Here is a 72089-nt window from a genome sequence, read left to right on the forward strand (position 1 = left end):
TCATATGTGATCAAATACCCATAACCTGCTTCCCTTAACAATGCAATAGAAGGGAACAAGCCTCAACAGTGCAATTGATAAAGCATTTGCACAACAGAACTCACAAAGCTGCACTCTAATTACCAGCACATTTCCAAATCTCTCATATGTCACTACCTTCACTAAGCTGGCACTACCCACAGGTTCTTCTGAACTCCAGTCCCCAGGCTGCACCAAGCTATCAATGGCTCCTTGGGTATCTTTGAGCCCTAGCTGTTTCCAGCATGGAACCAGCAAACTTCCACCATCTTCTTAGCTCCCCAGGACTTCTCCTGAGCCCTAACTTCCTTCGGGCTTCCCTGTGAGCAACAAAGAACCCCTTGTGTCAGCAAACACACAATAATTTAAAGCCACAGAACCATCTTAAGCTCCACCAAGCCCTTCAGGGTTCACTCAATGCTTTTAATTTAGCTCTAATTCACAAAACAGAACGGGCGGAATTTACCGACAACCCCGCCATGTGTTTTTCAGCAGCGGAGACTGTCCGCCAGCGGGAAATACCGCTGCCAACAGGATTTTCCATTGACTGCACCCCTCAGCGCTGGGATACGCGTGTGCCAGCGCAGGACCAGAATTACCCGCCGGCGTGAACAGCCGATAAATCCCACCCAACAACTCTCTGGACTGCACTTCTTTGCAAGCAGTGTAGACAGTACGGGACTCTCCCCTACCCGGCGGGGAGGGCAGTTTTGGCGCCGAGGAATCACGTGAACCACTCCGGTGTCGGTGCGGCATCCTCTGCACTTTCAGGGGCTAGGCCGGCGCCGGCAGGGTTGGCGCCGCGCCAACTGGTGCCAAATGGCCTCCGCCGGCCGGCGAGAGTTGGCACATGTGCGGGAGCACCAGCGTGTGTTCCGACATGCACATGCGCATGCACAGGGAGTTCTTCTCCGCGCCGGCCATGGCAGACCATTACACCAGCTGGCGCGGAGGGAAAGAGTAGGCCCATGGCACAGGCCTACCCGCGGATCAGTGGGCCCCGATCGTGGGCCAGGCCACCGTGGGGGCCCCCCTGGGGCCATATCCCCCCCCCCCCCCCCCGAGGTCTCCACAGGCTGTCCGCAGAGCCAGGTCCCGCCGCCACGGATCTGGTGTATTTTACCCTGGCGGAACCCGCCGAAAACGGGTGGCCACTTGGCCCATCGTGGGCCGGAGAATCTCTTGGGGGGGGGGGGGGGGGGACGCTGCCAACGGCCGCCGACCGGCACGGCTCGATTCCCGCCCCTGCCGAAAAACCGGCGCCTGAGACTCCGGCAGCTGGCATCAGGGCGGCGGGGTTCACGCCACCCTCCGGTGATTCTTTGGCCTGGCGCGAGGTTGGAGAATCCCGCCCATTTCTCATCCAAGTAATGCAATTCTTGACTCCATTTCTTCTACTCTGGGTCTATTAAGTGAACATGGGTAACCTTCTGAACTGCCCTTCCCTTTGCGAGTTCCAACAATCTCTAAAGCCCAGCATTTTATTACTTTACCTTCACAATAACAATCTTCTCAGAACTAAATATTGTATGCAAAATATTATAATCCCCTGGATGTTGATAGTGGAGGATTCAGCAATGGTAATGTAATTGAATGTTGGGGGGAGATAGTTAGATTTGCTCCTGTTCGAAGTGGTCATTGCCTGGCACTTGAGTGCCATGATTATTACTTGCCAATTATTAGTTCAATCTGATGGACAAGGGCTGTTTCAGTACCTGGAGAGTTGTAAATGGTGCTGAACATTTTGCCACCATCAGCAAACTTTCCCACTTCAGGGAAGGTCAATGAGGAAGCAGCTGAAGTTGTTGGACCTAGGACACAACCTTGAGGAAATCCTGCAGTGATGTGCGGGGACTGAGATGATTGGCATCCAACAACCACAACCATCAACCATTGTCCTGATATGACTCCAACCAGTGAAGCTTTTCCCCTAGATTCTCATTGACTCCAGCTTTGCTTGGGCCCCTTGATGCCACATTTGGTCAAATGCTACCTTGATATCAAGGGCAGTCAATCTCACCTCAAAATCCCTTCAGGTTATCCTTTCAAGTCACTGTGAACCCAGATAGCAAGCACAATTCAAAGACCCAGATTTTCCACATCAACTGTGATGCAGGTAAAAGTGCAGTGAGCAGGAATTTACCGCCTCATGTATGCCTGGATAGTTTCCCACATTCAAGGTAATTAACATTCTGTTGATGGTGCTCCTTGACCTTTGATAGGGAAGAACAAGTGCAGCAGGCTTCATGTTGCCACAATGGATACATTGTATTATATATTTCAGTCAATATACAGATATATTGAATTCTATTAAACTGTAACTCTCATACATGGCTGGGCAAACCATATGTCCCATCATGTCTAAAAGGAAATTGTAAAAACACCAAAATTGATAGAGATCCGACCCAAACATTTCCCCAACTCTTGTCCTCATCCCAGCTCTGCCAAGTTAGTGGCACAAGTATAGTGGAAAACTAACCATAACCTCCCTACTGACCCCATTCATACAACAATCTTCCATAATATCTCGCTCACTGCATCTGTTATGCTTCCTCTTGCTCAGCCGTAACAATGGATCACAGGCAAAAAAATATTCCCATTAATTTCTTTAGATACATTGCAGAATGGGAGCAAAGTGAGGCATGATGGGGGAAACTTTTTTTTGAAATTAAAATGCTGACTGATGAAAACATGGACCTTCATTTACCTGATAAGCAGGAGAATAAAATGCTGTTCTGGATGACCAGTGTCCATGTGCAATGAATTCTGATGTCCACTCCCTTTAATATCAAACCCAGTTATTACCTTAATGTCGCTGCTGCTTCGGAGTCTTTAAAATGGGAAGGAAATCAAGTTCAATGCAGCTCAACTCGATATCTAAATGTTATAATTACCTTTTAAACACATAAATTGTATTTAGAGCATCACTTGAGATGTTGCCTTTTCTCATACCTTCTGCAATTAATTTACACTTCAACATTTCCATTCGTATGTACAGCAAAGCGAGAACTGCCACCTAAACGTTCTCACTGGCTGTCTTTGATGCCGCTAGGCCTTTATTAGTGCAGAGTACAATTTATTTTCCACCAATTTCTTTTGAGAGATTTAATGTAATAGTTTTTGTCAGTCTGCATTCTGGAAAATTCAGGTGACATTTAGGTGACTATATTTTATGATGAAGAGTCGTTCCTTCAAAGGCAAATAATTAGCGCCACATAACATTTTCACCTGGAGGAACAATTTTATCACCTGTGCATGAGGTTTAATATAAACAACCAAATTAAAGGTTTTGGAGAAAATGAAAATCCATTATCAGGTGCCTGTATCTCGTTCACAGAATACTTCCTCACTGACAAAGCAAATAGCAGCAGATTCCAAATCAAGGACTATTGAATGAAAAACGAACCAGCCGCGGCAGCAAAGGAGAAAGTTGGAAAGTATCTCATTCTTCGGGTGCTCTAATGTGATTTGCGATGAGCCACCGGGCATATGTCAATCAGAGAAAGGCTGCTTGTTTTACCCTGATTCCTCTTCACATCGCATACTGAGTTTACATTGATACTTGACATTATCTTTGCTGCTCATTAAAAGATTGGCAGTTGCAGGATATAGCAAGAGGTGTATCATTTTATGCAGTGATTGATTGATTGTGATGGTTAACTACATCTTTAGTGTTTTATAATGTGTCGATCCGACATCCCAAGGAGATCTACAGAGTTCAGGTAGCCAATGCTGCTTTGTGAATGAAACTGAGGAATAAAATAGATAATTAACTAAAATGATTGCAGATTCAACATCCAAGTTTAAATCAGAATTTTTTTATGTGAAGGTGAAAGCTAAAGTAAAAATCTGGAGTGAACAATAAGAGACAAAAATCGTTATTTTTAAAAATAATATGGTTTAATTTGTGTTGCCCTAACGCACCCTATTCACCTCAATCAGCCCGTCACAATGTTCACAAATCTGTCTAAACATGACTGAATCAGAATAGTGTCAGTCGAGTCAGAGGGCTTGGGTTCACAAGCCCGCTCCAGGCACTTGTGTGTGGGATTTTAAATCATTTTTTTTTCATAGAATGTGGGCCTAGCTGGCAAGGTCAGCGTTTGTTGCCCACCCTAATAGCTCTTGAACTGACCGGTTTGCTAGGCCATTTCAGAGGGCAATTAAGAGTCAATCACATTGCCATCGGTCTGGAGTCACATGTAGACTGGGTAAGAATGGTATATTTCTTTCCTGAAAGAACATTGTCTTAATATACATCCATGTATATGATGGTGTGCAGACAGGCAGTGATTGACACACAGGATAACCAGTGAACACACAGAACACAGCAGCCAATCACCAGACAGAACACGACCACTATAAAGCCAGAGGGCACTAGTTGGCCCGCTCTCTCGGGATCCAGCCTCTGAGACAGTCAGGGCTCGTGAGCAGCAACTAGAACAAACACCATGTGGTAGTAAGATAGTCTGGTCAGGTTAGCCTCAGGTCTCCAGTCGAGTCAGCATAGTGTCAACCCACAGTTAAAGCATGTATTATAGTTAAGTGTTCAATAACATTGAGTTGCATTTCTTCAAGTGTTGGAAGCCTGTCTCTCTCACCACTGCAGTAACCGCAGTCCTCGTAGACCCAGCTTACCCAACAGATCAAACATTAATGAACCAGGTGTGTTTTTGAGACAATCAACTCTATCATTGCGATAAGCTTTCAAATCCAGGATTTTTTCTTAATTGATTGAATTCAAATTCCACCAGCTGCCATGGGGGGATTTGAACCCCTTTCCCCAGAGCAGGAGCCAGGGCCTCTGGATTACTCAGCCAGTTACATAACTACTACACCACTGTCTCCCCGCAAAGGTGGGGTGGCACTGAGGAAATGTTGGCGATTGAAATGTTAAAACAAGGTCCTATCTGCTCTCTCAAGTGGACATAAATGATGCAACCATTCACTGAGAAGCAGGGCAGCTTCTCCCCAATGATGGGCAAACATTTAGTTCCCAGGCAATCTAAAGCAGGTTGCAATGTCGTGTTTCACAACTATAATCATGAAGCCACTTCAAAAGTGTTTCATTGACTGTGAAGCACTTTGGGATGTCTTGAGATCGCGAACGATGCTAGAAAATACAAGTTCTTCTTTTTAATTATAAGAAGTACAACATTTATAATTATATCTGTACATGTGATAGAAATTAACTTTTCTCAGCAGCTATAACCATGAGAGTAAGGGAAGATAATAGAGGTTTAATTGAGAACTCATTAAGAATAATTAACTATAATCATATTAAGCATTACTTCAGTGCAACAATAGCTGAGAATCCACTAAGGGTTAATCCAGAAAATACTCTTTAATTTCTGTACTTTCTTAGGTCCCGCATTTTGCAAGTTGCTTGAGCGAGGTCAGTGATGTCAACTAGCTAAAAGGCCCCATTGTATGGTAAAAATTCGGTGGCTGTCCAGTATGAGTAGTCTCATTTCTATAGTAACAGCCAGTCGAGGACTGATAATTTCTTAACAAAAACGGTGTTTTTCTAATTAAATTGGCAAGCGATGGAATGGGAAATTGGCACCAATATATTTAAATGCATATATCTCTTAAATTGATGGACAGACAGTTTGGCCGAATTGAGTGAATTATAAATTAGTTAAAGCCAATCAGAAGTAAAACGAAGGCCAGGCCTTAAGATAATAATCTCCTGAAGAATCACTTACCGGGGTAATAAAACTCATTCTGGAATCACCCTATCTATATTTCTGATACTTATTTCTTTGCTTCTTGCTTTTGCTAATCGCAATCTTTCTTTTGTTTAAATCACTTGATTGCTTATTGTCACAAGTAGGCTATTATCCTGTGTATTATGATTTGAAGAATTCCCACGATCTGTAATTGAATGAAAACTCAACTATTGTATTCGCTAAAGACAATCAATCTGACTAGCTTCATAAAGGGCTAGTCGGAACTTCCGAAATGTTTAATTGAAAACAAGCTTACTAGTGGCACAGCTGACAAATAAATTACAAGTGGACTTTGCCAAAAAGCACAGACTTGACCTCTGTTATTTGCGAATTGAGAAGGGATAACGGATATCCAGGGTTCCAAATAGACAGAGATCCATCAACCTATTAAAATAGCCTGAAATTGCACTAATTTCTGTTTTCATGTTGTCACACACACTGCAACTTTCATAATTGCATAAGCCCTTCATTTTCATATCAAGGCAGGCTAGATTTTCTTCTCTTAATTTGCTGATGTTCCACAGCCGTTGTATTTCAGATGGACTTCCTTCTATTCTATGAAAATGTTTATCACAGAGCTTCCCCAGTCTCCAACATATTGATATGAGCTTTCACGCTTAACAAAGTTGCAGGATTCCCCTCAAACCAAAAAGATCAGCATTGTTTTTCCCCCCAAATTGGCTGTCAAAATATTAAAGTCTCAAGTCAAAAAAACAAATAACTTCTGTTATTTTGTGCTGCCATTTTCAATTCAATCTTTCTGTGGAGCAGACAACCGTAACCAAACTTCTGTTTTTTATATAAATGAGGTGACGTGTCTTCTGCTTTGGAAAAGCGTTTTGAGGAAGCTATGGATACATCTATGATTGGACACATTTGTGCCTATGATTATATCTATAGAACCACTGTGCCTAGTCGTATTGATTGGCAATCATTAAACACTGCTAAAATAGTCTTCTTGACCCCTTATTTGAGAAGAGAGGAAAAGATGACCCATACTCTAAACTTGCCATTCAACAGCATGAATTAATAACAAGGTTGCTGTAAAGAATGCATGATCCATTGTCTCTCATTCATTGTAATTACAGGCACTGTAGGTTACGCAGGTATCTGGTGTGAGGAGTTATAATAGTGCTTTGACTTGGCAGCTGTGCTTGTGAAATGTTCTGTCAGATAATGACAGACTAGCCATATTCAATTTTTTGTTCACAAAAGGTATTCAACTTTTTTTTAAGTGCATAATTCAACTGAGATGTATTAAAATGTGAAGTGTAGAAGGATTTATTATTCCAGCAGCTTCCCTGTGTTGCCCCATGAACAAACTGAATACTACTTGATTTTTCCTGCCATACTACAGGCTCAGCATTTGCGCTGAACATAAAGGATTATGTGATTGCGACACAAAAGCCACTTAGAGAAAAGGTCAGTGTATTTCCATATGCCACACAAAATAGTTTACTGTTGCTCAGCTCAGAAACATATTCGAGCAGAATTGCCCTCCAGTATTCTGTTCTCACATTTTTCTTACAAAATATTAAAAAGATCTGAAAATATGGTAAGGTGGCTAGATATCGTATTTTAGAATATAACGTCAATGACCTTTTGGATGATACCTTCATGTATTTGAGGCAGTTTAAGAATATGGGACTTAGCGCAATGCCACACAATTGTCGGACAACTGAAGTTTTCATATGGCTGGTACTTTCTGTGTCTTCATTGAATGTAATACTATCTCGTAGCCAGGCCATTTCCAGTAATGACCTTTACTCTTACCCCTGCACCATTCCCTCGAGAGGCCATCCAATGGTATATTGTTACCCTCATACTACTTCTCTGCCTCCTGCAGATCAGAAACAGTTTCTGAAGGCCCGGCATTGATGTTCGACATGTATGCAGAGACCCAGCTAGTTGTTATATTAATCTAGGCCTGTGCAGTCTTAGATGCAAATGCTGGTCACTTGGGTGAGATTTTAGAGGTATACAACAAGGAACTAATACCTTGAGAAGAGTGTGGGGGGTGAAGAGATTTGACAAGAGGAAGAAAGTAAAATAAAAGGATGAAAATGGCGCTTGTGATAGGTGTGATGTTCTTTGCTTTGTGGATGAGGATGACTTTGAAGTGTAGTGTTTCACAAAGGACATCAAGCTATGTTTTTAATAAAGCTAATTTAATAACACTACAATAAAATAGATTCAAATTGCTAACTAAGATTTACAAGACTACAGCTAAAATAAACTATGATTCTAACTACAAAACATCTGAAAACACGACTATGCAAACCCACCTAATCACCTATTCCCAGAATCAAGGGTATCACGTGATCCATGTGTAAGCTCTTGATCACCCTCTGGTGGCTGGATGCATTCACATTAAATAGTTAACCCTTCATTTACTGTACAATATACATATCATCACATCCCCCTTTCTTTGAAGTTGTTTGGAGACTTGTACAAACATATTTACAGAATATGATTGTTATTCATGCTATACATGGTTTTGCTGTTATTGTTCAGAAGTTAACAATTTTTAATGTTCACAAATTGAGTCTGTCCGGTTTTTTTCTGAGACGTGTTGATTTTGTCAGTTGTGTTTGTTCCAATGCTGCTGTCATTGTATTTGCTGCTGGAACAACATCTTGCTGTTGTGCTGTAGGAGTTGACTTTTGGAGCTCTGTGTCTAGCGATATATGTGGAAATATGGGTTAAGTTGTCTTTACCTTAAGAAGTGGTCTGCGGTTTCTCCTTAAGGTTAAACCCGCTTCCGTTATGATGATGTATGAATGTGGAGCTGCCGGGCAAATTACATGTGCCATGCTCAACCATCCACTTAGAAGCTGGACTTGTACAGTATCCCCCTGTTCTAGCGTTGCTAGATTTTTCGCTGTCCTGTCATAGTAACGTTGCTGTTTCTGTTTATTCTGCTTGATTTTTTGTATTCCATCATTATTATCAGGATTTGCTGTAGATAGACACAGTAATGTGGTACATGACTTACGATTCATCAACAATTGTACTGGTGAGTATCCTGTCGCAAGTGGTGTCACTGTGTAGCTTAACAAAGCTTAGTTTGGGTCGCTGTTAGAAACCCAAGCTTTTTAAAGTAGTTTCTTGCCTACTTCCGACCATGGGACTTTTGTGCATTGTACAATTTTGTGCATTGCAAGTGCCTCCTTCTGTTGATGAGCTTGGTTCTTCTGCCACGTTTCGCACTGTGTGACGAGGTTGCTAATGTCATTATTGATTCCTGGCCATTACACCCTTCTCAGCCTTGCCATTGGACTGTGGATGAAGTAGGCTGGAAGTGACATGCTGAAAGTCATACTGTTTGGAGAACACCGTCCATTCGCAGTTGTCAAAACATGGTCCATTGTCACTCATTCGGTAAATGGGATGTCAAGCCTATCAAATATCTCCTTCGTAGCATGATGACTGCTTTCGAACTCGAGTTGAGTACCTTGACTACCTTGGGATAGTTCAAAAAGTAGTCGATGACTACTTGGAAGAAAAACCGATCAATGCCTACTTTAGACAATGGAGTCGTGACGATTTTGTGCATCATAAGTGCCTCCTTCTGTTGATGAGCCTCGATCTTCTGACGTTTCGCACTGTGCGATGAGGCTGCTCATGTCATCATTGATTCCTGGCCAATACACGGACTCATAATAAGAATAATAATCTTTATTGTCACAAGTAAGCTTACATTAACACTGCAATGAAGTTACTGTGAAAAACCCCTAGTTGCCACATTCCGGTACCTGTTCGGGTACACAGAGGGAGAATTCAGAATGTCCAATTCACCTAACAGCACATCTTTCGGGACTTGTGGGAGCAAACCGAAACACATGGAGGAAACCCACGCAGACACTGGCAGAACGTGCAGATTACGCACAGACAGTGACCCAAGTTGGGAATTGATCTTGGGACCCTGACGCTATGAAGCCATAGTGCTAACCATTATGCTACCATGTGCTCTTCTTTTACATTTTTCCATCCCTAGGTGGTCTTCATGCACCTTGCTGAGGATCATGTGTCTTAAAGAAGTCGGTGTTAAAGTACGATTTTGCCTGAGCATGAATCCATTTACACTGCTTAGCTCTGAGCGTATGTTCCGGTAGTTGGAACAAGTTCCATTGGACCAACCATCCCACATATACTTCAACACTCTTTCGATAGTTTCATCTTTGGATGTTTCTTCTTTGATGAGCTTCGGCTTTTTGTCAGAGGCAGGTAGACTTTCTTCAATCAGGAATCAGGGTTGCTTGAGCATCAATAATTCAGACGATATCTGCCGTCCCTGGGTCATCAGTTGCACTCGATAGTACATCAGTTACAAGTATCTCTTTTCCTGGCATGTAGACTAGCTCAAAATCAGACCTTTGAAGTTTCATGACCATTCTCTGTAGTCCTGGAGACATGTCGTTCAAGTTTTTCTTAATAATGGAAACGAGAGGACGATGATCAGTTTCCACTGTGAATGTGGGTAACCCATACACATCGTTCTGGAAATTGTCCACACCCGTGAGTAGACCCAAGCACTCCTTTTCAATTTGCGCATAGCACTGCTCGGTTGGTGTCATCGCTCTCGAAGCATATGCAACTGGTTGCCATAGTCCTTCACTTGTCTGTTGTAACAGCACTGCGCCTATGCCGCCATTGCTGGCATTTGTCGAAATCTTCATATTATTCTTGGGATCAAAGAAGGACAGACAGGTGCTGTGGTGAGTGCTCTTTTAACATCAGAGCACTCTCTGTTGTGTTCCTCAGACCAAGTCAAAGTAACGTTTTTCCAGATTAGCTGTCTTAGTGCCATGGTGTGTGATGCCAAGTTTGGTATGAATTTCCCCAAAAAGTTGACAACACCTAGCATTTTGTCTTTTGGACATGACATTCTGGTGTTGGCTGCAATTTTTTCAGTGTCTGGCTGGACTCCTTGAGCTGATAGTTGATCAGCCAAGAAAAGTAGTCTGGAGATGCCAAATTGGCATTTGGCTCTGCTCATTTTGAGACCAAACTTTTCAATTCGCTTCATAATTTGCAGAAGTCATGCATTATGTTCCTCTTCGTTTGATGACCAAATGATGATGTCATGAATGTACACTCGTACGCCTGCAATACTTTCGACCATCTATTCCACAGCCCGATGAAAAAGTTCGGAAGCTGATATGATTCTGAAAGGCATTCTATTGAAACAATATCTTCTGTATGGTGTGTTAAACGTGCAGAGTTTCTTACTGGCCTCATCTAGCTTTAGTTGACAAAAATCCTGGATGTGTCAGAGAGTCAGAGAGATTTTGGTGTACAGGTCCTCAGGTCACTGAAAGGGGCAACACAGGTGGAGAAGGTAGTCAAGAAGGCATATGGCATGCTTGTCTTCATTGGCCAGGGCATTGAGTATAAAAATTGGCAAGTCATGTTGCAGCTGTATAGAACCTTAGTTAGGCCACACTTGAAGTATAGTGTTCAATTCTGGTCGCCACACTACTAGAAGGATGTGGAGGCTTTAGAGAGGGTGCAGAAGAGATTTACCAGGATGTTGCCTGGTATGGAGGACATTAGCTATGAGGAGAGGTTGAATAAACTCGATTTGTTCTCACTGGAACAAAGAAGGTTGAGGGGCGACCTGATTGAGGTCTACAAAATTATGTGGGGCATAGACAGAGTGGATAGTCAGAGACTTTCTCCCAGGGTAGAGGGGTCAATTACTAGGAGGCATAGGTTTAAGGTGCGAGGGGCAAGGTTTAGAGGAGATGTGCGAGGCAAGTTTTTTACACTGAGGGTAGTGGGTGCCTGGAACTCGCTGCCGGAGGAGGTGGTGGAAGCAGGGACGATAGTGACGTTTAAAGGGCATCTTGACAAATATATGAATAGGATGGGAATAGAGGGATAATGACCCAGGAAGTGTAGAAGATTTTAGTTTAGACGGGCAGCATGGTCAGCTCAGGCTTGGAGGGACGAAGGGCCTGTTGCTGTGTTGTACTTTTCTTTGTTCTTTGTTCTTTGTGTCTAGCTTGGTAAAGATCTTGGCACCTGACATCCCACTCGTGATTTCCTCACTCTTTGGAATCGAGTAGTGTTCCTGCATGATATTCTGATTCAGGTCCTTGGGATCGATACAGATTTTCAGGTCACCGCTAGCTTTCTTCATACTAACCATGGAATTGACCCAGTCAGTTAGTCCTTCCAATTTGGTGACTATCCCCAACTGCTGCACACGTTCAAGTACCACTTTTAACCATTCCCTCAAAGGAGCTGGTACCCTCCTCGGTGGATGTGGTCTGGCATTCGCTCTCAGCTGGATTTCATATTTAAATGGTAGAGTTCCCGTACCATAAAAGACGTGAGGAAATTTCTGAACAATGACTTCAATCTGGTCATTGCGATTGGATGAAATTCTGTGTGAGTTGTAAATGCGTTTCACAAGGTGCAGAATCTCACATGCCTGAACACCTAATAATGAAGATCTTTTTGGCTCTACAATCTAAGATTTAATCGGAATCTTTTTCTGTTTGACCTCAACTGTTAAGTAGCAGGTACCCATTGTGGTAATCACATTGCCACTGTTGTCCCGCAATTGACAGTCATTTTCATCAATTATTGGTTTTGTTTTAATTCGGCCATGTCTGTCTGATTAATGAGATTAGCTCGTGCAAATTGTTAAACCTTCATTTACTATGCAATATAAATATTGTCACAATAGGGAGATTGAAGAAAGGCAATGGGCGGATTTTACCTTGAAACCCGCCATGTGTTTTTGGGCAGCGGGAATCAGCTTACCATTCTCGTTGAAGGTTGGAGGTTGAAATTTTATGGGTTTCAAATGGCTTTATGGCCAAGTTTCTGTTGAGTCAAATTTTTGCAGCTGAAGACCTGCAGGCCCTTTCTCAGTGCCAGGATTGATTGGTTGCATTAGGCAGGGTTGCTTTCTTCTTGCTGGAGGTTGATCCCTCTTAGTCCTGTTGTCTCAGACAGACTTGTCCTTGTTAGTCCTGGAAATAATGTGTGTTATCTGAAATCAGTTTTCATCTCTACTTCAATTGTCCACACAAATGATTCAAATATTGAAGCCACTGTGAAACAATAGAGGATAAAAGGTGACCGTTCACACTGGCTTGTGATAAACTTGTTCTCTCTTTCCTTGTGAAATTTTTAGCTTGCAGACTCTAAGTGCAGGTGGCTATTATATGTGAGTTATTGTGCATTGCCAGCCATGGGGTGGTAAATTTCACAAGTGGCCTCCCACATTGAATGTCTTTTCAAGGGAGAGCCCTCCACCCGGGCATTTTTACATTTTAGTGAGTGTACGGAAGCATGCTCACCCATGGGAGATTGTTTGTCTGTCAAAGAAATATAACCAGTAGTCACCCAACATTCTGGCAGTCATTTTGAGAGAGTGTCCTTTATTCTATGTTTCTCTGTTTTCTTTTTAAAATAGAGTACACATTGAATAGATGTTGGGCACAATATAATGGCCACGCTGCGTCTGCCGCAGATCTGGGCAGGCTGATTAAATAGCGGGATAGGCCAAAACCAGCATCCATGCTGGGCACGAATGGTTCGCGATCTAACCGGCCCGCTTCCAGTGGCAGGTTCCAGATCCCGCCCATATGTGATGAGACACCAATTAAGATGTATCTCCATCTCATAAAGGCCTGCTGGGAACTAACCAGCTCCCCAGCGAGAGGTCACACAGGTGCCATTTAGCACTGGTCCATGCAAACATGGACCAGATGTAACAGCATCTGGGAGGGTTTGCTAGGCCATTGGAGAACCCTGGATGGTCCAGGACAGGACGGTGTGGTACTCTGGTTCTCCCTCTGGCACCCAGGCACCTTGGCACTGCAATCCTGGCACTACCAATTTTGGCACTGCAAGGGCCAGGGCCTGAGGCGGATCATGCCCATGAAAGGGCAATATTAAAGAAGGGGAGCATGAAGGGGCTTCATAAATTTGGGGAGATAAAGTCTCCGGTGTCGAGCTGGAGACTCTCCTGGATGCGGCAGAGGAGCGGCGAATGGCCCTGTACCTCGGCCCGGGAAGGAGGCTACCAGCTGCCGCCATTTGCGCAGGTGGCAGAGGCGGTCAGCGCCACCAGCAACACCATCCGGACCGGCCAGCAGTGCCAGACGAAACTGCACGATCTCCTCAGGGCGGCCAGGGTGAGTAGGCAGCACTGTGCCCCTGGCATTAATCTGCATCCCACACACCCTTAACCCTACCCCCCCCCCCCAAACCCAAGAGCACAGGAGGGGGACTGCCGCTCCTGCAGCCCCTCACCCTGGCTGAGCAGAGGGCCCTGGCTATGGTCGCTGGCCAGGAGGAATGGGAGGTCGCCAAGGTGGAGCTCGGCCGCGAGCGAGGAAGTGAGACCTTGCTAAATTGCGGTTCACCGTGATACGTGTGCCAACGCCCCCCCCCAACACCACCACCACAGCCATCCCCACACCACCCTCTCCCCGGCACCACCCTCAGCCCAACACTACCCTCACTCCCACACCACCACACCCCCCTCTCCCCTCACCACCACCCCCCCCCCCCCCCCCCCCCTGCACCCCCCACAGCCTAACCATGCATCTCGTCTTGTGTCTTACAGGACCTGCTGGGGATGGGGTGGGTCCACCAGGCATCCCCTTCCCCCAGCCAGTACTAAAGCCGGAGCCCCCTCTTGAGCCATGCACCAACGCTGAGAGCAGCTCGGACACCAAGACTCAGGAAACCCCAGAGTGCGGGTCGGAGGATGTCAGTGATCTTCCGTCACAGCTGTCTCCAACATCCTCCACCATCGCAGAGACACTCACCTCAGTTGGGCATGTTAGTGAGTAGGCTCCTGGGACACTATCTGGTGCACACCAAACAGTTGACCCGGTACAGCAGATAGAGGTAGGAATATCCGAGGGGCCGGACGGTCGGAGGGCAGGCCAACCCTAGGAACTAGCTGCTGTCCAGATGGGTCTCGGACTTCTGGAAAGGACAGTCCCATCTATCGCGGAAATGCAGTCGCAGGGCCAGGGACTACATCCAGTACCTGCAGGTGCAGTTGGAGGAGTTCAGCCATGTGCAGGAGATGGTGCTGACCATGTGTGCCACCCAGGTGGAGCCCACGGTGGAGGGGTTGGCGTGACGGTTTCCGCTGTGGATCAGCATTATGTGCAGGTGCGAGCTGGGGCCCAGGACAGGTTTGCCACCTCACAGGCGACCATTTTCCAGATCCAATTTGCTCAGCCTCTCACCAGAGGACTAACCCCTCGTTCCAGGGAGCAATTTAGTGAACCTTTGCTGTACTGCCTCCAATGCAAGATATCCTTTCTTAATAATGGAGACTAAAACTGCACACAGTACTCCATGTGCTGCCTTATCGAAAACCTGTATAATTCGAAGACATAGGGCGTGATTCTCCGTAAAAAGTGTGCTAGCGAGCGGGAATTGTCGCGAGTTTCCTGTCTCTTGGCCCAGCGAGGCCGGCAACGCTATTAATTGGTCCACTTAACAAGGCTTCACGGGCTTCTTGCCCCGAATGCTGGCTCGTCAGCTGATTCGCTGGGACCGCGCTGGCCAGCCCCCATTAACAAGGTGGAGCAACATTTAAGCTGCACTTTCTCAGCCAACCCCAGCCAATTCACAACAATGGCACCAAAGAGACCAGCCCCAAGATTCGGGAATGCTGACCTGAGGAGGCTCCTGGACGTGGTGGAGGCTAGAGGGATGTCCTGTTCCCCTGAGGGTTCCAGAGCCACAAGGTAGCCAGTGCTGCCTGGATGAGGTGGCAGTGTGACCTGGAGGACTGGCCTCCAGTATCGGAAGAAGGTCAAAGATCTACACAGGGCAACACAAGTGAGTAGACACCAACGTCCCATCCCCCACCCTCCAAGGGAGCATCCCCCTAGGAGACCCACAACTCTCCCTCCACCCATCTCTGCCTTCGACCTTACCTCCACCCACCTGTTCAACTCTCCCTCCACCCCAACCCTTTCCTTCACAAACCCACCCATCCCCCCACCCCCCAACACACACACACAACTGTGAAGCATGTATGTGGCTAACGATGCCCTCTGTGTAACTCCTCAGGAAAAGCTCTCCCAGACTGGCGGTGGGGTGCCTCACCTCCTTCGAGGAGCGGGCCATGAAGGTGATTGATATGGCCGAGACAGGGCATTCATCAACGCGGAGGCTGACATAGGAGAGGAACGGCCAGGCTCCACCCGGAGGACCTGTCAAACGTGGATAGTGATTGCCTTACTGACCAACCCATTCCTCCCACTGACCACTTGTCCATTCTCTTGCAGGTCCAGCAGCCGACTCCGCCAGCCCATCCCGGGTGGCCCCCTCCCCTGACCCCAAGGAGAACACCTCGAAGGAGAGCTCCAAGGTTGCAACTGTTATAACCGTGGCAGAGCTTTCATCCCCACCCTCCACCAGTGCAGATACACTCACCTCGGTGGGAAATGTTAGTGGACAGGCTTCTGGGGCAGAATCTGGTGAGCACCACACAGCTGCTGATGCACATCAGGTGGAGGAAGGAAATCCCAGGTGAGACAGCAGTTGGAGGGATGCTGGCTCCTTGGACCCAGCTGGGTCCCAGCCTGATGCTGAGCCTCTGGAACATAGTTACCCAGATATTGAGGGGCCGGGACATTCAGAAGGCGATGTCAGCGTCACTCCAGCAGATCCATAGCTGCTTGGAGGAGTCCCAGAGGCTATGGACACAGGAGATGGTGCCGGCAATGAGTAGCACCGAGACCAACACTGCTGGGTTGATGACCTCAGTGGAGAGCCTTGTGCATGACGTTGGCACCATGAGTGAAAGTGTCCAAGCATTGCACAGTCGGTGAGGGCCATGGCTGAGGTCTCCACCGTATGTCATTGGGGGATGTCCCCCAGTACCAGGCCGACGTTGATGAGGTTCTGCGGGACATGTCCCACTCTCAGGTGGGCATGGCCATGCGCTGCAGACCTTGTCCCAGTCGCAGGTAGGCATGGCTGAGGCGCTGCAGAGCTTGGTTCAATTACTGAGGAGCATCGTTGAGGGCATTGACACAATGGTGCAGACCATGGGGAACCGCCAGGGCTGGCAGAGCCAGATGATGCAGAAACAGCCGGGGCTCAAACCAGATTGTTGGTGATGTGCACACCTAGGAATTTGAAGTTGTTAACCATCTCCACCTTGGCACCGTTGATGTGGACAGGGGTGTGTACGACATCTTGCTTCCTGAAATCAATGACCAGCTCCTTAGTTTTGCTGATATTGAGAGCGAGAGAGATTGTTGTTGTTGCAGCATGTCACTTGGTTCTCTAACTCCTTCCTCTGTACTCTGACTCATCATTGTTTGAAATCCAACCCATGTGTGTGTATAATAGGGGACTAAGTATGCAGCCTTGTGAGGCCTCGGTATTGAGGGCTATTGTGGAGATGGTGGTGTTGTTTATCCTTACTGATTGTGGTCTATGGGTCAGGAAGTCGAGGATCCAGTTGCAGACGGTGGAGCCAAGTACTAGCTTTTGGAGTTTTGAAATCAGCTTGGCTGGGATTATGGTGTTGAAGGTGGAGCTGTAGTCAGTGAATAGGAGTCTGATGTAAGAATCTTTGTTGTCGAGATGCTGCAGGTATGAGTGTAGGGCCAGGCAGATAACGTCTGTTGTGACCAGTTGCAGCGGTATGCAAATTGCAGTGGATCAAGGCATTCTGGGAGTATGGAGTTGATGTGTCTCATGACCAACCTCTCGACTTAGTTATTCTTGTACTCAATCCCCTTGCAATAAAAGGCAACATGCTCTTTGCCTTTCTAATTGCTTGATGTACCTGTAGGAGGTTACCCTCTACAAGCACACCCATGTACCTTTGAACATCAACAATGGGGGGGGGGCACTTTCAGCGCGCAGTAGCCGTCAATGACAATGCAGACGGAAAACCCCACGAGATCACGTTTTCCAATTTCCACACCTAGAATCATAGAATCATAGAATTTACAGTCCAGAAGGAGGCCATTCGGCCCATCATATCTTGGAAAGAGCACCCACTTAAGCCCACACCTCTGCCCCATCCCCGTAACCCAATAACGCCCCCTAACCCATGAGCAATTTAGCATGCCCAATCCACCTAACCTGCACATCTTTGGACTGTGGGAGGAAACTGGACCACCCGGAGGAAACCCACACAGACACGGAGAGAACATGCAGACTCCGCACAGACAGTGACCCAAGCCGGGATTCAAACCTGAGACCCTAGAGCTGTGAAGCAACTGTGCTAACCACTGTGCCACCATGCGATCTCTCACCAATGACGTAACAACCTTCAAACCCAGAAAGGGCGCGACCTTCATTTGAAAACATTTTAATATACACCGAACCCCCCACCACATGACCCTCTCACTGAATATTCATAGGGTTTGGAAAAACAAGAATCAGTTGAGGGGATCCCACTGGGTGCGTCAAAGTAAGCATAGCCCCCAGGGGGAGAGGGACATGTCCAGGCAGTGCCTTGGCACTGCTCCCTGGCACTGCCCCCAGCACTGGGTGCAAGTTGCCAGTCCCAAGCTGGTGGAGCAAACCCGGCAGTGGCAATCTGGCAGTGCCGAACTGGCAGTGCCAAACTGCCGGGGCAGACCCTCTGGGAGCTGCATTGTGGGAGGGTTCAGGTTATGTTTGTTGGGGAGGGAGGAGCCCCAATGCTGATGCTTATGGTGGGGGCGGTGAGAACCTTAATGCTGATGGTGGTGGGGGCAGGGGGCTGAGAGCCCCAATCCTGATGGTGGTAGGGGAGTGCAGGGTGAGGAGCCCCCAATGCTTTTGGAGAGGGGTGCGTCCCCGTGTCCATGCAAGGGGATGGCCGTGGAGAGAGTGGTTATTTTCTGTGCTGATTGGGCCACCATTTCTAAAGGACATCCCAATCTCTATGGAACGGGCTCCACCAGCTCTATCAGGCTCTGCCCCACCACGGTAACGGTGTAAACCACGCCCTCTGAATTTCCTTTTTCAGAGAGGCTCAGATTATGGACTAATAACTTGGCTGTCCAGCTGGAGAGCGATACGCCAGATTTCAGTCAGAGCCTGAGACTCTGGAAAAAAATTTGGGAAAATTCCGCCCACTTACAAATTTCTCACCTTTAAAACTTATTCAGCTTTTCTATTCTTTCGACCGAAGTGAGTAACTTCGCATTTACCTACATTATACTCCGTCACTTGCTGCCCACTTACCTAACTGGTCTTTATGTTCTTTGCAGCCTCTCTGCGTCCTCCCCACACCTTCCCTCCTCCATTTCCCTTTGTACCGTCAGCAGGCTGAGATACAGTACTCTCTCTCACATCATCTCAACTATTAATATAGATTGTAAATAGCGTAGGCCACAGCACTGATTCTTGTGGTACTCCATTATTCACTATCTGCCAACTTGAAAATGTCCAATTTATGCCCTATCTCTGCTTCCTGTCTGTTAATTAAGTTACTGGGAAATCTGCACCAACGATATGGTTCATTTTTAACCCATTTGAAGTGCACTCTTTCCAGATATCCAACATAACCAACAATTTCTGTGTAGGTCAGCAGAGTAAAGGTGCGTTGCAGTTTATGAAGCTCAAACTGCAGTGTATCAGAACTGCTTCAAATAGTTTGACGAGCCAGGAGGCTTCAGCAGGTAGTGTGAAGGCATTAGTATTAGGCAGGTATAACTCTCCAGGTTTTATTAGTGAGCTATCCATTTCTGTTGACCCTCAGGGTTCAGGTATTGGATTGAGTTTGACACAGCAGGTTAATATGGTTTAAGGTTCCCATCACCAGGTAGATATTTGTAAACTGCTAGGAACTAATTGTTATGCAGATATATGTGCAGGATCCCATATTTACTGCACTACAGCGCCAAGCAAAAATGTATCAGATCACCAGCCACAAGGAGAACAGCAAGAGATAAATTGATGAAGCTTCAGTATTGTCAGAATAAAATTGTAGTTCTTTTGAACTATTGAGAGCTACAGGACATAATTTACAGTATCCATATTCTCAAGGTATTTTAAGTCCCACCTAAAGGGATAGATGCCGTGATCTAGCCATTACTGTCGCCAGGAAAGCAAGTTATTGCTGTGTGCAAGTGAAGAGCGAGTGATACTACAGTATAGGCAGTCATTTAAGAAGCAAATTAACATTTCACATGCTTTTCATTAATATTTGTGTTTCATGATTGATGCACTATCAATTATGACAAGATGAGAGTAGAGTGTAATCGAGGCTTTATTACGCAGAGATGTGTAGCCTCCCGCAGCTGCTGCCAAAATGGCTGCAGCTTGGAGAGCCCACACATTTATACTCCGCCTACTGGGCGGAGCCAGCAGGCAGAGATCTATCCCCGTACCTGTACTACAGGGCCTTACCGTAATATACCTCATATGCGGTAAATACAATACAATACAACAGTGGTGACTGCCACATTCACCTCCTGTTAAAAAAAAAGAGTCCGGCGGGGGTGGTGGAATGCTATTTACATGCTGGCGTTTAACATTTTAGGAACAGTTCATAAATTCAGATGATCGAGCGCCTTGATCCGTCGTTGCGAGCACCGCAGTCTCGGTGGTGATTCAGGCGTCGGTTCGGTCGTCGGTGACTCCGGGAGCGTGTCGATCTCATCTTCATCCCTGGGTGGGACCAAGGGGAGGACGGATCGTCCTGGAGCGGGGGCTGTGGTGGGGTGTGCTGGGGGGAGGGAGGGTTGCGCCGGGGCAGGGGAGGGGTGGGGACCCAGCTGGTGCCAGGTCCCTGAGGGAGACCGTGTCTTGCCGGCCGTCGGGGTACGCTACGTAGGCGTACTGCTGATTTGCGTGAAGTAGCTGTACCCTCTCAACCAACGGGTCCGCCTTGTGGAGCCGCACATGCTTGCGGAGGAGAACGAGTCCTGGAGCTGCCAGCCACGTTGGGAGCGAAAGCCCGGAGGTGGACTTCCTGGGGAAGGCAAAGAGACGTTCATGGGGGTTTTCAATCGTCGTCGTGCAAAGGAGGGACTGAATGAAGTGGAGGGCGTCGGGAAGGACCTCCTGCCAGTGGGAGGCCGGGAGATTTCTGGACCGTAGGGCCAGCTGGACGGCTTTCCAGACCGTCCCATTCTCCCGCTCCACCTGCCTGTTTCCCCGGGGGTTGTAGCTGGTCGTCCTGCTAGAGGCAATGCTACTGCTGAGCAGGTTCTGGCGCAGTTCCTCGCTCATGAATGAGGATCCCCAGTCGCTGTGGACGTAGGCGGGGAAACCAAACACAGCGAAGATGGTGTTGAGGGCTTTGATGACGGTGGCAGACGTCATATTGGGACATGGGATGATGAAGGGGAATCTGGAGTATTCGTCGCCCACATTAAGAACGTACGTGTTTCGGTCGGTGGAGGGGAGGGGCCCTTTGAAGTCCACACTGAGGCGTTCAAAGGGGCAGGCGGCCTTCACCAGGTGCGCTCGGTGTGGTCGGTAGAAGTGCGATTTACACTCCGCGCAGACCTGGCAGTCTCTGGTGATAGCCCTGAGTTCTTCGATGGAGTAGGGGTCCTGATGAGCAGGGGTCCTGAGGCGGGGAAGATGGCGGCGCCCACCAGGCGCACGTGGTCTGAGGCAAGGAAGATTGGGGCGCTCACGGAACGCACGTGGGGTTGCAGGGACAATTGCGGCAATGGAGCGGGCCTGGCACACAGCAGCGAAATGTCCTTTCTTCCTCCAGGCCTTGCAGAGCGCGCTCCGTGCCGGGCAGAGCTGCCAGGGGTGTTTTGTCTGTCCGCAGAAGTAGCACTTGGGTCCCCCGGGGTTGGTTGGCTGCTGCACGGCGCAGGCCTGGGGTTGGCTGCAGGCGGCCGCTGGTGGGGTCCACGATGGGGTGTTCGCCAGCGGAGTCCACGATGCACAGGAGGGGTGGGCTAAGCGATCGGGGGGGCATATGCCTGAACATTGCAGGAGACTACCGTGAGTGAAATCGCTAGTTTCTTGGTCATCGCGAGGTCGAGGGTAGCCCCTTCTAAGAGGCGCTGGTGGATGTAAGCGTACCCGATGCCAATGACGAACGAATCTCGAATTAAATATTCAGAATGTTCAACAGCCGAAACAGCCTGGCAATCGCAGCCCCTTGCCAGGGAGTGCAGGGCACACCAGAAATCTTCCACAGACTCACCGGGGACTTGATGCCGCGTGGAGAGGAGGTGCCTGGCGTAGTGTTTGTTGGTCTGCTGAGCGTAGTTCTCCTTCAGTAGCGCTATGGCCTCAGCGTAGGTCGGCGCGTCCCAGATGAGGGGAAGGATGTCTGAGCTCAGCCGCAGGTAAAGGATCTGGAGCTTCTGTGCCGCTGTGGGTGGTTCAGTCGCAGATCCAATGTATGCCTCGAAGCAAGCTAGCCGATGTGCGAAGGCCGACTTAGCATTGTCTGCTTGAGGGTGCAGCTGCAGGCGATCAGGCTTGATGCGGAGATCAATCATGTTAAATTCTCTGCGTAATAAATTGATGCACTATCAATTAAGACGAAACGAGAGTCGAGTGTAATCGAGGTTTTATTACAGAGATGTGTAGCCTCCCGCAGCTGCTGCCAAAATGGCTGCAGCTCGGAGAGCTCACACATTTATACTCCGCCTACTGGGCAGAGCCAGCAGGCAGGGATCTACCCCCGTGCCTGTAGTACAGGGCTTTACCGTAATACACCTCATATGCGGTACAGACAACACAATACAATACAACAGTGGTGACTACCACAATGATTAAATATGTCAGCAGATGAGCTCAACCAGACACAGGAGACACAGGGCAGCACGGTGGTACAGTGGTCAGCACTGCTGCCTCACAGCGCCAGGGACCTGGGTTTAATTCCAGCCTTGAGTCATTGTTTGTGTGGAGTTTCACTTGCTCCCCGTGTCTGAGTGGGTTTCGTCTGGCTGGTCTGGTTTCCTCCCGCAATCCAAAGATGTGCAGGTTAGATGGATTGGCCATGCTAAATTGTCCCTTAGTGTCCAAAGGTTAGGTGGAGGTACAGGGATAGGGCAGAGGAGTGAGCCTCGGTAGGGTGCTCTTTCAGAGGGTTGGTGCAGACTCGATGGGCTGAATCGCTTCTTTCTGCACTGTAGGAATTCTATGATTCTAGGTGCTATGTTACAGTCAATGAGTAACTATGTTAATGAAGAAGCTACTGATGCTAATTCAGCTTCCTTGCATAAATAACTTCCTCCTAAGTAGCTCCTCCAGTTCTGTCATCAGCTTCCCTAATCATAGTAATTATAAATGTAGAAGCAATGATGACTTAATTGGAAGAACTATTAGGGAGGAGTCCTGGGAGGGACAATTTTTATTTTATTATATCAACAGAAATAGATCTTTTCTTAAGAGCAACGTTGTTATCAAAACCTTTTGCAATGCCTTGAGTTAAAAGGGTCATTAATGGTGCGACGAGAAGTTTAAATTTCCCGTCGCACTACTGAAGGCTGTTTATAGGTACTTTCCATTAACTTTACTGAACTAATCATACTCAATAAAATTAAATGATTACACACATTTGTTTGTCATTGTTGAAATGTCTCAATCATCGTCTAATTGAAATGCACATCAGGCAATGCATCGCTTGCTGAAGTTAAGGGCCTCACGGTAGCATGGTGGTTAGCATCAATGCTTCACAGCTCCAGGGTCCCAGGTTCGATTCCCGGCTGGGTCACTGTCTGTGCGGAGTCTGCACGTCCTCCCTGTGTGCGCGTGGGTTTCCTCCGGGTGCTCCGGTTTCCTCCCACAGTCCAAAGATGTGCGGGTTAGGTGGATTGGCCATGCTAAATTGCCCGTAGTGTAAGGTTAATGGGGGGATTGTTGGGTTACGGGTATACCGGTTAAGTAGGGTGATCATTGCTCGGCACAACATCGAGGGCCGAAGGGCCTGTTCTGTGTTCTATGTTACTGTGACTGTTCTTTTATACTCAGCAGCCACTCTGTCCCAGCAACAACTTAAAAAATAGCACAAAGACTGACTAACTTTAACCTATTTCCATAGCTGCTACCTTTGAAGGAGGAAAGATCTCCCTGCTGATTTTAATAGTACATTAGTGGCCGCCTGAACAGGTAGATTTATCTGAAAGATGGCATCTCTGACACACACTCAGTGCTGGACTGTCAACCTAGATTCTGAGCTCAAATCCTGTCCGGGATTCGACCTGACATCTTTCTGAAACAGAGGCAACAATACAACTAACCTAAGCTGACACATACATCCAACCATAAAGCTTAGTGATTAGCCCATCTCTTGTCCATAGCAGTAACATCACACATACCGCATTCCAAAGAAACCTACACAAAAAAGATCCGTCAGCATCAATATACAGCAATGCATTTTCCAGTACAGGAAGCAAAGGAATGGATCAAAAATCAATTCCTCGTTACTCAGGAATGGGAATATAATCACACCTGATTGCTGTCACCATCTCCCTCCACAAAGTGCTTTTATATTTTAATATTTGGGTGTACACATTTACAGAAGTTCCTGAAGTCGGTATTGAACTCTTCTAAATCTCGTCAACCAAAAAGCTGTTTTTTGCAATGGAGCCTGAGGAGAATAAACTCAACATGTGGTGCTCCCACGTGTATGAGTTAAGCCTGTGGCCAGTGGCCCTGCTGAGTGGCTGCCTTGTGGGGCCACGACAGATTAGCCAGTGCACGTGCACAATGTGCTGTCTTCCAGTGTTGCAGCGGGTGAGTTCAGTGAGCCCTGAAGAAGTGGTGCCAATTGGAAGGACATATTTGTTTTTAAAAGGGCATCCTCCAGTCCACTGGCCTTGGAAAAAAACAGAGGCCTGAGGCTTCTGCCCAGTTACACTGGTTTCTTCAGTGAACACAGCTTCTGACACAATAGATCACAGAATTTTAAGAGTAAATGATGTTAAATACAATCTGAGTTCCCCCGATCTTTTGCGCTAATCTAAATTAATTGTGCTAATTTTAAGACAAAAACAGCAGGCCCTGCCCAAATTAGTCACCGTCGCTGCTGATTCCGCTTCTTTGCAGGCCTTGGAGGTGACCCCCAAAATTAAGCTGCACGTCAAAATATTTTGATCTCTTCTTCATTTGCTAAGAACCCCACTGGTGTACTAGAAAAAGATTAGATATGCTTCTTAATTTTCGGGGATTTAAAATCAGATTGACCCTGCCATGGAAAATGCTTACCGTATTTTTATTGGCGGTAAATTCATTTTCAGTTGCATTTATCAAAGGATATTTTTTAAAGCAAATTTATATTTTTTTACCGGATTGCGCTTTCGAAGATGGCCCGATTGAGCATGTCCAGGCTGGATTATAGTGTTCAGTGACGTGCAAATGTGTTTGAGGAGAAATGAGGGAACTAACAAAAAGCACTTCTCCAAACGTGCACACATTTCGGAACATCTTTGCTTCCATCTTGGGGACTGTGGCCAAAACAGAAGCTCTGCCCTGTGAAGCTTATCGTTACGCTTTCAACATCTATGCCAGGCCTGCACAATTCGAGCTGGTGACACAAGCAGCTAAAATGTGGCTTTTATGTGGGCGCTTGATTGCTATTTCGAGTCAAAAAGTCAGCTATTCAAAATACACATCAAGCTTCTGTCATTTACCTCATCAATTTTTACTGAGCTATAGTTTAATACTAATGACCCTCCATTTGTATGAGGGCCGTCAACAATAAATGACCTCTGAGCATGGTTTTGTTTAAAAATCCCACCCTGCAGTCTCAGTGCTTCATCAGCTTAGATGCCGTTTTCTGTGTTATATACTCTGTCCAAGTCAAAATATCTATTTCCTTTTCGCTTACCAAGGTCAGTTAAGGAAACTAAAATAAATACAAGTACATTTGTCATCACGTTGATCTTGTTTTGTAGAGTAAATTAGTTGACAGCGTCACCCAGTTGTACACACCTCTTTTCTGTTGGCTTCCAAGGCAAAGCAATCGGCTTGATTGGTTTAAACATCCACTTAGAACTTAGAACTTAGAACATACAGTGCAAAAGGACGACGTTCGGCCCATCGAGTCTGTACCGATCCACTTAAGCCCTCACTTGTTTCACCACTCACACTCTGGTTGCAGTGTGCACTTCAGTATGTACTATCTTCAGGATACTGTTTGGGCAGCACCTCCCAAACTCATAACTTCCATCAGCAAGAGCAACAGGTACATGCCTTCCAGTCACCCAGCAACCAGACTGGGTGACATGTGCCCTTCTGTCATTGTCGCTGGGTCAAAATCAAGTAACTGGCTACCTAACAGCAGTGTGAGAGTAACTACAACACATGGACTGCTGCAGGTCAATAAAGTGACCAAACACCTCTCAATCCAGCGACGTACATCAAATCCTGACTTTGTCAGCAACACATAAATGTGGAAATAAATATATGAAATGTTCAAAACTAAGCCTAAAATGAATTTGCTGCGATGCCCTTCAATCCTTACCTTTCACAAGTAAGCATTGGATGGCTGACAGTCATATGATTCTATTGATATAAAATCACAACCCAAAATCATGTCCATCGCGTGAACAAAAAAGCCAGCTACACAAGCACAGAATAAGTTAATAAACGTGAGAGTAGCAATATTAAAGTTTTGGTCTAAAAAATGCAACACCGCTAATTCATCAACAGAACAGCCCCAGTGTCACATCTTTTTCAACGAGGAGGTTTCAGCCAGATGATGATGCAGCTCCAGCAGATCAATCAATATTTTATTATTCATGCTCTTTTATTGGCTATCAACGTTTGCTTGTATCTCCCAGACAACATGCCAGCCGATGTCATCCAAAATCATCCTTCAGGCCACATTTGGGACACACGGAGGAGTACAGAGCGAAACCAGGACTGACGTGGCTCAAGGCACCATGGAGTGCTGAGGCAGGACTTTGGGGAACAGAAATAATCAGCCTTGAGTGGGGTAGATAGTGGATGTAATTATTCACACAGAATGCTGCTTCTTTCATCTATAGCCCATCGCAAGATGAATTGCCACCCAATTGCAAATGAAAAAGCATATAGTTAAGATGTCATCTACCAGCAAATTCTCTTCACATTTTCATGATAATTATAAGGAAGCTGTTCATCACTTGTCAGGCAAAATATTTGCTACTGGTCTTAATGATCCCTCCCCCTCACCAGGCATGCAGGCGTGATTTATGTAAGAAATAGTAGCATTTACTGCAGGGGACCATTCCAAAGCAGCATGGTATTGTGAATTTATTTCAGGAGCACACAGAGGGTAATGAGGGGTTATTATTGCATCCATCGTTGGTGTGTTAAATCCTAGGGATGTTTTCATGTAGTTTGGCAAATTACCCTGAACAAACCTCAGCTGTGTGTGCTTGCGCATTTTAATCTACCTTGTTCTCCTTTGTGCCGTTGTTTATTCTTCCCTGCCACAGATGGATAATTCAACAGGAGGTGTACATTGGGCCAAAGGTGGATATCCATGAACTGGTCTTTTTATTTGTTTCCTAATGCCCTGCCACACACCCTGACAGGATTAACAGCGGTGCCACGTGGTATGGTTATCCCCATTCACTTTGTTCTTTATTATATGCAAGCATCAGACAGACAGTGACTTTCCTGCATACTTCCGCTTTCTGTATTGCTGAACTGCTTTTCATAATTGACTCTTTCAGGATCAAGTAACTTCTCTTGCATCTGTTTTCAAAATTTCTATCCTCCAAAAACGTACAAATTACTTTGAAGCATGTATATTGTTCTCCGTCAGTGAATGAATAGGTGAGACTCAGTTCCATAACTCCCATGTAACCGACCACAATATTTTAAAATATATTTTTTTACTACAATATTTCAAGGCATCTTAAAATCTCAGTTATTCATGTTACATGACAATCTCTGGTGCATTCAGGATCATCAGAAATGTGTATGGCTGCATGCTGCAGTCATAACATAATTACTATCATACAAAACATTATTGATGTACCGTCAATGACCATGAGACGAGAATGGTGAAACAATCGAGGCTTTATTGCACAAGATGTTGTGCCTCCCGCAGCTGGAACCAGAATGGGAGCAGCGCAGGAGAGCATACACTTTTATACGCCGCCTGCTGGGCGGAGCCAGCAGGCTGGGATTTACTGTGGTACCTGTAATACATGGGCAGTACCGTAATACATGCAATGTGTTACTAGTGGTGTTTACCACAATTATCACCATCAAAACCCAAATTAATGGTTTTATTCTGCATTCAAGGATCGGAGAAAATATTTCTTCCCCAACTGAAGGACCACTATAAGTTCTGCACTCTCATGTCCGGAGATTCCATCAGGACATTAAATGGAATATGGCACCATTGCGACTACCATCAGCTTTTAAGGGCCCTGACAGCTAATGCAGCTGTGCCCATCCTCTCAATTTAGGATGAGCCTGCATGTTTGGGTTTAGGCCTTTAAGACATACTTCTTTTAATAGATTTTTTAGTGTATCCAATTAATTTTTTCCAATTAAGGGGCAATTTAGTGCGGCCAGTCCACCAACCCTGCACATCTTTGGTTTGTGGGGGCACAACCCACGCAAACACGGGGAGAATGTGCAAACTCCACACGGTCAGTGACCCAGAGCCAGGATCAAATCTGGGACCTCAGCGCCGTGAGGCAACTGTGCTAACCATTTGCGTCACCACGCTGCCCTCTTTAAGCCTTACTTAGCGGGTATGGCAGGGCCCAGGAATTTCACAGTCCTTGTTTCAAAGCAAAATCCTTTCCATGCCAAAAAGGGAGCTACATTATCTAATTTAAAAGCTCCAATCTAGGGCTCTCTCTCCCATAGCACATGTCCACAGAACAAAAAAGTGATCAGTTTAAGCAAGTCTAATTAAATAATTAAATAATTAGTTAATTATGCTGAATGGATAAAATATCCTATAATTTTTTATTTGGTTTGTGCTTAGTTAATTGTTTTCACTTAACAGATGGAAAAACACTCCAGCTAACAACCACCGCAAAACCAACAAATTCACTGCACATTTCCAATGCGGGCGTTCACAAACAGCAAGTGTTACATAATTATTAACCAATCAATTCAAAGAATCATAGAATCTCTAAAGTGCAGATGGAGGCCATTCGGCCCATCGAGTCTGCACTGACCCTTGGAAGGCCCACGCTTTTACCCTATTCCCAACCCAGTAACTCCACCTAACTATTTGGACACTAAGGGACAATTTTGCACGGCCAGTCCACTTAACGCTCATGCCCTGACCCTATCCCCGTAACCCCGTAACTCTACCTAACTATTTGGACACTAAGGGGCGATTTTGCACAGCCAATCCACTTAACCTGCACATCTTTGCACTGTGGGAGGAAACCAGCGCATCCGGAGGAAACCCACGCAGACACGGGGAGAAAATGCAAACTCTACACAGTCACCCAAGGCTAGAATTGAACTAGGGTCTATGGAGCTGTGAGGCAGCAGTGCTAACTGATGTGTTGGGTAAGCTGGGTCTATGTGGACTGCGTTTGATGCAGTGTAGAGAGAGACAGGCTTCCAACACTTGATGAGATGCAGCACGATTTTATTTAACATCTAACTATATTACATGCTTAACTGTGGGTTGACACTATGCTGACTTGACTGGAGACCTGAGACTAGCCTGACCAGACTAACTGACTACCACATGGTGTTTGCACTGGCTGCTGCTCACGAGCTCTGACTGTCTCAGAGGCTGGATCCCGAGAGAGCGAGAAAACTGGTGCCCTCTGGCTTTATAGTGGTCGTGTCCTGTCTGGTGATTGGCTGCTGTGTTCTGTGTGCTCACTGGTCATCCTGTGTGTCAGTCATTGCCTGTCTGCACACCATCATATACATGGATGTATATTATGACATCTCCCCCCCCCTTTTTAAAAAAAAAGTATGCGTTCAGGTAATAAATATTGAGGTGCGTGTGTGTGAAGATGTGTACAGGTACTTGACTATATACAGAATGTGCTAACATATATACATGGGAAGGCGTCGCTAGTGCAGATAGAGGGCAGATGAAGCATTAAAAAAACGATATATACAGATGTCAAAAGAATGAGATAACAAGGTTATACAACAGTCAGTCTATAAAATTAGCCTCTGTGGCAGGCGACGAATTCTGGTTCACCAGCTCAAGGGTGGATCAGTGGCCGCCTGCACCTGGACGGGCGGGACTGCCTCCAATGCGGTGGTCGCAGAGGTTGGCAGTATTGCTGGTAGATCGGTGGCCTCGTGGCAGGGCGCGTCCGGAGAAAGCAGTGTGTGAGGTGGGATATCACGGTTAGGTGGCGAGGGCGGAAGCCTGCGCGGTGCCCGCCTGTTGCGCCAGAGGAAAGCCATCAGCCATGCGAACGAGGAACGATCTCGGGGCCACTTGCTTGACCACCACAGCTGTGGCGGACCAGCCACCGTCAGGCAGCTGTACACAAACTCGATCAGCTGGGACCAGCTCGGGGAGATCCGTGGCATGAGCGTCGTATGCTGATTTATATTGGGCCCGAGACGTCTGCATCTTCTGTATGACCGGGAAGTTGTCAAGGTCTGGAATGTGGATGGCTGGCACCATCGTTCACAGTGTGTGGTTCGTGAGAAGCTATGCTGGAGACAACCCAGTGGACAGCGGGGTTGCTCTGTATGCCAACAGCGGCAGGTTGAAATCGGAGCCTGAGTCTGCAGCCTTACATAATAATCTTTTGACGATGTGGACCCTTTTTCGGCCTTCCCATTTGACTGTGGGTAGTGGGGGCTGGATGTGACGAGCCGAAAGTTGTATAGCCGGGCACAATCTGACCACTCCTGGCTGAAAAAACAGGGGCCTTTGTCACTCATCACCGTGAGTGGTATCCCGTGTCTGACAAAAGTCTCCTTGCATGCCTTAATCACCGCCGCCGCGTGAGGTCAGACAGCCTGACCACTTTGAGGTAATTGGAAAAGTAGTCGACCAGGAGGACATAGTCACGCCCCTTGGCATGGAACAGGTCAACATCGACTTGGACCATGGGGAGGTCACCATCTCATGTTGCTGTAGAGTTTCTTTAGGCTGAGCCGGCTGGAAATTTTGACACGTAGGGCAATTGAGGACCGTGTTGGCAACGTCTTGGCTGATGCTCGGCCAGAAGACTGCCTCTCGAGCTCGCCGGCGACATTTCTTGACCCCCAGGTGACCCTCGTGGATTTGGCCGAGCACCATAGCTCGCATGCGCTGCGGGATCACAATTCTGTCAAGCTTCATGAGGATGCCGTCTTCCACCGTCATTTGGCCTTGACATTGTAAAATTGGGAACACTGTCCCTTCTGCCAGCCATTCGTGAGGTGCTGCATCACCCGCTGGAGCAGAGGATCACACAAATTTGAATGACCTTCTCATCAGAGGCCGGGAAGTTGGAGGCACAGGATTGCACCTGCGCGTCTATTTGACATATGATGTCAGTCTGCTCACATGGTGTGGTGATAGACCTGGAAAGTGCATCTGCAACAATGAGCTCTTTGCCCGGGGTGTAAACCAGGTCAAAATCGTAGCGGATTAGCTTGAGAAGGATGCGTTGTAACCATGGCGTCATGTCATTGAGGTCTTTTTGGATGATGTGAACCAATGGCCTGTGGTCAGTTTCAACCATGAATTTGGGGAGGCTATACACATAGTCGTGGAACATGGCGATTCTCGTAAGGAGACCCAGGCATTCCTTCTGGGCGTATCGTTGCTCAGTGGGCGTCATGGCTCTACAGGCATATGCAACTGGGACCCAGGAGGAGGAGTCATCCCGTTGGAGGAGCACCGCCCCAATACCATCCTGCCTCGTGTCAGTGGATATTTTTGTCTCTTTGGCGGGGTCGAAAAACGCCAGCACCGTCGCCTTGGTGAGTTTTGTCCTCAGCTCACGCCATTCTTTCTCATTAGCAGGTATCCACTGGAAATCCTTCGATTTTCTAACGAGATGGCGGAGGGCTGAGGTGTGTGATGCCATGTTGGGGATGAACTTCCCAAGGAAGTTGACCATCCCTAGAATGCGGAGGACCGCCTTCTTCTCCTCTGGGGTCATCATGGCATTGATTGCCGAAACCTTGTCAGCATCCGGCTGCACGCCTTGCTGCGAGATGTGGTCGCCAAGGAATTGGGAGCGCGATTCTCCCAACGGGAGACTGAGTGCCGACGCCGGAGTGAAACCCGGAGTGTTTCACTCTGGCATTTGAGGCCGCTCCTTGCCCCCTATTCTCCCCCCCCCCCACCCAAGGGGGGGGGGCTAGGAGCGGCGGCGCGTGAATCCCGAGCGCCGGGCCTTGACGCTTGCGTCAAAGCGGCACACCGGGAATGACACGGCCGGCGGCGCCGAAGAGACGTCAGCGCATGTGCGGTTGCCATCTACCCCTCCGCTGCCCCGCAAGACATGGTGGCTTGATCTTGCGGGGCGGCGGAGGGAAAAGAGTGCGTCGTTTACAGACGCTGGCCCGACGATCGGTGGGCACCGATCGCGGGCCAGACATCTGCTGAGCACGCCCGTGGTGCTCGATCCTCCCTTCACCCTCCACAGGCCCCACACTCACCTGTTGCGCGCTGTTCACGCCGGCAGCGACCAGGTGTGGTTGGCGTCGGCGTGAACCGGTCAGGTTCGGCAGGCCGCTCAGCTCATTCGGGCCGGAGAATCGTCGAGCGGCCTGTCGAAAAACGCGACACGCCATTTTTGGGAGTGTAGGAGAATCACGCCACGCCGCCCTGGCACCTCCTGTGATTCTCCCACCCGGCGTGGGGTGCGGAGAATCGCGCCCTGGATTTCTGATTGACCAAATGAGCATTTGGCTCTGTTGAGTCGGAGGCGATGCTAGTAGATCCTGTGGAATACCCGCTTGAGGCAATCGATTCTTGAGGAGTTGTGGACCAGATTATGACATCGTCGACGTACACTTGCACTCCCTCGATGCCCTCCATCATTTGTTCCATTTTGCGGGGAAATACCTCTGAGGCAGAGATGATGCCAAAGGGCATTCGGTTGCAGCAGTAGCGACCGAACAGGGTATTGAATGTGCATAGCTTGCAACTGGATGGGTCCAGCTGTATTTGCCAGAACCCCTTGGAGGCGTCCAGCTTCGTAAAGAATTTGGCATGAGCCATCTCGCTGGTTAACTCTTCTCGTTTTGGTATTGGGTAATGTTCCCTCATGATGTTGCAGTTTAAATCTTTGGGGACGATACAGATTCGAAGCTCCCCTGACGGCTTCTTGATGCAAACCATGGAGCTGACCCAGTCCGTGGGTTCCGTGACCTTTGATATGATGCCCTGGTCCTGGAGGTCCTGTAACTGCTGCTTGAGGCGGTCCTTGAGGGGTGCCGGCACCCGACGCAGTGCGTGAACCACAGGGGTGGGGTTTGGTATCAGCAGGATTTTGTATCAGCATGGGAGTGTGCCCATACCTTCGAACACGCTATGGTATTGCGCTATGGTGTCATCAATTTGAGCCTGGAAGTTTTCATCAGGTGAGGCCGTTGCCTGTGAGGATGACATGGTGTGGACTCGCTGAACCAGGTTCAGGAGTTTGCAGGCCCGAGCACCGAGCAGGATGCTCTGTCAGGTCCTACGATTAAAATCGCAGCATTGCTTTAAATGACCTATTGGACACCGCAAGCTGGCATGAGCCATTGGCAGCTATGGCATTGCCATTGTAGTCGAGGAGCTGGCAGGCCGGTGGAAGAATGCTTGGTCTGACGCGGATGGTGTCGAGGTCAGATTTTGAAATGAGGTTTGCTGAAGCGCTGGTGTCCAGCTTGAAACGGATGCGAGCCTTGTTAACTGTAAGGATAGCACACCACTCGTCGTCTGGATCAACGCTCAGGATTGGGAGGTGTTTCACCATCTTTGAGAAAGGCAGCGCATGCTTAGTAATGATGCCCACCTGGAATGGGGATTTGAGGCACTCGGCATCAGGATCTGGTGGGCTGTCGGGGTCGGAGTCTGGCATGGCTTGCTGTACCGAACGGACGCTTCTGCGCCGTGGCTGGGATCGCTGGATGCTGGGCAGTGGAGCAGATCTGCAAAGGGCTGCGTAATGGCCAAGCTTGCCACACTGGAGACAGTGTCATGATTTTGCCGGACATTGCCGCTTTAAATGAGCGGAGCCACAATTCAGACACGTCATGACGCCAACGTCAGCGCGTTCCGTGCGCCAACGCGCATGCGCAGTGTGGTCGAATGACGTACGCACCTGCGCAGTCTGGTCATCAGTCTCACCGTCCCCTCGGTCGTGGCGCCCATGCGCTGGAGCCCGGGAAAAGCGTGCAAAATGGCCACTCTCATCAAGACTCAAACCCGGCATTTGTTTGATGGCCTGCACCCGTTCTGCCTCGTGGGGGTTTAGCTTTGCCGTTTCTGCCGCCCTGATGTGGGAGTACCAGTTGTTAGCGTGCTTGTGGAGAACGCACGTTTCGATGGTGAGGGTGAGCTGCTTGACTTTCAGGAGCAGCTGGCGAAGGGAATCGGAGTGCACCCCGAAAACGATCTGATCCCGGATCATGGAATCAGTTGTCGAGTCTTAGTTACATGACTGCGCGAGGATGCTAAGATGGGTCAAAAAGGACTGAAAAGGTTCATCCTTACCCTGAAGCCTCTGCTGGAAAACGTACCGTTCAAAGCTCTCATTCACCTCAATGTCGCAGTGGCTGTCGAACTTCAGCAGGACTGTTTTAAATTTGACCTTGTCTTCGACTTCAGCGAATGTAAAGGAGTTGTAGATGTGGATGGCGTGGTCACCGGCTATAGAAAGGAATAGTGCGATCTTCCTGGCATCTGATGCGGCCTCGAGGTCGGTGGCTTCAAGATAGAGTTGGAACTTCTGTTTGAAAATCTTCCAGTTGGCACCGAGGTTGCCGGCGATGCGGAGCTGCGGAGGAGGGCGGATGTGGTCCATGCTACCAAATGGCTGATTGCTGGTCAACCCAAATTACCTCAAGGTGAGTCCGTCAATTCTCAACATCCAGACCTGGTACCATGATGTGTTGGGTAAGCTGGGTCTATGTGGACTGCGTTTGATGCAGTGTAGAGAGAGACAGGCTTCCAATACTTGATGAGATGCAACACAATTTTATTTAACATCTAACTATATTACATGCTTAACTGTGGGTTGACACTATGCTGACTTGACTGGAGACCTGAGGCTAGCCTGACCAGACTAACTGACTACCACACTAACAACTGTGCCACCGTGCCGCCCGCCCACTCAAGGAACTTTGCACCAATTTTATTACAGCAGTCAAGCTATTTTTTGTTGTCCAACTCATCTATAGACATTTTTAAATAAATTTAAAAGTACATTAAAATAATTCAATGGTAGCCAAATAAGTCTGCCTATTTTATCTTAGAAATCAGGAGAGCAATTGTTTTCCACCCAGGCCTGCTACAGTGCCTGGGACGGGGCTTTAACATTAATCCCACTGCTCGTAGTGTTTATCCATGCTTTCCTGCTGGTATTTGGTGCTGTGTTTCGATTATTATGTGGTATTATAGATGCTGCCTATTTTCTATGTGACACGTACTGTTAACAAAGTTCTGCATTCTACTGCTGCAATAATTAGATAGCATTGCTGGGTGGCTGCTGTGCTGAACACTTCCGTTTGGCCCACAAATATGACCCTGAGCTTCCAGTCACTTCTCATTTTAATTTTCCATTCCACCTCGACCTCAGTTCTCAGCCTCCTGCGCTGCATGTTCTAATGAAGCTCAGCAAGAGGAACAGCGCCTCAACTTTTGATTAAGCAGCTTACAGCCTTCTGGTCTCAACACTTAGCGTTCAACAATTTCAAAACATAATCACTGCTCCCATTTTTGTTCCAGACAGCAGTTGTTGGTCCTGATTGTGCTGTTGTCAGGTGCAACATTTCCATAACCATCTATTGTTTTGTTCCTTGTTCCATTACTGTAACAAATCAGATAGCCAGGCTGTGAAGGATAGAATGAGAGCTTAACCTTTCTACACTTACAAGCTTTTATTTAGAGGCACACGTTACACATCGTGCACCTCCACCACCCCCAATTTCAGTCTGTTGCTACATACGCCAGCAGAGGTAAATCTGATCCCCATGAATACTGTTACAAATTGGGTATAATTAACACCCAATTGACATGCTATTAACAATTCCCACTCCCTTTTATCGAACCAACATCCTTTTTATCACTTAATCACTCCTGCCTTCCACTACCCATCCCTTTCATTCTTTCCACCCCCATCCTTTCCCCATCTCAGTACTTGTTGAAGAGGAGTAAATGGATCATTTTCAGAATGTCAGCTTGTAACTAGTGGAGTGGCACGAGGATCAGGGCTTAGGCCGAAGCTATTACTAATCTACTTGAACAAAAAGAATAATAATGTATCCAAGATACCTGATTGTATAAATTTAGGACAGAAAGTAAGTTGGCAGGATGATACAAAGGGGCTGTAAATCAGTTGAATGAGTGGGCAGAATGTGAAACTATCTGGATTGTTCAGAAGAATACAAAAGCAGAATAGTTTTTAATTTGAAGGACGAGTATGTCGGTATTCCAGGGGATTTGTGGGTTCTTGTACATAGTACATAGGAAGTATAAGAGTAAAGAAATCTTGCTGAAACTATATTGGGTGGGACCACATCTGCAGTACCATTATCAAAGGAAGGATATATTCTTAGAGGGGGTGCAGCAAAGATCCTAGAGCTGGGAGGGCTGTCTTCATTGGGCAGAATGGACGCAGGTTCTGTGGGATTCAGAAGAATTAAACGTAACCTCACTGAAATGTATAATGTTCTCAGAGGACCTGGCAGGATAAATGCTGAGAGGCTATTTCCCCTTGCTGAAGAGTTATAGAGCACAAATTTGGATTGTGTAGCGCCACAGGTGCTAGCACTATGTAAGCCCCGAAGAATGAAAATGGTGCCATCCATATGGTGTCCTGTACCATGTGGGGCATAATGTGGGCATGCCATGCTTATAACTAACTACTGCTTTGGATGAGGTTGTGGAAGGATTGTGCTGCATTTTCAGAAATCTTTTGAAAAGTGGTACTTAAAATTCGGAAGGCTCAGGATTTAGTGATTGAGTTATGAGGGTTTCGATTGCAGTACCTCTTGGTCCACAACATAACCAAAATAAATAGAGCAGAGGCTGCGGAGAGGAGGGAGGCGGAGGAGAAAGTGGGCTCTCCATCAAAGGGTTATCAAGATCAGTTTTCTTATTTCCACCTCATGAAGGAGCAGTGTCCTAGGCAATTTGGATTTGATAAAGAGGTAATGATAGAACTGAGTAAGCCCTACGACCTGACTTGGAGGCATGGGGATGATGCTGCCAATGGCTGGGCAGGTCACAATGGCATTAAATGTTATGTATTCACATCCATCCAGCCCGGTGCAGTTGACATCTCGAACACGTTCCAGAATACTGCTCATTGTAGCAATCAGGAGGTCATTTCGGCCACCCATCCAAAAGAGGAGAGTATGTCATCTTCTCCCTCAACAACGACAAGTCAGGTTGAAAGGGCATGTGGCTTCATCAGGGAATTCTAATGGTACAGGGAGGCATCAATAGTATGCCTATGGCTCTACGGGTCTCCCCATGTCTATGGGGAGAGATACAGGAACTACAAGGAATTTCATTCTATTAACAGGAAGTTACCATGTGCCCATGCACAATACATCATGTCAGTAAATTTCCATTATCCTGGGAGTAGCCTTGATACATTCGTCCTTTACCACTCTGTCTTCTGCTGTACCCACCATTATCCAACTTCCACAAAGAACCGGAGGCTGGATCTTCAGGGAGAAAAGCTATTTCCAAACATGTGACTGAGGACCTGTCCTCCACCATCTGCCTACACTAGAACAGCAGGCATCTAATCAGTGTCATGGAGCCACAAGTAACATCATGAAACAGACAATGGCCCTGTTTAAAGAATGAGAGTTCCACAGCCTTGATAGCTCAGGGGAGAGTGGGTTTCAAAGCTCACGTTGGGCTACTTCATCCTCCATAACATTCCCAGCATGAGCGCACAGCTACTTTTTCCAGGGGACTAGGAACCCTCTCAAGAGGAGGGCAATCTCTGTGGAGAATCTAAAAACCAAAATGATCATATTTACCTCATGACAACCAAATGAAGAAATTACCAACAGGATTTCACTTTTTCAAATTTTTACTTTAACATTAATCAGAACCAATGCAAATTAAATGTAAACTAGCAGGCAAATGCTACTTCAAAATTAAAAAAAAAATCAATTTAAATTGTCAATGCAGCAAAGATAGTTCTTACGCAACAGCAAGCATCACTCCTTGCAGACATGTGACACGATATAGCTACACAGTTCCGCAATATGCTGTTCTTTATTCCACCAACTAGGTCAGGAGTACTCGTCAACAATACCTTTGATCTTCAAATTTCATGAGTATGCTTACCATCAGCGAGGCCTACTTCTGCGAACCCTCTCCCCCTCAGGTCACGGCACTCCTGATGGTGTAGCTTTCCAGAGTTCCTTTTCACTCAACCAATCAATTTTATTGAAAGGCAGAACACCCACAAGGGAACGGTAGTGCCTAATTGATGCACGATCAATTGCACGAAAGACTCAGATTGGTACAACTGTGGCTTTATTCCAGTCAGATGCGTGGCCTCCTACTGCAGCTGGCGAAATGGATGATCAGAAGGAGGACACGCATATTTATACGGCTCCTTGAGGGCGGAGCTTGTCGGCAGGGGCTACCGGCGAACCTGTAGTGCAGGTCCTAAATTACATCCCCTAATACAGGTGCACAGTGGTTCACCACATTCACCCCCTGTTAAAAATGAGTCCGACGGGGGTGGCGTGGAACTATATACAGTTTTGCAAATAATTTACAGTGGGGAGGGGAAGAAAAATGTCCATTTTGATAGTTCGGTGCCCGTCAGAGGTTAAGTCGATCCGGTGCTTTGACGGTCCGCTGGGAGCGGCATAACGGTGGCGGCGCTGTCAGTGCTGGCGGTGCTGGTGTCGCCGACCTCGGTGTTGGCGGTGTTGGTGCTGGCCAGTAGTCGGATGACTCCAGGAGCGTGCCGAAATCATCCTCGTCCTCTTGCGTGGGCAGGGGAAGGAGGGATGGACCTGGTGGGGCTAATGTTGGGAGCGCCGGGGGAGGGGAGGGTGGCATGTGGGTGGGGGGGGGGAGTGTTGGAGTGGAACCTGAGGGAGCCAGGTCCCTGAGGAAGACAGTATCTTGGCGGCCATCGGGGAACTCCACGTAGGCATACTGGGGGTTGGCGTGGAGCAAATGTACCCTGTCCATCAAGGGGTCCACCTTGTGGAGTCGGACATGCCTACGTAGAAGAACCGGTCCTGGAGCTGCGAGCCAAGTCGGGAGCGACACCCCGGATATGGACTTCCTCGGGAAGATAAAAACACGATCATGGGGTGTGTTATTCGTGGCAGTGCACAGTAGTGACCGGATGGAGTGCAGTGCATCCGGGAGGACCTGCTGCCAGCGAGTGGCTGGGAGGTTTCTGGACCATAGGGCCAGCTGAACGGCCCCTCCATACTGTCCCATTCTCCCTCTCTACCTGCCCGTTTCCCCGGGGGTTATAGCTGGTTGTCCTGCTGGAGGCGATACCGCTGCTGAGCAGGAACTGACGCAGCTCATGAATGAGGATCCCCTGTCACTGTGGATGTAGGCGGGGAATCCGAACAGAGCGAAGATTGTGTTGAGGGCCTTGATGATGATGACAGACGTCATATCGGGGCATGGGATGGTGAAGGGGAACCTGGAGTATTCATCAACCACACTGAGGATATATGTGTTGCGGTCGGTGGAGGGGAGGGACCCTCTGAAGCGTTCAAAGGGACGGGGCGCTTTCACCAGGCGCGCGCGGTCTGGCCGGTAGAAGTGCGGCTTGCACTCCGCACAGACCTGGCAGTCTCTGGTGACTGTCCGTACTTCCTCGACGGAGTAGGGAAAATTGCGGGCTTTGACGAGGTGGTACAGTCATGTGACCCCCGGGTGACAAAGGATGCCATGCAGGGCCCGGAGTTGGTCTACTTATGCGCTGGCACATATACCTCGGGAGAGGGCGTCTGGGGTCTCATTGAGCTTACTAGGGCGATACAAAATCTCGTAATTATAGGTGGAGAGTCGATTCTCCACCGCAAGTTTTTATCATTTTTGATCTTGCCCCGCTGCGTGTTGTTGAACATGAAGGCTACAGACCATTGGTCAGTGAGGAGAGTGAATCTCCTGCCGGCCAGGTAATGCCTCCAATGCTGCACAGCTTCAACGATATCTTGGGCCTCTTTTTCGACGGATGAGTGCCGAATTTCAGAGGCATTAAGGGTGCGGGAAAAGAATGCCACGGGTCTGCCTGCCTGGTTTAGAGTGGCGGCGAGGGCGACATCTGAAGCGTCGCTTTCTACTTGAAAGGGGAGTATCTCGTCTACTGCGTGCATCCCGGCCTTGGCTATGTCTGCTCTGATCTAGGCAAAGGCGTGTTGTGCCTCGGCCGCGAGGGGGAATTGAGTGGACTGTATGAGTGGGCGGGCCTTGTCCGCATAGTTTGGGACCCACTGGCATAGTAGGAGAAGAACCCCAGGCAGCGTTTGAGGGCCTTGGGGCAGTGGGGGAGGGGAAGCTCCATGAGGGGGAGCATGCGGTCGGGATCGGGCCCCAGTCGTTTTGGACTACATAGCCAAGGATGGCTAGGCGGGTCGTGCGGAACACACACTTCTCCTTGTTGTACCTAAGGTTTAGGAGAGTGGCGGTGCGGAGGAATTTAGTGAGGTTGGCGTCGTGGTCCTGCTGGTCATGGCCGCAGATGGTGACATCGTAGCCCCTGGGTTTCCCAGCAGCGTGGGGTGATGTCAATGGGAAATCCAGTGACAAGCGGTGGAAGTAAAGAATTTCGGCGGCAATAAACTGCACGCCGCTGAGAAACATGCAGCTGGGGGACCGGAGAATCCCCTCCCCTGATTTTTTTTCTAATAAACTCCTATGCAAAATTTAGCGCTTTCCACATTAGATCTATTTATTGATGGGCAATTTTCAGGAGCTATGAACAAACAAAGTGGCTGTGGGACTAAGCACACCTAAGCTTTTAAAATGTCTGCACAACCATAATGGGCCGAATGGCCTCCATCTGCACTGATTCTACTCTGTTCACTTGACTAATTAGATCTATTAAATTTGTAAAGCAGCTTTTGCACGGAACAAACTCATGCTGGCTGTCCTTGATTACTACATGCAGTACCCTGGAAGATGTACTGGGGCACCTGCTGGAAGTCCCAAAGAAGTCACCTGCAGGAATTTTCTGAGAATTTTCAACTTCTATGGACAATTACCCTGTGCCTGGAACCCTCCGAAACTCTGATTTCAGTGGCTGGACTTGACTCTCTCAGCAGAATTGCTTATTCATTCATGGGATACAAATGTCGCCGGCTGGGTTAGCATTGATTGCATATTCCTGAAGACATTTAAGAGTCAACCACATTGCTGTGGATCTGGACTCATATGTTGGTCAGACCAGGTAAGGGCAGCCTAAATGGCATTAGTGAATCATGTGGGCTTTTTATTTACAATTATCGACAATTGTTTCACAGTCATCATTCGACTTTTAGATTTTTATTGAATTCAAATTTCGCCAAGTGCCGTGTTGGGATTCGATCCAGGTCCCCAGAGCATTACCCTGGGTCTCTGGAATATTCGTCAAGTGACAATACCAACTATGCCATTCTCTCCATATTAGAAAGCTAGAAGGGTTAAAACCACTTCTAACGCCTGGCTAACTATTGTACTAACCCCTCCCCCCCACCCCCATTGGACCCCCCAATTAAGCCAAACCTACAACTACCCTCCCAACCCTCCCTAACAATCCGACTCCCACATTCCTGACAAACCCCCACCCCTGGTCACTTTTCCCCATTCCCTGAGTCACTCCTCATCCCCAACTAAATCCCTGACCACTCAACTCTCTCAACTAACCCCCACAACTCGCATACCCCATCACGCTCCAACCACACCCCGACCCTTTATTGTCCCCAAATCAGATACCCGACTGCACCCACACCCTGACTATCTCCTACATCCCGATGACCCCCAACCACTAGACTCTCCCCATGCCCCAACTCCACACCCACCCCTAATTGTCCCCACCCCCAATTGTCCCCACCCCCTGACAACCTAACTAGCTTTCACTCCCCTGGATACCCAAACTATTCTACTGACCACCCTACTACCCTTACCTCACCCAACTATGCCTGACTACCCACCCTAAAAGCCCAACTATCCCCACCTGTCAGACAACCTAACACCCCAACATTTACCTTACACACAGTTAAGATACTGGAGTAAAAGGAAGGTTCAAGAATTGGGTAAAATCAAGATTAAAAATGAAATTGGAAAACATAAACAAATTGGACAAAGGGGGAATTAATGAGTTGAGCTATCTGAAAGGGTTTTTTTGATATGCAAATTAGCAGAGAAGTAAGAAATCAAGGGCGGGATTCTCTGAAAATGGGGCTCTTCCCCATGCCGGCGGGAAAACCGGTGGCAACCACTTCGGCGTCAACTGCCTCCGAAAGTGAGGAATTCGCCGATTTCTCGGGGGCTAGGTTGACGCCGGTGTGGCTGGCGCCACTCCAGCCGGCGGCGAAGGGCCGGCGCGAGTTCGCACATGCACTGAACAACCGGCGTGATCTCACGCATGTGCGGACCAGCTGGTGTATTTCCGCGCATGTGTGGGGGTTCCCTTCTCTGCGCCGGTCCCCGGGCAATATGGCGGAGCCCTACAGGGGCCCGGCGCGGAGGAAAGAAGGACCCCCATGGAACCAGCCCGCCCGCAGATCAGGAGGCCCTGATCCCAGGCCAGGCCACTGTGAATGCACCCCCCCCCCCCCCCCCCCCCCAGAACCACCCCCGCACACTTACCTGCCAGGTCCCGCCGTGTGTGAGGTGAGTAATTCACGCCGGCGGGACTGCTCAAAACCTTATGGCCAATTGGCCCATCGGGGCCCGGAGAATCCCCGGTGCCAGGTCGGAGAATCCCGGCCCAAGTGTTTACCTCAGAGACTAAGGGAAAACAATGGTTAGTTCCACGCCGTCGGGAACTCGGCCGGTCGGCAACACTGGATCGCTGGGCGGGCCTCTGTCAATGGGCCCCCAGCTGTGTGGTGTACTCTGCGATCACGTTGATTTTCGGGTCCGGGAGAATCGCTGGACTGGCGTAGGCCTGTTTTCGGCGTGAAAGTGGATTCTCCGCCCCTGCGCCGAATACGATTTTGGCGCAGGGCTGCGGAGAATCCAGCCCAAATTGTTGATAAAAGCTGCTGTTTAAAAAAAGAACTCCCATCAGAGAGGAACTGCAATGCTAAACTGAAGAAAGTCCTCCCAATCCTGAAAAATAACCTGTTGGTGGTAACTACATGCTGGATTTGACTAAGGAGTTATATAATATTGATGTTGTTTGGGAAAAGTCCCAACATGGGAACAAGGGATAAATTCATGAGATGCTGTGTGTACAGCCATTATTGTAGTTAGTGTACTGTTGTGGTGCATCAATAGTCTTTCTCGTGTGTTTTCTTTCAAGTTATTAAATATTCTTTATTAATTCAATACAACAAGATTGGACTGTTACCGGTTTGCCTATTTTTTCTCACAGTATAACAAATTGAAAATATGCACCACTAAGAACTGGTGTTCCGGGCTAACCTTTTGGGTTATGCGATAAATCAGTGGGGTTCTTAACACCAATGACTTTCTCTCCTCGCTTCTTAAAGTGTCATTTAAACAAAAGGACATTTATACTTTCCAGTTTAGGGCTGTTAGGGCTTCACTTTGCCTGATGCTCCTGCACTGCACAGAAGGATTCCAGAAACTGCTGTATGGAGAGTTTCTCAAGGTACCTGGGGTGGATGTTCAGGTGAGAAAGGTACAGCTCTAGTCTAGGCTAAGTAATAAGGAGCAGAGTGACAATCCAGCGGTGATTGTCACTCCATGCAAGATTCACCCCATTGTACCAATTGTATTCTAATTTAAAATTTTAGAGTGCAGTAAGCGAAATATATTACAAGCAAAACTACAGGTCATAAATAATTATAAATACAAATAAATAGCAATAGGTTATTAATATGAGGAAGGAGCAGTGCTCCGAAAGCTAGTGTTTGAAACAAACATGTTGGACTTTAACCTGGTGTTGTAAGACTTCTTAGTATGCTCACCCCCAGTCCAACGCCGGCATCTCCACATCATTAATATTAATAACACAGCTGAACATCGGTCATTTCTGCCCTCATCCAGCCACAGTTTCTAATCACAGTTCCATGACCCTCGGCTTCAAGCTATGAGAAGTTTTCAGCACTAAATCTGCTTCGAAATGTGAGAATGCAAAATAAACGGGAAAAGAAAGTGCTCCTCAACCATTGGCACAGCAGCACACTGGTTAACACTGTTGCTTCACTGCATCAGGATCCCAGATTGAATTCCCGGCTTGGGTCACTGTCTGTGCGGAGTCTGCACAGTCTCCCCGTGTCTGCGTGGGTTTCCTCCGGGTGCTCCAGTTTCCTCCCACAAGTCCCGAAAGACATGCTAAAAGGTGAATTGGACATTCTGAATCCTCCGTCTGTGTACCCAAACAGGCGCCGGAGTGTGGCGACTCGGGGATTTTCACAGTAACTTCACTGCAGTGTTAATGTAAGCTTACTTGTGATAATAATAGAGATTATTATTATTATGACTGCCTTATTAATGATTTTCCCTCCAACAGGTCAGGAGGGTTGCTGTTCACTGACAATCCCACATTGCTCAGTTTGGTTCACAACTACCTCAATAATGAAGCCGCCTACAAGGACTTGGATGACATTCCTACTTCGGCTGGCAACTGGCAAGTAGCATTATTGCCACTTAAGAGCCAGGTATTCTATCAAGAAAAGGCTAAATGATCTCTCCCAGTCTTCAATGGAAACACCCCGCAGGGGCATAGCGAAGTGATTTTGAGAGGATGGGGAGAAATGGGCAATGAGAGAAGGGATATACCAGAGGGCAGATTTGCAGGACTGTAGGGCAAGCACACATTATAGAGAATGGGATTGATCAAAGTAATGGACGATTTTGGCTGGGATATCCATAGCAACCTTACAGCAATAAGAGGACAGCAGAAACTGAGTGTTCGACGATGATTGCCTCACCTCCTGGACCAAGACGGTTTCTCCATCTTCTACAAAGCAAAAGTATGATGGAATAATCCTCACTCACCTGGATGACTACAGTCACAACATCAAGCAAGAGATTCAATCCCATCCAAGACAAGATAATTCATTTAATCAAAAGGCTTACCATTAGACCCCTAGCCATTCCCTTCATCACCAGTATATTTGGCTAAAATGTGTATCATCCGCAACATTTCACCAAACTTTCTCCAATGGCACCTCTCAGCCTATGACCTTGACCACAGATAAGAACAATAATCTTGTGGGAACTCCATCACAACACCAGAGATCCGGGTTCGATTCCAGCCTTGGGTAAATGTGTGGAGTTTGCACATTCCCCCTGTCTCTGTGTGGGTTTCCTCCAGGTGCTCTGGTTCCCTCCCACAGTCCAAATATGTGCACGTTAGGTGGATTGGCCATGATCAATTGCCCCCTTAGTGTATCCAAAGATGTGTAGATTAGGTTATGGGGGAGTGGGGCCAGGTTGGGTGCTCTTTTGGGCGGTTGGTGTGGACTCGATGGGCTGAATGGCCTCCTTCCTGTAGGAATTCTATGGAATCAAGTTAAAAAAACCCGAGTTGAACATATAATGCTGTGTTTTTAACATTGTTCCTAGAATTCCCTACCGTTTACCATTGTGGGAGCATTATTACCACAAGAGTTGCAATGGTTCAAAAGGGTGATCCACCATCACATTTGTCAGGGCACCCAGTAAACGGCAATAAATTTGATCTTGTTGGCATCTCCTACATCCCTTCAACCAATTGGAAATTATCTGGAAGCCCTAGGGAGGAGAGGTGTTACAGACAAGAAGATGCTTGTACAAAAGGTTAGCAGATAGCACAAAGGTACAAAAACAATAGTACAAGGTATGTGGGAGAAGAAAGCAGAGAATGGAAGGCAGAGAGAAGTAGGTCACTTCTATCTTCTCATACAATGCCCGTAAAATGTTCCTGACATTTTAAAATATCACATACGTAAACCTATCATGAACAATCTCATAGGGATCTGATAGCTTTGCTTAAGAAAATAATATTTGCATTAGACACCATTTTCCCACAAAGTCTCAGCAAGGCTCAACTGGTTAAGATGTGGAATAGATGAACCATAGCACACAGCAAGGAGTGAAACTTAATCCCGCCGTCTGTGCTGAGTCGGCTGCACTCAGCCTGGGCAGCTATAGGTAAGTAAATTTGCCATAGCCCCAGATGACTGGTGGTGATTTACCCTGCGGGTCATCGCAGGTAAAATGATGGGCAAGGCTGAGAAGGCGGGGCCTTCATGAATAACCTCAGCCGGGATGGGAATTGAACCCGAGCTGGTGGCCTCGCTCTGCATCACAAACCAGCTGTCCGGTAAATAATTAATGTGAGCACCCTGGAATTAGGGAGTGTACAATCACCAAGGATTCCTTGTTCCTGATCGTTATCAGTGACCCCCTCCCCCCACTGGAAATTTTACAAACACATGCCAGGAAGGAACAGGCTGTGGAGTTGAAGATCCTGACCGATGCTCTGTTTGGCTTTGTACAGGGAGGATAATCATTTGGGCAAATGGGCGACAGCTGGCGCCGGCGGAATTGAAAGCCCACCAAGGAGCCAGGGGTAATGGGGCAGGGGAAGCACTGAACAAAGGGAGAAGAAAAAAAATCTTAATATGTGCTGGAGGACATTATTCAACCTTGGACGCAATCCTATTTCTTCAGTCAATAAAGTACATGATCATTCAATGAATAATTTATTAATTTGATTGATTAGAGCTGTAGTTGTCTTAAAAATGTTCACCAACACAATCAGATTTAGGATTGAACAGTGTGCATCATTGACAGCATAAATTTACATTCAAATTGGAACTATCTTGGTCGTGTCATTGTATCAATATGCAAGTTCATTCAGAACTACCTTAAAAAAAATTTTAAAGAGGCAGAAACATTTTAAAATAAAAAGAATGGCAGAATGATAAGCTTTTGCTCTGACTCCATGTCACTGAAAGAATTACAGAATGATTCATTTTGAGAATCTAGCAGTCGTAGTTAATGTGCTACAGCTTAAGCAGCGCCGGCCCTAGGGTTGCTGGCGCCGCGGGCAAGCTGAGCTTCGGCGCCCTTGGGGGGGGGGCGGGGCCGGGGGGGGGGCGGGGCCGCGGGGGGGCGGGGGCGTGGCCGAGAGGGGGGCCGGGGCCGAGAGGGGGGCCGGGGCCGAGAGGGGGGGCGGGGCCGAGAGGGCCTCCGACCTTTTCCGCATTCTCAACGTCGAACCCGCTTTCAGTTGTCCAGGACTTGAAGCTCCGGAATGCTCTCCTCAAATCTCCTTTACGGCACTCCGTTAGTCTACTTTTTTGATGAATGACCAAGATTCCTGTCACCTGATCCAACCGCGCCTCATGTGACTTGATGTCAAATTTTGTTTGATAACCATTCTGTGCAGCACCCTCGACTTTAAAGATGCAGTGAAATGAAAGCGGTTGTTGACAACATCATGACTGTTGGTGACTTCCTGTCTATGACATAAAAACATCTGCCAGTTTACAATAATAACCCTTCACTTACTTTCCCATTTAGTAAAAATAGGAAAAGAAAAACCCTACGTCCAAAAATAGTATTTTCCCAGCACCGCGGCGGAGTCTGTTTATTTACTTTTGTTAATAAATCCACAGATGAAGAGCACTTATACAAACAAGTAATGGCTTACTTCTATCTTTATTCTCGCACACATGGCGGGGGGGGGGGGGGGGGGTGGGGGGGGGGGGGGGTGTGGGGAACTGGTGAGCGAATGTCTTCAGTAAATGTGGCAAGACTTTACATCAGGGCGTCAGACGTTTGTGTCTCGGGCTTCTGACGATATTGTTAAACCCATAAGCTTTGCCCAAGGCCTTAACGAACTACCACTGCTCAATGGGCACTCCACTGCTTCATAAAATGGCTGTATTCCAACACAGATCTTAAGGTCTCAGAACAGCAGCCACGCAGTGAGCTCTGTAGCATCTGCCCGCATCACATACTAAACAGGGGAGAGAAAAAATATTACAGTTTAAAATCTGTACCCGGTGGGGGAGCGGACCCGAGGGGGGGGCGGGGCGGGGGGGCGGACCCGAGGGGGGGGCGGGGGGGGGGGGGGGGGGGGGGGGGGGGGGGGCGGACCCGAGGGGGGGACGGGGGGGCGGACCCGAGGGGGGGGCGGGGGGGGGCGGACCCGAGGGGGGGGCGGGGTGGGCGGACCCGAGGGGGGGGCGGGGCGGGCGGACCCGAGGGGGGGGCGGGGCGGGCGGACCCGAGGGGGGGGCGGGGCGGGCGGACCCGAGGCGGGGGGGGGGAGCGGACCGAGCGGACCGAGGGGACGGACCGCGGGGAATGCGGCCACCGCGTATGCGCTGGATGGCGCCGGCCCAACTGCGCATGCGCGGGACCCGAGTCTGGCGCCCCCGAGCACATGGCGCCCCGGGCAACAGCCCGAGTTGCCGGTGCCTTGAGCCGGCCCTGAGCTTAAGAAACAAGGTTGCGGCCCTTGGTTTATAGATGGACAGAATTTTATGCCCTCTCCCACCGGTGCGATCGTCCGGTCTCGCTGAAGTCAATAGGTTTTTGAACGCATTTTGAGGACCCACCCCCACTGTAATGGAATGGTGGAATTTTACCTATGGTTTCTCACAGTACTATTTGCTAACAGCAATAGGGAGCGGAGTAGTGAGCATAGAGGGGGTGCATCTACACTGTAAAATTGCCTGAATTCAGTATCAAATTTAATACTCTGGATGGGATTCTCCATCTTGGTGGGGGGGGGGGGGGGGGGGTGGGAGGCGCTGTTTGCCTGTGGCAGGATTCTCTGCTCATGCTGCTGTCAATGGTATTTCCCATTGAAGCCACCCTGTGCCCCCGGGAAACCCATGGGCAGGAATACCCTACCGACGGGACCAGAGAATCCATCCAGCGGCAAACGGCCAGATAATTCTGGCCCTTATGTTGAGAGAGTGATGCATGGTCAGAACAAAGAAATAGAGGGTCAGAATTAAGAACATTGGCAAGGGGGATGTCACATTGCCACATCTGTTGTCAGCATATTGAAGAAGAGTCATAGAACATAGAACATAGAACAGTACAGCACAGAACAGGCCCTTCAGCCCTCAATGTTGTGCCGAGCCATGATCACCCTACTCAAACCCACGTATCCACCCTATACCCGTAACCCAACAACCCCCCCCTTAGCCTTACTTTTTTATTAGGACACTACGGGCAATTTAGCATGGCCAATCCACCTAACCTGCACATCTTTGGACTGTGGGAGGAAACCGGAGCACCCGGAGGAAACCCACGCACACAGGGGGAGGACGTGCAGACTCCACACAGACAGTGACCCAGCCGGGAATTGAACCTGGGACCCTGGAGCTGTGAAGCATTTTATGCTAACCACCATGCTACCCTGCTGCCGCTATCGGGCTCAAAATGCCAAATCTGTGTCCCTCGCCACAGATGTTGCCAGACCCACTGAGTTTTTCCAGTACTTTCTGTTTTTACTTCAGATCTCCAGCATCTGCAGAATGTTGCTTCTATTTTGCTATTTTTCTTATCTACAATAGTCCAATCTATTGCATTCTCTCTGAAACTTCCACTGGTTCCCAAAAATCTCTGCACTCCCCCAATTCTGGCCTCTTGCACATCTCCCAATCTTCTTCATTCTATTATTGGCAGCCGTGACATCAGCTGACCAGTCCCATAGCTCTGGAATTCCCATCTCTCCATCTGTCTATCTCACTTGTCATGTGAGAGTACCTTTAAGGAATAGGTGCTTAAGAAATGTACCTTTAAGAAATGGGTGTTTATCAGTGATGTCAGAGTGTGGGTGGAGCTGTGCTGTCTGTCATCTTTTTACTTTTGTTTTAGGCTGTTTGCTGCAGGGTGTGTTTTAGTTTCATTTTCAGTGTTGGAGCTGAAGCCAGACAGAGTAGGTGCCCTGTTGATCTGTCTGCCATGAAAATAGTATCTCTTGATCATTTGGCGAATTCCGAATTATAAAATGTTCTCAGTAGTGAATGTAAACCTGATGTGCTACTGTTGAAAGGTGTTTCTTTTGTCTTCGGGATGTTGCTTGTGAAGTTATTAAGCATTACTTAGTATTGTATTCTTTGAGGATTGTATTTGAATTGATGGTTGCTAAGATGTTCACTGTATGTTTCAAAAAGGTTAATGTGAGTTCATAGAATAAACATTGATTTGCTTTAAAAATTACTTTTCCATTTCTGCTGTACCACACCTGTAGAGTGGGCCGTGTGCTCCCCATACCACAATCTATTAAAAGTTGTGGGACAGGTGAACTCCATGATACACTTTGGGGTTCTCTAAACCCTGGCCCATAACACACTTTTCAGTTTCAAAGTGCTCCTAAAAATCTACAGGTGGGATATTCCCCCCACCCCCCAACATTTGTGCCACGTTTTCTGGTGGCAGAGGCAACTCACCATTGGCCACTGGCAGGATCTTCCAGTCCCATTGATGTCAATGGTACTTTGCATGGCATGTCCGTCCTGCCATGGGGGAAGCTGGCACAGGGTGGGGGTGGGGGGAGGTTGCTGCGTTTGGTGGGTGTGGTGTTCTTTGTGTTGCTTATTTCAGGATGGTTGGTGTAGTATTCACAAAGACCACAAAATAGCTTGAACTTAAACAAAGCTATAAATGTATTAACACTCTACTAACTTGGATTCGATATGTACTCCTAAAGAATACATAGATGATTAATAACATTTAAACTACACTCATCTCCAGCTAATCTCACTTCTGATATAAACTATGATCTGCTCTCACTTACACTATCTATACTTCTGACTCTCTCTAGCTAACTCCTGCACCCACTGCCCACAAGGCTTAGCATCATTGCCTTATATAGTTGTAACTGTAGCTCCATCTAGTGGCTACTCGAGACACTTTATTAACCTTTGCAGTTCTTACAGTTATGATAATACCATAGTGGGACCAGAAGATCCTGCCCACGGAAAGGGCCAGAAAATCCTGCCCTACCTCTGCTGATGTTTTTTGTCACCCATCTTCCACCCACTTTCATAGCTTGAAGTCAAATTTTGCTTGACAATCACTCCCGTGAAGCACCTTTCACTATGTTTAAGGTGCTATATAAATGCAAGTTGTTGCTCAGTAATAACTTTGTAAAATTCTATCCTGTCACCCGGAGCGCAATCGTGTAAGACAAAATGAACAAATCTTGTAAAACGGCACAGAAACCTGTGTGAATTAGGGTACAGTTCTGGGTTCTGTCTCTGGACTAATACTCCAGAGAAATCTAACCACGGCAGTTTGAGAATATCCAGTCAGTTTTATAAGCCTAGAAATTATTTTTGCTTTTAAGTAGAAGTGACCATGAAGCTGTTACATTGTCCTAAAATGCAACTGGTTAAGTTCTGAAAACCTGCCTTTTTTTGCTTAAAAATTAATGAGCAAATTCATTAGCACCACCTGGAGCTAAAGAATGTTTTATGTGGGAAACAATGGAATCATAGAGGAACCAGTGTAGTGTGTAGTGGTGAAAGAGTTTTAAAAAATTAAGCAATGAGAACAGCGCTAACTTGATTGCTGCCAGGTAAAAAACAATAGAAGGTTGCCTCTTACAGCTGTGTTTCCAATTTGTAATTTTTAATCTGCAACTGCTCTTTCAATGTATGAATGCTCAGTCTATTTTCACATTCTGGGCCTTAATGTATGCAGCAAAGATTAAAGGGAGCCTTTATTTTAATCATCTACATTGTACAGCAAGATTCAGAGAACTCTGACACACATACAATGAAGAAGGTTCAATTCAATCCTGGACATGTTCATTAATCAATATCAGGACACTTGGGCGCGCCACTGGATGCCAAATAGATGATTAATAATCCCATTCACAAAAAAAATCTATCCCAAATATGGATCTGTCTCTTTTTATGGAATTCCCCATCTTAGATTAATAGGAACACAGTGGTAAGGAGTATTTTTTTCAAACATTCTATGTGAGAGATCGAGGTTTATATATTTTCGTGAATATGCCAAGGATAATAACATGTTAAACCTTCAATAACACAAGTGAGAATTGTCATCTCATACATCGAGGATGAGAAGTCATTTTATTTTCCTTTTCTCCCCTCACTGTTTCACTACAATTGCCAGGCTGTTTTCCTTAGAAGGCCAATGGAATTGTCAGCTACATTAATTATGGGCAGAAATTGAACACTGGTCATGTCGTGCTGTCCCATAGCGTCTACTAATACATGCATACCCCCACCTTGGATCATCTGTTGTTCCCGAAGACTGCTACCTTCAATGTCAGAGATGTCTATTTACAAAGACAAATATTCTTTGCAATTTTAACTCTGGAGAATTGGCTTCTCCACACAAGCTTCACAGGTTCATGTAGGATTTAAATTGCTGCCTCAACAATAGGAAATCCCCAGTGTAAGGCAGCAATAGCACATCTCAAAAAGGTGGACTGGAGCATCATTCATTTTCTTAAGTGTTTCTTGTAGCCTATGTTCATGCCAGAGATAGAGCCCAACATTCTCAGGAATAAGGATTGTGAGACAGCAAAGCTCCACAATTCACTTTTTTAATTGTCTGACTCTACTTTTGAACCAGCTTGAATCTAGACTACTTACCTTTCCAGTAAACGTTAACATTTTAAAGTTCATATTTCATTGTCAGGTACAGGGGGCAGGATTCTCTCAGCCCACGCTGGGGCCGGGCAATCGCTGGTCCGAGCACGAATCGCGCGATCCCACCCCGATGCCGGTCCGTCGACTCTCCGGTGAGTGGAGAATCAGCGCCATTGCGGTCGGCGCGGCGCCAGCCGGGGGCCGCTCTACGTGCCCCCCCCCCCCCCCCCCCAGTGATTCTCTACCCAAGGTGGGCCGAGTGGCCGCCCAAAAAAACCGAGTCCCACCGGCATCATTCACATCTGGTCTTACCCAGCGCTACCTCGGCATCCATCCTGCGGGGGTTGGTCCCCATGGCCAACATGCACCATGGTCTGGCCCGTGATCAGGGCCTACCAATTGGCAGGCCGGCCTCTCGTGGTGGGGGCCTCTTTTGCTCCGCGAGGTCCCTGTAGCCCTACACCACGTTGCGTCGGGGCCAGAGCGGAGAAGTGAGCTGCCACGCATGCATGCTGGTCACAGTACGCCTGCGCGCATTCGCGCCAGTCACAGCGCGCATACGCAGTAATAAAGCTGGGGAACTCTGAATGTGGTCCGTTATCACTCACAATTTGTTTGACTTCCCAAATCTGGCAAGAATCTCATTGAGCTTGTTCCGCAGTTGTTAACTTCATTAGGACCACCTTAGGTCATTTGGAGTGTGTAGTGTGTAGTGTGCTGTACCAATGGCAGCCTGGTTCTCCGGTAATATGATCTCTCTAGCCATACTACCACATGTAGCGATGACAAACATGAACATCTATCCCTGGTATGGACCTGCAAAGTCAACATGTAGATGTTGCCCAGGCATTTAGGCTACTCCCATGGACGCATTGGGGACAGTGTTGGTGCATTCCTTACCCACGCTTATGACTGGCATGATCCTGCTTTTTCCTCAATCTGGGCATCGATTCCTGTCCACCAGAAGAACTCCTCGCAAGTTACTTCATTCGAACTCCACCTGCATGTCCTTGATATAGTTATTCCAATACTCGTTGCAAGTTTGGCTTTTTTGTTATCCTCATCCCCACAACAGGCATTTGCCCTGTAGTCAATTCAGGTTTCCTGGAAACATATGCTTTAATTTGGGATGCGTTCCCGCCATCCCACCTTTTAACACCATTTCCAGTACCTTCCCCATCATGGGATCATTGTTGCTCTGCCGGTGGACCAGAGTTGCAGTCATTGGGATGCATTCTATCTGTGAAAATAGATCATTTCACTATTGGGTGGTACCTGACCAACAAGCAAAGGCAAATGTGCCAATGTGTCAGCAGTGACATAACTCGCTGACTTATGATATTCAACCTTGTAGGAATGTGCAGTAAATATTAAAGACCATCATTAAAGTCTTCTTACTGCCAATGAAAAAATACCCTTAAGTGTCCCAAAAATAGTTGTCAAGAGCCTGTGGTCCATCAGCAAGATTAAGTGATGACCATAGAGGAATGGTGACATTTTCTCACACCAATAATAATTCTCAGTGCCTCCTTCTGTGGCAAACTGGAGTCAAAAGGCCACAGATTTCCCCTGGGGGCTGCTGGGGGCTAGTAGGGACACAGTATAGAGCTTGCAGCTCCAGCTGCCGATACGGCCCCCGCACCTCCGGGTCAGAGGCCGTGCACGGCGGCGGCCGTGCCGTGATCCATGGCGGACTCAGTCCGCGTACCTGGACCACCGAAATACTGCCCTGCACCAGCTGCTCGTGCACCCCGGACCTCCCGCATACATTACCCAGCCCCGAATGAAGCCACCCCTGCCCGCCAATTGGCCCTCCCCCGACTGTGGCAGCCCCAGACTGAGTCCGCAGCCAATTTCGGCATCGAGGGTGGGGAATCCAGCCCTCTATGTGGATAACTGATTCACAGCTGATGGTGTGAACCCAGATCCAGACAAGACAACAGCTCTGTGACAGATTTCCAGTCCTGTGTACAGCATGCTTGGCAGCATTTTCTTGGTGTGACGAATTATCTTTCCAAGTTCATTCTTTGCTATAGTGAGACTCCGTCTCTCCTCCACCAAGTTGTCGAATGGTCCTGACGGGAGCACCATACAGCTGTTCAACACACAAACAGCACTCTCAGACACACTTGTGCTGCAGTACTTTGATGTTCAAACACCTGGCCTGGGATTCTCCAATACCGTGGCTAAATGTTGACGCCGTCGTAAACACCGGAATGCTTCACGCCGGGGTCAATGGGCCTCTTGGCCCAGCGATTCTGCGCGGCACAAGGGGCTAGCATGGGCGTGGCAGGAAGTGTGGGGGCGCGGCCCCAGACCGGCGTCAGAGACGTGGTGCCGCGTAATCCGCCCCGGCGCAACCCCGACACACAGCCAACCGATCAGGATGGCACCCTGCCACACAGCGCTGCGGTTCATGGACCGTGATATACAGACGCTACTGGACACCCTCGAGGAGAGGAAGGGGCCTCTGCACCCCGGACCGTGCCGGAGGGTTGCAGCCAACGTCGCCCGGAATATGCCACTCATCCCTGACCTCACCCCTCACCTTACCCCACCCTCACCTCACTCACCCCTCATCTCACTCACCCCTCACCTCACCCCTCACCTCACCCCTCACCTCACATCTCACCTCACCCCACCCTCACCTTACTCACCCCTCACCTCACTCACCCCTCACCTCACTCACCATTCATCTCACTCACCCCTCATCTCACTCACCCCTCACCTCACCCCTCACCTCACCCCACCCTCACCTCACTCACCCCTCACCTCACTCACCCCTCACCTCACTCACCTCACCCCACCCTCAGCTCACTCACCCCTCACCTCACTCACCCCTCATCTCATTCACTCCTCACCTCACTCACCCCTCATCTCACTCATCCCTCACCTCACTCCTCACCTCACTCATCCTTCACCTCACTCCTCACCTCACTCATCCCTCACCTCACCCCTCATCTCACCCCTCACCTCACCCCACCCTCACCTCACTGATCCCTCACCTCACCCCACCAGATGGTGGGGGTGGCCGTTGGTGGGGGAGGTGAGGGTGGCCGGTGGTGGGGGAGGTGGGGGAGGTGGGGGTGGCCGGTGGTGGGGGAGGTGGGGGTGGCCGGTGGTGGGGGAGGTGGGGGTGGCCGGTGGTGGGGGAGGTGGGGTGGGCGGTGGTGAGGTGGTACCGTACTCTGCTATCCGTGCCCATGCTCAGCGATTTCCCCCCCGCCCTAGTCGGTGAAACGTGCGGCTATCAGCGCATCCCGCGCTCGCTGGCCCAGCCGGCGGCATTGGACAGCCTCCCGTCCCTGTCCAGGCCCCATGTCCCATACATTGTCTCCACCCCCCCCCCGCCCCCCCCCCCTCCCCCCCCCCCCCCCTCATCCCCCTCATCTGGAGAGCGATGCCCTTCCCCGGGCTCCCCCTCTGCCTCTTCCTCCTCCAGCCCCTCTGCTGGGCTATATTGTGGAGGACGCAGCAGACCACAACGATGTGGCCAAACGTCTGGTGGGCACGGTCTACAGGGAACTGAATGTACCGGTCAGCAAGGCCATACAGCGCGTCGGTCACTGCACGGATGTACCTGTGCACCGATGCCTGGGGGATGCCGGACAGGCCCCCACTCAGTGGCTGGAATGACCCCGTGGCATAGAGGTTCAGGGTGACTGTCACCTTGACAGCCACCGGGAGGGGGTGTACTCCAGCAGTCCCACGCGGTGCCAGGTGTGCCGTCAGGTGGCAGATGTGGGCGACGGTCTTCCGGCTCATCCGGAGTCTCCTCCTGCACGCCCTGTCCGTGAGGTCCTGGAAGGACATGCGGCACCGGTACACACAAGGCCTCATCGTGCACCTCCGTGGCCATAGCACCGCCTCCCCCTCCTCCTCCTCGGTATCCTCGCCCCGTGGCTCCCCCTCGTCATGGTCCTCCTCCTCCTTCTGCGTGTCGGCCGGGTGGCCCTCCAGCCTGAGCGGCTGACACCTGCCCCACTGCGACTCGCTCCTCTGCTGCAGCCTCTGCCGCCTCCCTGTCATGACCCTGCTCCAGCTCCCACAGGGCTTCATGTGGGGCAGCGGCCCTCGCCACCACAGCCAACAAAGCTGGCAGATGCCCAAACATTCTGATCTGCAGGGGCGGAGGTTGACAAAGTTTCATCAGTAGGCATACCCCCCCCATCACAACCAGGTGCCATGGGCTACATGGTCGGCCCGGTTTATAGCACGCTACTCACCCCCGCCTGCCCCTTCGGTGCCCTGACACCTGTCAACCTCCCCACTGTCCTGTGGCACTGCTCTCACCGGTGACTACCGTAGGTGCGGCCCTGGATGTACCTGCCGGTGGGTGCCGCCGGCTGGGTGGCGGTGGGGGCCCCGTGGGGGGTCTAGCACACATGCGGACAGCTGTGACCCCTGGGCTGAGCCACTGACCAGGGTGGGTGCCTATCTGCGTGGCCGCTGTCATTGAGTTCATGGCGTTGACTCCGTCCCGCCATGGCGGGCCCTGCCCGGCTGCAGCATCTGTCTGCCCCCACCCTCCCTGACCCAGGGGGGGCCTCCTCCCCTGCAGCCATGGCCGTGCAATCTCACCGTCCCGGGGTACCCCTGCGCTGGCTCCTACCTCCTCCGGCCGCAGCGTCAGCCAGCACGTCTGGTTGACGCTTTTTCAAACCTTGCTGGAACAATGCCGGCGGGACTTGGGCCCATACGGGCCGAGTATTGCTGGGAGCCCGGAGAATCGCAGCTCAGGCCACGTCTGCCGATAATCCGGGCGGTGCGGCATCAGCCGCGGTCATGCGTTTTTGGCCGATTGGGAGTATCACGTCCCGGCGTCGCGGGCCGTCTTGGCGTAAAAGCCGATTCTCCAAACCGGCGCGGGCTCGGAGAATCGCGGCCCTGTACTCCTATCAGCAGATGCCTGCCAGCATGGACTTGGCACAATCTGCATCCAGAATGGCAGACTTTGCATCAAGGATCCTCACTGACACTGGGGCTTGTTATGGACAGATCGACAAGGAACCCCTCGTCCTAGTTATCGTCTGACAAAAATTCCAACACTTCACATTTTGGCATCCTGTAAGTGTTAAAATTGTTCACCAGCCACTCAAAACTATTCTAAAAATGTCACTTCACACTCCGTTTGCACACCAAAGCTACAACTCTACAACCTCAGTGTCGGCCATGAATGTGGTAAGGAGCTGTACCCCGTTGCTGATATTTCCAAAGCCTTCCTCCTCACCACTGACCACGCTGAACGTGAGGAAGACATTGACGTCATGACTATAGAGCTGCTCTCCTCTTACAGAATCCAGGAACGCAAGGATGCCTCCCTACATGTGGATAACAAATGTAGACAGTTTCACAATGTCATCATGAAAGGCTGGCCCAAGTCCTCAAGGGAGCTTCCCCACTAGCTCTGCACATTTTTCACCATCAGAGATGAACTAACTGTACAAGATGCACCGATGCTGCATGGCCAGCGATCTTCACCTCCCTGATACCATCAATTCACTGTGAGACCGCGAGAACGAGTGAACATTAGGCTTTAATATCCATGAACTCGCCTGCCAGAGTCAGCTGTACAAATGTGTGTCACCCACAGGTGACTGGACTAAATATGGCCCTGGTGAGGGCGGAGCCAGAGGCGGAGCCCACCGGGGGTTCCAGTACAGTACCTGGAAGTAGCCCGTATCATTACTTCCAGGTCATGGGTGATGCACGATCAATTGCACAAAGGTGAGAGTTGGATACAACTGAGGCTTTATTGCTCTAAGATGTGTGGCCTCCCACAGCAGCTGGCAAAATGGCTGCAGCATGGAGGACACATATATTTATACTCCGCCTACTGGGCGGAGCCAGCAGGCAGTGACTACCAACGTACCTGTAGTACAGGTCCTACCATACATCCTCGAATAGAGTGCAACCGTGGTTTACCATAATGGGTCACATTATTATACAGGCAATACAGACAGCTCATGCATGAGGTGAAAGTACATTCACCACACCCAGCAACACCACCAAGAGCACCCAGGGTTGGGCCAACCAGCTACAGGGCAAAGGAATCACTATATTGATCATCTATGTATGCTGACATGGAGAGGGATGTATCCAGATGTGCACCATGTAACACACTCAAGATACATTAAGTCAAAAAGCCTTTTTCACTTACATGAGGTCCTGGATCTCCTGTAGTAACTTACTGCGACTGGCATTTTCGAATGGAATAGTAAACAGCACTGTCCCAGTCAACTCTGATTCTTGTTTGGTCGAGCCTGACTACCTGCCTGGTGTGAAGACCAACACAGTCATAGTCAGACACATTGCCACACACAACATCCCTCACACACAACATCCCTCAGAGGGTAATGATGGACAGCACTGGCCAATCCGTCTCCAGTGAACTGAGCTGCTTTGCACACGAATGAGGCTTTGAGCACATGATGAGTAGCCCCCTTTCCCAAAGTCCAATGGCCTGCTGAAACAGGCAGTAGGTTCAACCAAGAACCTACTTGAGGAAATGTGCCCAAGATCACGCAGATTACAATGCTGCAATTGTCAGCCTTCGACATGCGGAGCACAGTAACCATTCTCCAGGTGCACCAGGCTCACAATCTCCATTGTTAAGGCCCTCTTACAGCCGAAGATCACGAGCCTGAGTGGCTCCCTCATGGAGCACTAACAAAGTGGAAAAATATATTATGGTCAAAATGCTCACAGTCTCTGCCCTTTAACCTGGTCAAATGTTTAGAATCCAGACCACACACAGACACAAATTGGCGATTATACACAGCCATGCCAAACGGTTGCATAGTGCCCACTACATACAAAACCGTCATCACCTACTGCATTTATCGGAACCAGCACCATCAACCACCACAGTACTCCAGCCAACCAGCCTGGCCCCCTACACTAGTAGAAATTGAGTCTCTGCCAAAGGACAATGCAGCAAGCACTGCCACCACTGATAAACCAAAAGGACACCTGATGCCAGCCACACTGAGTGCACCAACCCAAGAGCCAGCTGGCATAATAACACACAAAGGCATATGACAAACCAAACACAAGGGGCGGGATTCTCTCAGCCCATGCCAGGCCGGAGAATCACCAGGCTGGGCGCGAATCACGAGACGACGCCCGGACGCCGATCCACCGATTCTCTGGTGAGCAGCCGCCCCCCCTGCCGATTCTCCACCCGGGATGGGCCGAGTGGCAGCCCAAAAAAGCCCAAATCCCGCCGGCGCCGTTGACATCTGGTCTTACCTGATGGGACCTTGCCTTCCATCCTGTCGGGGGCGGCCTGGTGGGGGGAGGGGGGGGGGGGGGCCTAGCCCGCTATCAGGGCCTACCGATCAGCGGGCTGGCCTCTTGTGGTGGGGGCCTGTTTTGCTCCGCGCTGACCCCTGTAGCCCTACACCATGCTGCGTTGGGGCCGGCGCAGAGAAGGGAAATACTGCGCTTGCGCGCATTCGCGCCGGTCTCAATGCGCATGCGCAGACCCGCGGCGCCCATTGGACGCCGGTATCGGCAGGTGGAGCGGCGTGCGTCGGTCCAGTGCCATGCTGGCCTCCTGTAAGGAAGAAGATCGCTACGCTTTGTGGTCCAAAGACGCCGTCGTTAAACTCTCCAGTTTTTACGACGGCGTCAACACTCTACCTTCAGATGGGAGAATCCCGCCCCAGGTTCCAGGACTATGTCATGGACTAGCCCACAACTAGCTTTCATTTTTTAAAAAGAAGGGATGGGAAAGGAGATGTGATAGGCTGTGCATCAGCTGCAGCAGCTTAATCCATCTTTCGGACAATGTAAATACTTATGTGTTGTTAGCCTATTTCGTTTGCCTGTTGTAAATAGTTTGCATCCAGGGGTTATTCTCGCACACTGTTACACCTTTACATTATCGGTTGTACCAACTTAAACGGGGAAGACATAAACTGGATGGTCACGTGGACACTGGGATGACGTGGGTACATAAGAGGTCACATGTCGGTAGTGCAGGGGTTCTCCCAGAGTGCAGGCTCAGTGTACCCGAACAGGCTAACATGCGCCGGAGTGTGGCGACTAGGGGATTTTCACAGTAACTTTGCTGGCGTGTTAATGTAAGTCTACTTGCCGCAATAATAAAGATTATTATTATTACCTGACTAACCTCACTGACTTTTTCAGAAACTAAAAATAGCCTACTTGGATTTCCAAGAATTACTGAGTTCTTCACAAAATGCTGTTTAAGCAGTGAGAATTCAATTTAAAATCTGAAAAAAGGTTAAAAAAAGAATGGTTCAAGGGTAGAATGCATGATTACTTGTTGATCTTTGAGTGAAGGGCTGTGTGCATTGGAGTACTGAGTGGAGTGCTGCAGTGATCAGTACATTTTCTAATTTACGTCAATGGCTTGGATTCAGAAGCTGAATGAACACTTGTCGATTGTACCAGAGAACAACAAAATGGGGTGAGATGAGTCAGAGAAAGCAATCACAGATCTCTAAAGGAGTTAGATAAAATCTATGAGCGAACAGAAAAATGACAGATAGGGCACTGCAGTGTCGAAGAACAAAAAAGCCACATTATGTTCAAGGCATGATACAGAATCAGTTAAATATGAGAGGTTTAGAGATCTGGCAGGATCTTACTTTGCAATTATTATTGGGTCAAGTCTACAAATAATTTACAGGACAACGTACCAATTATTCAATGGATAGATAATGGATAGATCACTGATTAAGCAAATTATCGTCACTGAAATCAGCGTGGTGATTTGAAAAATATATAGCAGACCATCATTTAGCTGTTAATATATAACAAACAGGACTGAATCCTTTCAGCAACCAGGTTTCCGAATCAGAGGATCTCGCTCTAATCATGTCATTCACCAGAGAAAAGCCGAGCTTTGTAAAATCAGGGATAATTCCTTGTATTCGGTAATCCGGTTTCCACACAAAACTGCAATCAACAGCATCTCCAAGGTTCTCAGCCCCTGGAGTTTCATATTTTAGTTATAAAGATTCTGTTCTATGTATGTACTGTATTAGCTGTTGGGCCAAAACCACAGTATATGTTCTGTACAGGAGCAGGTGCAATCTATTCATTCTGTTGTGTACAAAAACATGATGTAAATCCACAAAGCAATGCAATTTTCTGATGCACATAAATGTCTTATCTATTTCAATCAATCACCAGCTGTCTAACTTACCCCACACAAATTTTGAATGCATCAGCACTCTCCTGATCAAATCAACATTTCCACAGGGAAATCTTGCAAACCCATGGCAATGGAGTGAAAATAGGATTTAAAATGTATATAGAACTGCTTCTTAGCAGAATATGTGAAGTAAGGCACTGGGCAGATGGCACAGTAGATTTAATATTTACCAACCCACCAGAAATAATGAGTTACCTGGAAGTAGGGACCGTTTGGATCCTTGTGATTATTAGGTTCAGTATTGTAATAACATCCAACGCCAGGAACAAGAGATGTGCGAGACTTTAGATGAGGAAATTATTTGCTACAAAGTGAATACCAGAACCAAGTAATTTTAAAAATGACATGTGAAAATAAAATTGAAGGACAAAGAAGCTGCTCCAGGGAATTTTTGAGCTCCCTGGAAGACCTTAATAAATCTCAAACTCTTATTGTGTAAGAATTGCAAAGATGGAAAATAATTGCTCTTATAAAACACATTTGACATCCTCAGGACATCAAAATGCTCTTAAAAACAAATGAAACGCCTTTAAGATGTATTGTTGTTAGGCTATGATCATGAGTTGAGGGGACCACATCTACTCCCAGCAATTCCTCATTGAGGTACTAACATCTTGGGGCGGGATTCTCCCGTACTCGGTGGGGCGGGGGGTCCCGGCGGGACGGAGTGGCGTGAACCAGTCCGGCGTCGGCCCACCCCAAAGGTGCGGAATCCTCCGCACCTTCAGGGGCTAGGCCGGCGCCGGAGTAATTTGTGCCCCGCCGGTTGGCGTGGAAGGCCTTTGGTGCCACGCCAGCCAGGGCCAAAGTTGGGCCCCAATCGCGGGCCAGGCCACCGTGGGGGCACCCGCTGGGGCCAGGTTGCCCCGCGCCCCCCCCCCCCCCCCCTCCTCAGGACCCCGGAGCCAGTCTGCGCCGCCAGGTCCTGCTGGTAAGGGACCTAGTCTAACTTATGCCGGCGGGACTGGCAAAGAACCAGTAGGACTTCGGCCCATCGCGGGCCAGAGAATCATTGGGGGCCTCTGCAAGCGGCCGCCGACCGGCGCGGTACGATTCCCTCCCCCGCCGAATCTCCGGTGCCGCCCCAATGCGATTCTCCGACCCAGCGGGGGGTCAGAGAATCCCGCCCCTTATGTTATTTGTTGCAGGAAGGCTGTCCCTTTAAGGACACATGCAGATCTGGTTTTCCTTGGGGCAAACCAATCTTGCAGCATGAGTTCAAACTGGCATTATGGGTGTTAAGGGTAAGAGAATATATTCTTGCTGGTTTAATGCCACATGATGTATAGTGATGTCAGCAGAGTATTTGCATGGGCTTTGGGCAGAGCACCATCTTTGACTGCATGAGCAACACCTCTTAACAAATCTCTCATCATGTTTTACAAGAATCCAGAGTGTGGCCATCTCCATACCTTTTCTCTTTGTGGCAACAAAGAAATATAACAGGGGAGAAAACTGGCGATGAGAGTTGAGGCAGGAATAAAATAGCTAGAAAATAAGAACTCGTCGACTAACAGCGGGATGGCATCGGGAGCAACGGGAGATTTTCGGGAACGGACTCTCACACACATACAGACATCAGGTGAAGCACTGTCATCGAAGTCAAGGTTTAAAAAGAATTTCAACTGCAGCTGTGAGTGAGTAAGGAGACCGACAGTCGGGGAAGACTTGCATGCATTGAAATGAGTGGGATCTTGACTGTAGGATCGCGCACGTGGCGACACTAAACAGGTTGTGGGAAACAGGGATTTCAAAGACTGACAACTCTGCATGGGTCTCTACTCAGGTGAAACGTCAAACTATAGATCATTTGTGTAACACATTCCATTAAAAATCGGAAGGGAGGAAATATCAACCCTAGGAGTCGGGATCCCAAAATGGTGGGAAAAACGGGCACCATCGATGCATTTCATGAAGATTATGAGACATATAAGAAAAGATTCCAATTATTTCTCATAGCAAATCAAACACCAGAGAAGCTAAAGGTTGCAACATTTCTCAGGTCATTTGGGCATAAACTGATTCTGCTGCTGTAGAATTTAGATCACCCAGCAAAACCAGGAGTTAAATCCTACATTGAATTAATGAAAATCTTAGAGGGTCATTTCCCTCCTAGACCGTTATTGATTTCAGAAAGGTTTCAGTTCCACGCCATAGTCAGAAAGAAGGTGAAAGCATTTTATAGTTTGTAGCATCTTTAAGAAGGTTAGCTAAATATTGCAAATTTGGTGCAAATTTCCTGACAGTCTGGTTTGTGGACTCCGCAATGAAGCAAATCAGAGGAGGTTGCTTCCTGTCGGTGATTTAACTCTAAAAGCTGCTGTGGAAGTTACCGCTATGGAGCTAGAAGTGAAAGAATATTTGCAGATAGGGGCTAGAGCAAAGATCCACAAAACAGACACCACAAGGAACATGGCTGCAAAGTGGCAACCACGTCTCTGATGTACACAGGTTGGACGCTCAGCGGGGGATTGCTGAGCGGGAGTAAAACAAATACATGCAAGAACTGTGGCAGGAAGGGCCATATTGCCACGGCATGTTGGGCTCAGGAAACCTCTCTTACACCAAGAAGGTGCAAGAAGAACAATACAGTCAAGCAATCTAGTCACATCTACAATTAATGGATGAAGCTCAAGATCATTCAAAAGACAGTGCAACCGAGCTACTGCAAGTGCTGAAGCTAGGTGGGTTGTCAAGACAGGGCGATCAACTGCCTTTTTAGGCACATCCAAAACTCGAAGGTCATGAAATTAAATTGGGAGTGGATATGGGCACAGCAGCATCATAAATATCTGAGGCTATTTATCATCAAAAGCTGAAGCATCTGCCTTTGAAACCATTAAATGTGATCCTCAGGATGTACACTGAAGAGGTTGTACCATTAAAATGATGCATTATGGTGAAGGTAGAAGCAAATGGACAGATGGTGGGATTGCCTCTGTATGTTGTCCATAGAAACTTCCCTGTTCTATTTGGCAGAGCATGGCTACCTAAGATGAGGCTTAACTGGTAAACAGTCAATGAATTACTGGATTCAAAGAGCAACTTGCAACACTTCTTAAGACATTTGAGGATTTGCAAGGCTCTATTAATGGAGTTGAGGTACACCTAAAAATTAAGCAAGACAGCTCACCAAATGTCTCAAAGCTAGAACCATACCATATGCCATCAGGCCGTTAGTTGAAGAAGAACTAGAAAGATGAGTACCAACAGGAGGCAGTGAACCTGTTGCTCCAAGTGATTGGGCAACAACAATAATTCCTGTTTTAAAACGGGATGGCTCAGTGCAAACTTGTTGAGATTTTAAAACTACTATTAACCCAGAATTATCCACTGCTACTGATTGAAGACCCATTTGCTGGACTTCCTGGACGACATAAATTCAGTAAAAATTGATCTTCCACAGGCATATCTGGAGATGAATGTAACTGCTGAATCACAGCCACTACTCACCATAGTAACACACAAAGGTCTGTTTTGTCACAGAAGACTTCATTTTGAAATAAGATCTGCACCTTCTATTTTTCAAAGATCCATGGATCGAATTTTAAGTGGTTTTAATGGAGAGCAATGTTATTTCGATGACGTACTCATCACCGGTTCAAGAGAACAGGAACGTTTGGAAGAATTTGGAAGCTACCCTGAAGCAGTTACAGAGCCACAATCTGAGAGTTAAAAAGGAAAATGCGACTTTTTCAAGTTATTTATAAATTACCTCGGTCATATAAACAACAAAGATGGCTTGCACAAGGCGCCAAAGAGAATATCAGCAACCTTAGAAGCACCACATCCTGAAAATGTGATATAATTAAGGTCATTTGTAGGAGTGATCAATTATTATGATAAATCTGTGCCAGACTTAGCAACATGATTGCAGCCTTTACACGCGTTGCTATGTGTCAAACAGGCATGGCACTGTTCAGCAGAATGTGAAACTGCAGACAATGAAGTGAAAGAAGCTTTACAGAAGTCAGAGCTGTGGTTCATATAATCCCAAAATGAAGTTGCAACTTGCTTGCAATGCCTCACCCTGTGGGGTTGGTGCAGTCACCTCACACATTATGCCTTCAGGAAAGGAACAGCATTTGCTTCATGCACTCTTACCAGCATGGAGGTGAATTACACTCGGCTAGAAAAGCTTCGGGCATAGCTTTTGATGTAAGAAGGTTCCACCGTTGCCTTTATAGGCATCATTTTACTCTTTCTACAGATGATCAATCCTTGACTTCAAGGTATACCTTCTTTGGCAGCTAGTAGATTGCAAAGATGGTCATTGATATTGTCGGTACACACTTACGATATCCAATATTGCAAGTCAGAACAGCATGCAAATGCTGATGCTTTGTCACGATTCCCGTGACAAGACAGACATTACCCTGAAGAACATTTGTCACTATTTTGTACTTCTCGTCATGGATAGTGTACCTGTGACTTCACCTCAAGTTCAAATATATATAAGAACCGTTCCAGGAATGGGAAAGGTGATGCAGTTGGTCCAAAAAGGAATGCTGTTAAACATTCATAGGAAAAAAACAGAGCTCAAGCCTTACATCACACAAAGACTTGAGCTGACAGAATAGAATTGAGTTCTAATGTGGAGAATCCGTATCATTTTTCCTCCGTGCTTGTATAGTAAAGCCCTTGACCAACTGCATGAGGGACATCCTTGTGTGGAAAGGATGGCGGAATAAGCACAAGTTATTTTTGGTGCCCAGGATTAGATACTCAAATTGAAGTGAAAGTAGGGAAATGTCAATTCTCTGCAAAACTAAGGAACATTCAACTCAAAATCAAGATAATGAAATTAATGATGACTGAGCAAACCATTGAAAACCAAACAAAATATGCGCAAGATTTGGAACACTGAAACAGGTTGTCAGTGATAATGGTATGCAGTTTACTTTGTAGGTGTTTGAGGACTACTTGAAGGGAAATGGCGTTTCTATATAAAGTCAGGCCTGTATCACCCTGCACAATGGATTGGATGAACATTTTGTGCAATCATTGTGAGGTTCTATCAAAATGTTGAAGGACATGGGGACATTGAGTAAGAAGAGTAAACAAATTCCTCATGTCTTACTGGAACACTGTACATTCTACCACACAAAGTTCACCGGCAATGCTGTTGTTTATGAGGAAACTACGAACGCAGTTTGATTTCTTAACTCCACCTGATACTTCAGAGATTGCCAAACGACAACAAGCACAAATTGCTGGGAGGGAGAAAATCTCTAAAAAGCGAGTATTCAACCAGGGAGAGAGAGTGCGAGCCAATTGAAAATGGGTACAAGCTGTAATCCAAGCAAAGGCAGGTCCAATATCATACACTGTACAGATGAACGATGAAAGAGTTTACCGATATGAGCAGCACGACAGAACAGTGGTTAGCACAGTGGCTACACAGTGCCAGAGTCCCAGGCTCGATTCCTGGCTTGGGTCACTGTCTGTGCGGAGTCTGCACGTTCTCCCAGTGTTTGCGTGGGTTTTCTCCGGGTGCTCCGGTTTACTCCCACAGTCCAAAGATGGGGGGGGTTAGGTGAATTGGCCAAGCTAAATTGCTCTTAGTGTCCAAAAAGGTTAAGTGGGGTTATTGGGTTACGGAGTTAGGGTGGAAGCATGGGCTTGAGTAAGGTTCTCTTTCCAAGGGCGGTGCAGACTCGATGGGCTGAATGACCTCCTTCTGCACTGCAAATTCTATGATTCTCTGATGTTGTGCTAATCAGTACTTGCTGTACAAAGTGAGTTCACAAAAACTTCTCAAGAGATTTTTTTCCTTGCAAAGTCTGGAGAGCTACACTTCAAAACAAAGACCCGGGAGGGTCGGAGAATCATCCGGGACCGGCGCCAATCCCGCCTCCGCCGTGTCCTGAATTCTCCGCCTCCCGAGATTCGGTGGGGGCGGGAATCGCGCCGCGCCGGTCGGCGGGCCCCCCGCGGCGATTCTCTGGCCCGCGATGGGCTAACGTCCCTCCGCTGACAGGCCTCTCCCGCCGGAGTGGTTTAAACCACCTCTGGTACCGGCGGGATTGGCAGCGCGGGCGGTCTCCGGGGTTCTGGGGGGTGGCGTGGAGCGATCTGACCCCGGGGAGTGCACCCACAGTGGCCTGGCCCGCGATCGGGGCCCACCGATCGGCGGGCGGGCCTGTGCCGTGGGGGCACTCTTTTTCTTCCACCTCCGCCATGGTGAAGGCCATGGCGGAGGCAGAAGAGACCTCCTCCCCTGCGCATACGCAGGTATGACGTTAGCAGCCGCTGATCCTCCGGAGCCTGTGCGGACGTACGCCGGCCGGCGAAGTCCTTTCGGCCCCTGCTGGTGTGGCGCCAAAGGCCGTTCACGCCAGCCAGCAGAGTGGGAACCACTTAGGCATAGGCCTAGCCTCTCAATGTGAGGGCTTGGCCCCTAAAGGTGCAGAAAATTCCGTACTTTTGGGGCGGCCCGACGACGGAGTGGTTCACGCCACTCCGACACGCCGGGACCTCCTGCCCCACCAGGTAGGGGAGAATCCCGGCCCAGATTCTGTTTCTGAGGCCTTTTCAATACCTATAGTGACAGATACTGAACTAACTACTCAAGAAGTAACATCTACAGAAAGCAATGAGGGCTCTTCTGAAGTCTCAAGAAGCTCAGTGCAAGAATGCCGAACTTTACCAAAAAGGAATAGATGTCTACCACAGAGATTGTCTTACTGAATTGTATCTATGTACAGAAATAATGAATGGTGGATGTGATGTGCAAATGTTAATCATTGTTGTTACACTAATGAAGTAAAGGAGAGGAATCTTTGTATCAGAGAATACATTCCTGCTGGTTTAGTTTCACATGTCGCGATGTGTGCAGCGTGTTGGCGCGGGGTTTGGGAAGATCACCATTTTGATTGTATGAAGAACACCTTTTAATAAACCTCTCATCGTGATTTACAAGAATCCAAATTGGAAGACCCTCCATACCATTTCTCTTTGCAGCAACAAATACATTTAACAATATGCTTTTAACATGTTCAAATGAATGAGCCTAATGCCTCTGTCAGGGGTGGAGACTGCACACTGAATTTTTGGCCTTCAAAATGGTATCCTGTGGCCTCTAGCTAATGATGACTATACACCGTGAATTGTATATTATATGTGTTTTATTGTACAGTATGTAGGTGATGGGCATTTACTGGGGATTTACATGAGCCCGCTATCAATAAGGACGGACTAAAATTTTGATTGTTGGGATCAGAAGATGTATGCTTGTAATGTGCAACAATAAATAAATTGGATTGGATTTGTTTATTGTCACGTGTACCGAGGTACAGTGAGAAGTATTTTCCTGCGAGCAGCTCAACAGATCATTAAGTAAATGGGGAGAAAAGGGAAGAAAAGAAAATACATAATAGGGCAACACAAGGCATACAATGTAACTACATAAGCACTGGCATCGGATGAAGTCTACAGGGGTGTTGTGTTAATGAGGTCAGTCCATAAGAGGGTCATTTAGGAGTCTGGTAACAGCGGGGAAGAAGCTGTTTTTGAGTCTGTTCACGTGTGTTCTCAGACTTCTGTATCTCCTGCCCGATGGAAGAAGTTGGAAGAGTGAGTAAGCCAGATGGGAGGGGTCTTTGATTATGCTGCCCGTTTTCCCCAGGCAGCGGGAGGTGTAGATGGAGTCAATAGATGGGTGGCAGGTTGGTGTGATGGACTGGGCGGTGTTCACGACTCTCCAAAGTTTCTTGCGGTCCTGGGCCGAGCTGTTGCCATACCAGGGTGTGATGCAGCCAGATAGGATGCTTTCTATGGTGCATCTGTAAAAGTTGGTAAGGGTTAATGTGGACATGCCGAATTTCTGTAGTTTCCTGAGGAAGTATAGGCGCTGTTGTGCTTTCTTGGTGGTAGCGACGACGTGGGTGGACCAGGACAGATTTTTGGAGATGTGCACCCGTAGGGATTTGAAACTGCTCACCATCTCTACCTCGACTCCGTTGATGCTGACAGGGGTGTGTACAGTACTTTGCTTCCTGAAGTCAATGACCAGCTCTTTAGTTTTGCTGGAATTGAGGGAGAGATTGTTGTCGCTGCACCACTCCATTAGGTTCTCTATCTCCCTCCTGTATTCTGACTCATCGTTATTTGAGATCTGGCCCACTATGGTAGTATCGTCAGCAAGCTTGTAGATGGAGTTGGAACCAAATTTTGCCATGCAGTCGTGTGTGTACAGGTAGTAGAGTAGGGGGCTAAGTACGCAGCCTTGCGGGGTCCCGGTATTGAGGACTATTGTGGAGGAGGTATTGTTGTTCATTCTTACTGATTGTGGTCTGTTGGTCAGAAAATCGAGGATCCAGTTGTAGAGTGGGGAGCTAAGCCCAAGGTTTTGGAGCTTTGATATGAGCTTGGCTGGGATTATGGTGTTGAAGGCGGAGCTGTACTCAATAAATAGGAGTCTGATGTAGGAGTCCTTGTTGTCGAGATGCTCTAGTGAGATGAGTGCAGGGCTAGGGAAATGGCATCTGCTGTGAACCAGTTGCGATGGTTTACGAATTGCAGTGGGTCAAGGCTTTCTGGGAGTATGGAGGTGATGCACTTCATGATCAACCTCTCGAAGCACTTCATTACGACTGAAGTCAGGGCTACCGGACGGTAATCATTGAGGCACGTTGCCTGGTTCTTCTTTGGCACTGGTATGATGGTGGTCTTCTTGAGGCAGGTGGGGATCACGGCGTGGAGTAGGGATAGGTTAAAGATGTTTGCGAACAACTTTGCCAGCTGGTCCACGCAGGCTCTGAGTGCACGACCAGGGATCCCGTCCGGGCCCGACGTCTTCCGAGAGTTCACTTTCAGGAAGGATGATCTGACTTCGGAAGCTGTGATGGTGGGTATGGGTGAGTTATGGGCTGCTGGGGCACTCAACAGCGGATTGTTGGTTACCTGCTCGAACCGAGCATAGAATGCATTGCATTCATTGGGGAGGGGTGCACTGCTGCCGGAGATACTGCTCAGCTTTGCTTTGTAGCCCATTATGTTGTTTAGTCCTTGCCACAACCGTCGAGAGTCTGTGACTCTAGCTTGGTTTTATATTCTCTCTTGGCAACTCAGATGGCTTTGCGGAGTTAATACCGGGATTTATTGTGTAGGTCAGGGTCAGCTGACTTGAACCGCTCAGATCTGTCCTTCAGTAGGGAGTCAATCTCGCGATTGAGCCATGGTTTCCGGTTGGGAAACGTACGTACTGCTTTCTTTGGCATGCAGTCATCCACACATTTGCTGATGAAGTCTGTGACGATGGTGGCATACTCATTTAAGTTGGTCGCTGAGTTCTTAAATATGGACCAATCCACTGTCTCTAAGCAGTCATGTAAGAGCTCTTCTGTTTCCTCTTACCAGCACTGCACGACCTTCTTAGCTGGATTGTCCCGCTTGAGTTTCTGCTTGTATGCCGGGAGAAGGAGCACCATCTTATGGTCTGATTTCTCAAAGTGCGGTCGGGGGATGGAACAGTAGGCGCCCTTGATTTTTGAGTAGCAGTGGTCAAGAGTGTTGTCGCCCCTGGTGGAACAGGAGATGTTCTGGTGGAATTTTGGCAGTACATTCTTGAGGTCGGCCTTGTTGAAATCTCTGGCCACGATGAACAAGGCCTCCGGGTGTTCTGTTCCGTAGTTGTTTTTAACTGTGTACAGTTCATCCAGCGCCTTCCTCACTTCTGCCTGGGGTGGGATGTAGACTGCTGTGATAATGGCTGAAGTGAACTCACGTGGAAGATAGTATGGACGGCACTTCACGGTTAGCTATTCCAGGTCTGGGAAGCAGTCGGTCTCGAGGGTCGCCACATCCAAGCACCAGGAGGAGTTGACAAGGAGGCAAACCTCTCCACCCTTTGCTCCTGCCTCATGACGCCGTGCGGTCCGCCCGGTGAATTGAGAATTGAAATATAAAAACGTGTAAAGATTGGCACCTGTTCTATCCTTCGCAAATTGGCTTACTCAAATAGAACATACATTGCCATTTAGTGCAAGAAATTTTGCTGCACAGTTGAATTTTTAAACCACAGATGAAGTTTATGAACTGTATTTTGTGGAAATATTTTGGAGGTTGAAAAAAAAATTGGGAGGCTACAGGTATCTTGTTTTATTTTAAAGTTTCCCTGCCCATCTTGAAGACATTGACTCATTGGTAGAGTATGGCCTCTGATACTTCATGAAAGTGACCTTGACAATGAGCTTGGCAAGCTGTTCCAACATCATTGTTGCTGCAAAAAAATATTAAATTAATGCTCGATACCAGTCACCCGTGGCGTCATCATCCAAGAACTTTCAAGGTAAAAGATGTGGCTCTGTTTCATATTGTTTAGGAACTCCAGAACTGAAGAACAAATAACTCAATCTAGGAAAAGAGTGAAACAGAAATATTTGACAGGAAATTCTAAATCTGTGACCTCGGCAACTATGATGAGAAAA

This window comes from Scyliorhinus canicula, chromosome 4, assembly GCF_902713615.1.
Source record: "Scyliorhinus canicula chromosome 4, sScyCan1.1, whole genome shotgun sequence".
NCBI classification, from domain to species: Eukaryota; Metazoa; Chordata; class Chondrichthyes; order Carcharhiniformes; family Scyliorhinidae; genus Scyliorhinus; species Scyliorhinus canicula.